The sequence below is a fragment of the Aythya ferina genome (assembly GCF_964211825.1).
Source record: "Aythya ferina genome assembly, chromosome: Z".
Lineage (NCBI taxonomy): Eukaryota > Metazoa > Chordata > Aves > Anseriformes > Anatidae > Aythya > Aythya ferina.
The window spans coordinates 41,295,302-41,367,390 of record NC_140299.1 but is presented as its reverse complement, the minus strand read 5'-3'; the positions used below and the strand labels follow the sequence as shown (position 1 = coordinate 41,367,390).

Sequence of the window (72,089 nt, the reverse complement as noted above, 5' to 3'; positions counted from 1 at the left end):
CAAAGCAAAAAGAATATTTCCCAGATAACATCAATACTTCGTACATAAAGGATAGTTCACATCTGATAAAAGCAGGTCAGAAAAAATTGCTAACTAGACTGAACAAAATCAATGCAATCCCTTTGTGATTCTTGATTGATTTTTCTCCTGCTAAAATATTGTGTCTAATATTCCTTGGTAACCTGCAATATAGTATTTTGCAAAAACTTATCCAAGACCTCTAAACCTTTCTTTTAACAGCCAGTCTGCTGCATTTACATGATCTCATCAAGCAATGACTTTCAAAAGCATTAGCCTCAGAAGGGGGAGAAACTATTAATGCACAGATAAAACACACCATTAAATCTTAAACTAATCAATTATTAAATTCTGCAATACCTTAGAAAAGTTGCCTGTTTTTATTTCCAAAGGGAATATATGGAGCTAAGGTAGATATGTCATGCATTTTTGATGTGCATACACATCTATGCCTCAACTCATTAAGTAGTGTGAGATTCTCTTAAAAGATGTTAGTACATGGGAGAGACCATCAAACATACCATGCAAAATCTACCTCTTTTCTTTTTCATCTATTTTCCTTTGTTTCATACCTGCAATCACTGAGACAACTGTCTTTGTGCAAAGCCTAGTATGTTTTGTTGCTGTATTTTTAAGTTTTCTAGCTCCGAGCAAAGTCCAATTTAAAGGGACTCTGTAGAGCAGATCATTTCTCTATAAGGGAACAAATTTCCTGTTTAAATCAGGTCATGTTCTTTGTAAGGTGGAGTATCTGACACATAAACACTTGAACCTCTAGTACAGGAGAGAAAGTGTTTCCAAAAATGTGTATCTATTTGTATGAACTCTTTGAAATTTATGGAAGAATGTTCCCAATATTTCCAACAAAAAGACATGACGCACATAGAGAGCCACTGTGCATTAATTCTGAGAACACTGATGCCCATCATTTAGTCAAATGGAAGTATGGAATAAACCCACAACATTTCAGCTGCTGACTTATAAGTCTTTCACTTGCTATAAGCCCATCCCACCAACAAAATCTTGTAATATTCCATTTCTCTTTGCTGCTAGCTATTTGTACCTTTCTCTAAGGAAAATGAAGACCTTAGGTCTAATCCGTTTCTCGTATATGCTTTAGCTACATGAAAAGTCAGACCTGGTAGACACCTTTTAAAAAACTGAGGCAGATGATCCAATCCTAGCAGTATTCTAAACATTTAAATAAATGTTTGTTTTTTTTATTTAATGAAAAGAATCTCTTTTGTAACCCTTATGAAGAGCTTGGATATATTTATTTCTATTTCTTTTCCTATTTCTTGCCCCTCCAAAAAAATGTTGCAAGAATCTTCCAGATAATACTTGTTTTGTTTCACTTAAATAAGTAGAAATTGAACAACAAGACCTTTAGGCACAGAACATTTTAATTTAGCCAATAAATGGATATTACACAGCGAATACTTATCTAAAATAGTTTATGTACTCATTATTATCGTGAGTGACTTGGAAGACATTAATTCATATCCTCAAAACTTTTGAGGACTATACCTTGAAATGCTATCTGATGCTTGTGCTTTTGGCCCCAATGAGGGGGTCAAAATTTCTCTTCTTTTTATAATTCTCAGTTACTCTAATAGAAAATATTAGCAGTTCTCAAAACTTTCTGTGCTTTCAGTCACAGGAATCCTCTTTTATTCAGCAGTCTGTGATCTGTTCTTTCATAACTCCCTACCTCCACTGACTTCAGCAGGACTGCACACAGCTCTCTGAAGATGTAACCCATCACCCCGTTATGTTCTCTCCTTTCCTACTTAAAGGAGAGATGAAATAGAGTTGATAGCTTTATGGCTTTGAAAACTCTCCAACAGGGGGATAGAGAGAACTTTGAAGTATTCTTTATAATAAACTTTTCCTATCTAGCTAAAGAGAAAGACAGTATAGTAGAGCTACAAAAAAGTTGCTTCACACAGCTTCTTCAGCAGATACCATCTTTGCCACATCTGCATTTTAATATTTTCTGCGTCACTAAATCTTTGCTTTCTCCCTTCTCCACCTTTTCTTAGTCATGCAGCAAACACAACCACAACAAGGTGCAAGTAGGCTTTGTGATCCATCCTGAGAGGCCTGACTGAAGGCAGGTCTCAGGAAAAATGTTTCTGGTGGGTGACTTGTCTATGGGAAAAGAAATAATTCCCACAGTGCTTTACTTTCTCACTCCTTTTCTAACACAACGTGATAAAATGATCTGGGGCCAAAATGTACAGTTCAGTCAAGTTCTCTTCAACCTTCAGCAAGGATTTTTCTTAAGTGTTGAAGTACTTATCCCACAATGCAATAGGCTCCAGTCAAAACACGACTGAAAATGAGTTCTGAAATGGCAGTGATTTTGGTGCTTTTTTTGGCATTAGATGCTGCATGAATTCAGCAGCAGTTAGTCAAGCCAAGCTTTCAATTACTGCAGAAATCATAGAGGAAAGAGGACCAGCATGTGGGCAGTAATTTTCATTGTTTGTTTTACTCCTGTATCCTTTGATAGCCAGCTGGTGATGGATGGGAAGCAGTGGAAATGAAGCAGCCTCCCTCTTCTGAAAGCTGTTTTGTACAGCAATCCAGATACTAATAAAACCCTGTGAAATACCACATTTTTATGAACTGCTAAAGTGATATGGCTGTTATATGCTGATAATGATAAATTTGAGGAGTAATTGGCAATAATTTATTACCCTCTCCCTTGAAAGAAAATTACTTATATGACTAAATACTACCCGTATATTGTGAAAATGAATTAATTCTCCTCTTGAGCCATTCTTCTTACAGCTAGAAGCCATGCCTGCTATTTTTGCCTCTTTTACTGCTGTCCAATTGTGAACTCCATGCAAAAAAAAAAAAAAAAAAAAAAAGACCACTCTTTTTCTTCTTTTTATGGCACACAGAATGCTATGATAAAGACAAGGATCTCAAGATTTAAATCTTCTGACAGAAATAATAGAACTGAAGTAATTTGTAGTACAACAAAAAGAAAAAAATAACAAGATTGAAATAAAACATTTCTTTATACAGCACATAACGATAGAGTATAATTTCCTGTACAGCTCACTGACCCAAGATAAGAACACAATAAATATCTTACTGACAGAAGAAAAATAAAAATATACATACAATATGTACATATATACGTAACAAGTTAAAGATGCAGAAATAGAGAGTTATCTGAATACTTTAAAAGTCATCCTCAGTTATAGGAAGCAAGATCAACACACAAGAAAAAGTTAAGCCCTCATCTCTGAAAAAACATCAGTGATTAACTGCCAGGAATAGGAAAGAAAGAAAGGTTTTGATGGCCACATGTCTGTCGACAGTGGCATGAGCTCCTGAGCATTCTTTTTTATAGGAAATGTTTAATTGCTCTTTATTGAGCAGAACCTTTCCTTCTGCTTGTAAAAGAAATTATTGCTTTTCCCCTCTGGTTCACTCAGAGGAAGTTAATAGTCCCAGTTCCCTCTGGCAGCAGAGACAGTTAATGACTGGGAGACTATCATAAACAGGGTTTATTGCCCAAATTACAATCCAGTTCCTAACCAGCCTTCTCAGTTCAGATTGCCCTCCTGGCATTTTGGTGATTTTCTGACTTATTTTCCGGTTCACAAAGACAGTTCTCTGATATTTAAAAATTTAATGTTATTTTTTTTTTTTATAGTATTCACAATATATTGCTGCAAATTCTTAAGTGCATTGTGATATGTGGATTTATTAACTCCATGACACCAGTCAAAGTGCTTCCCAGCAAGGGTGATTTTTTTGGTGTGCAGCAAAACTTACGTTCACACACTCAAAATAAACTAGTTTCTTCTCTGTTCTCATGCTATCTCTTGTGCTGTAATATCTAACTGGTATTATCAAGGCATATATGCAAAAAAAATATTTTATATATGGCCACACTTGCAACTTCTGCAAGGCAAAAAAAATTCCACACAGTTCTGTATATGTGTTAATCATTCTATGATTTACCATAAATGTAAGTACAGATCTGCTGCATGAAGAATAACATCCCTGCTCTACAGTGCTTACAAAGTAATCTAACATAATGACCAGGTGTAGCTGATATTATAGTTGGAACACACCAGAGAATGAGGAGACTTGAAGTTTAAAGATTGGTTTTCTCTAATTATTCAGCACTTTGGAAACAAGAGAAGTGTTATGTAAAACAAACATTACAATTGGGTTTCCCTGAAAGGGAGATTTGAGGACTACATACTTGAGAACTTATCTGAGAGTACGCTTACTAGGTAGGCCCCAGATTTTCTAAATGGGTGGATGTGGAGAAAACTGTAACACAAATTGAAATACACAAGAAATAAATGCAAAAGCCTAATTCTTATCAGGACAGGGAAATTAATTAACCCACTGTCAATCAATTAACTCAGTCAATGAAGTCCATTGTCACAGAGGGTCAACAGTAAGAAAAAACAGTAAGAAAAATAGACTCACACACTCTACTGGGAACACAGGCTTGAAATGTGACCAAGTGTCACCACAAATTCCAAATGCCATTATGGCCTTTATATTCAACCAAAATTTTGCATCATTTTAAAAAGCCAGGATATGCATATATTATCTCCTTTTCATTGGAAGTGACAGACAACAGTGACTCATTTTCCATGCACTATCTGTTCTCTAAGGCTCATTAATATCTGGACATTTCCAGTTCTGTCAGACAACTTCCCTGACGCTGTACTTAATAATTCAGACTGGTGCTCTTTTACAATTAAGAGTATTGTATGGGTATTGCGACTCTGAAAAAATTTCTATACAAACATTACAATTTTTACATTTCATGTTGATATTTTAATGCTTTTATTCTATATATAAATAGTTAGAGATATGTTTTGTCTTTTTTTTTTCTTTTTTTCTTTTTTTTCTTGAACATAATGAAGCTTCTAAAGAGCATTTAAATGTGTAAGAAATAAATAGAAATATTTGGTGTAGAGATAACCACTAGTTTGGTCATGGTTAAGGATTCATACAAGACTATAAATATATACAAGTATCCATTTCTTCACAGGAGGTATGGCAACAGGCACAATAAAAGTGTTATGAACCATCAGGATTATTTATTAAGATGTTTAATTAATATTTATAGAGTACTTCAATATCATTGGTTACAGCATGCTGTAGGAATAAATGAGAAATAGCAGCAAGTGATAGAGGATTATATAACCATGGGGGAAAAAAAAAAAAAAAAAAAGAAGATGAGTCTTCTAATGATTGCTTATTTTTAGCCTTTATAATATGTGGAGTTTTAAAAATAAAGAGAATATTTCTGAAAAGCATAAAATGCTTTGAAGTACAGAATTTTGTTTAAGACCAGTTTCAGCCTTGCTTTTTTCTTCCTTTATTGCAGCAACATTCTCTTTGTCTCAGAAACTCATTTCTTACAGAAGGAGATACAAAACAATAATTCAAAGTGCTGCAGCTGATGACAAATAACTTACAATTTTTCTTCCATCTTATTGCTGTGATATGTAACAGGTGATTTCCCAAGTCAGGTTAAAACTCTTTAGGGACTGTAGTACACATACAGGTTCTCCAGAAGAGCCACCCTTTTCCTGGATTTCTGCCTGAGAATTGGAGGTCCTTCCACAACACGAGCAACAGCTGTACCCCAAACACCCTACAACAATTACATCAATCTGTGAAACAAAATGCACTTGAAATTAGCCCTGCTGAGCGGCACCACTTTCAAGGGAGCTCTCTTTCTAATGGAAGTCATCAGACATGAAATTTGTGGCTCTGTGTCTTTAGCAATCAAGTGCCATCATTTCACGTTGGCAGCAGAAAAAGGGATTAGTAGCCTCTTTAAAGAAAATCAAACAGACATCCCTTGAGTAGTATGTGAAAGTAAAATTGAAGGCTGGATTGTTGTCTGAAGCAGTGGCTTATTTCAACAGTTCCAGCAGTGGAAAAGAAAAAAGGGACTCTGAGTCCAAACCAGAGCCATATAACAGTGACAGAGCAGCTGCTTCAGCATTCCTGTTCTAAGAAGTCATCTTAGACCTTCAGACTTTATTTCACACTGACTAAATCCTGGATGTCTTCTCCAAGCAACACAGAAAGCCATAGCCCTCTTAGGAGCAGACATTATTTATACAGAAGCCAAGTACCAGCTGCTGTAAAAGCAAATAAAAGATGCGTGCCAGTGTCCTACAGAGCTTGTATGGAAAGAGACATAACTGCAGAGCAAAGCAAGGGATCCATTCATAGAACAGAGCATGTAGGCTAAAATGGCAAGTTGATTTACCTGTACTGATTACCTGCACACCTCAGGCTTCACAGGGAAGTAACGCTGGCCTTGCACAGATGCTCCCTTCAACCTGAGCTCCTCTTCTGTTGGTCTTTGCAGGTCCTCTCATTATGGAGTCCAACACCAAGAAGTAAAATTCCTGACTTCATTCTGCTCTTCTGCTATTTATTTGTTCATTTCTGGACAATGCATGTTTATTAAATATCACTAGCTGTAAAGGTCTGCTATTTGGATTACAGTCAGGTGATGATGGGGCTGACCATCAGAGCCTAAAACAGGCAGAAGCATGGGACAAAATGAGCATCTGCAAAGCACCCCTTAGGACACAAGTGTACCCCAATTTTTCAGATCCTGCTATCTGACCATAACACTCACTCATTTGGTCCTATCTTACACCTTCCCCACATCTGAAAAGATACACTGGCACACCATGCTGATAATTCTGTGGCCTGTGGTGCAGCAGAAGGACACTGTGAAGTTGGGGCACTTGCCTCTGCTTAAGCAAAGACAGCCCTGGGAGCAACCCAGTGCCCCACTACCTGCTGTGGCATCTGAGCTCCCTACCCCAAATCCCACACACCAGGTAGGCACCTGACAGATCGATACTCTGGTAAACAGCAGCCTGCAGCTCTGTTCATAGGTTTTAGAAAGACAAAGCATATGCCAAAAGCCCTACTTTGTACATTTTTTTTGTACATAGTTGTTAATAAGACCCTTTATTTTTTTAAGTTAAAACAAGTTCAAAACAGATTAATCCGATCCCTCAGCCTATAGTTATCATGTGTTGGAGGAGAAGATAACAGGTTTTAACTTCCAAGAGCCAGACAAATTCTATTTATATCCTTTTATTCCCAAACCAAAAGGACTTGTACAATTTAAAAAAAAAAAAAAAAAGATATTACAAAGTATGCTTTAATGGGCTATTAACAGAAGCATAGTATAACTGTGTAGCAGACAGCCTTTACTTTATATCATCCGAGGACTGCATTAATGACCAATTAAAGAATCCCCTGAACTAGCTCATTTACTGATAGAGTTCAGCTTTTAAACCATATTTTAGAAAACAGAGTTGTTATTTTTCAGCATATTGGAGAACACTGTGCAGCAGAAAAATCTGTGTCAGTAGTAATAATAAGACAGTGAAGTCCATGGCCATTCGGGTGATTACAGTTTGGATGGTACTCAATAGCACCTCAGGAAAAGCAGATCTAGAGAATCAGACACTCTCCTTAGAGCAAATGACAGAAGCAGTGCAGCTGTGGATAGCTGGGGCACCACAGCGCTGACTGCAGGGGCAGCTGTATATTACCAGAAAGGGGCTGAATAAACCTTCAGTGAGTGTAATAAAAGACATTGCCTTTTCCAAAGCCTTGCTTCACTGAAACAATCATGGGTATCAAGTACGGCAGTGCCTCAGGAAGCTGGGTGACCCCAGCAGGTACATCACCTCTCAGTGCCCAAGGGGAAGGGCACGATATATGCAGCACAGTGGGCACGGAGCCCACCTGCTCCTCTGAAGAGCTAGACACAAGCAAGCTGAGCCATCCATCCTGTCACACCCAGCAGCTTATCCCTCATTGTCACAGGCTAGGACAAGGAGGGAAGTCATAGGAAAATATATTGTTCAGTCCCTTTTGAAAGCAGAATAAAATGGATCGCTGCTCTGCACCTTGCTTCTGCTACCCTACCGCTCGTGCGGCAGGGCCATAGGCTGCTGGAGTTGAGGCCTCTTGCCAGAGGGCCCAGCGCTAAGCACCACACATGATTAACCTGAGCAGAGACACCCGTGGCCACAGTGCAGCTGGAGAAGGACAACGTGTAAATGTTCATTCTTTAACACAGGGCCTTGCCACCTCAGCCAGCTCGCCAGCATCCAGCTTGCAAGCAGTCGGCTGGCACAGAAGAGGCATTTGTTAGCATGGGAGTGTATTGCTAGGGAAGCCTCCACACCTACTGTTCCCCCCAACAGCCAGGGAAGCCTGCACTGGGCTGTGAGCCTGTGTCCAAAAAACTGACTCCTTATTTCCTCAGCTCACCCAAAATCTCCTTCAGAAGTAGCAGGACTTCCAGACCCCTGTTAAGTGAGAGGCCTCCTTCATTTACTCCATCAGCTTCACAAACCTGGACTTGGAGGTCTGCAAGAGAGCACTACCCCCAGTCCCAACTGTAACCATCTCCTGATTCCTGCCTTTGCCCTGATTTATAATTAACCACGTGCCACAGAACAGCAGTAGCAGCAGGAAGCAGGGCCAGGCCCCAAGGACACCTGCAGGCCACCCTGCCCCTGCCCAGCCCCACAGAGACCCCCTGCCCTGCCCCAAGGCCTCACTTCAGCTTCAGGGCTAGTCCAGACTTCCCAGGTACCAGATGCACATAGCATGTGTGGTGCTCTAGAACAATCCCATCCACTGGGCATTTTTTTACAAGGATTACATTCTAAATAGGTTGCAAAAGCAGATACCCACTATTGGAATCAATGGTTCGTCTCTGCTTTTCATAACACAGGGAGTTTGTGTGGCCAAATGGCATTACAAACAGGGTACAACATCTGCTACATGATGCATGGTGCTCTTCCTGCCAGGGCATGAGCATCCACATTTGATAGCATTCCCAACCTATGCCAACTAAACAGTGATGATTCAGAAGAGATATTTTTCACTCTTGTGCTCTCCTTATCTCTGCCGCTATTCCCAGTTAGATCATGGGGTCTCTGACTTTCCCTGGCCAGGAATATTGTCTCAGTTACACTGATGTGAATTCAGACTATCAATGGACTCCAGTATCTCTTACTGAACAGTGCTTGTGTAATAAGATGATAAATGAGTGTATCATATTTTGTTATAAGCAGCACGGCTGGGATTTATTGTGTTTCAACTAATAAACTATTGTGGCCTCAACTAATAAAAATCTTTTCCATCTCCTTTATACCAGCATGAAACGTATATATACTGGATAACCAGCCGAGTTTTGACTAAGTTGCTCTCCCTTTATGTATAAGACTTGATAGATAAAACGGCTGAAACAGTAGCATTAGCACAACTGCACAATTTCTGGGAGCATTGTGACCTCTGTGATGAGCCATAGAGTAGCCTACTGTACACTGTAATGGATAGTATATCATGTTCTAGGGAAACAGCTGACACGGCTGAAGGTTTGAGTTGGGAAAGAGATTCCAAAAAGTGCCATGACTCCAACCACAATGTCAAAATATTCTTGGAGCAGTACTTACTGAGGTCCATTGCCAAGGGGGTCTATGGCTTAATTACTACATGTTTTTACATCTTGTTTCTCTAACAGTTAATAGAACATCAGTTCTCTTTCATAGCAGTGTAAAACGGAAGCAATCCCAATCATTTAAATGAGTACTAGAATGAGGGTCATAAAATCCCCCTTTAGCCTACATTTTAATAGTAATTATATTCTTTTCAGAGAATAATCACTACTTCCTAGAATTGAGCTTTTAATACTATTGCAAGATTTCAATCTTGGGACTGGAATTTTTGAGCCTCCATTTTAGACTATACAAAATTCTTTGTAGATAAATAAATCATCAGGCAATCACCATTTTAAGAACTTAATCGGAAGCAGCTTCTACCCTTAAGAGTTAGGGACATTTCATCTCAGAAACTCACTTAGTCACAGGTTTTTCAGGTGGGATACAAATTATATATAATCTGCAAAGTAGCCTAAAAAGATTCTGAACACAGTCAGACATGTAACAGCCTATTTACTGTTCCTTAAATCCTTAAATGAAATCAATTTCTCTTTCACACTTCCATGCTGCAGTCCGGAGAACTCATGATTTCTCAGAGTAGTACCACAACTTGCTGCTGATTGCCTATGGAAACTTCCCCGTTTGTGATCCACAATGGTAAACTGGGGCAGGTGATTTATATCCTGCAGGTCACTACTGCCATCTCTGACTATGCCAGAACTGAAGTAAAATACTGCTCATCTGGCTTTTCACTCTTGTGCAACTTGGATTACAAGCTGTTTCTGTTTTCCATTTATAGACCTCCTCTCTATATGGAACAGAATCATGCTACACTACATTAATGTTCTGCAGAATAGATATCTTTGTGACCTGAACTCATATTTGCCTAGTGAAGTGAAAATTTGTTAAGCCTAGTAACATGAAATTGCACTCACTTACCTTTTATATTACCTTTGCCTGGAGTAGAATTTTCCAGATATACTTACACCTCAGCACTGACCGTGAGCTTTCATGCTGAATTTTGGGTCTGTCCCAATCTTGTCCCAATTCTGTACATTCAGGCATACAGACCACTACTGAGCACTGTGAGGCACTTCAGTACAGCACAAGAAGAGGAATCGTGATACCGTGAATGACTGATTCCCTTTGCTCTTGCAGATCTTTTCCATCCATACCTCCTGAGATGCAGAGAACTTTCCAGCCTTTTACATTTTCTTAATGGTTAGCATATTAGTTTGTCTTAATATGAAATAAAAGACATCTTCCTGAAACACAAAGTTACTCTTTGTATGAAAAAAAAAAAAAAAAAAAAAGATACAGCAAGTCTTTCTTTGTGGGTTAACAGAGAGGGTAGTGGGAGTCACAAATGCGGATTATTTATGTTCTCTTTGAAACATTAGTCTCTGTGAATATAATTTTATTATTTTGTGAAGACATATACGTCCTGCCTAGTTCTGATCTGGCCTTCTTCCAGGACTAAAACCCTGAATAAGATGCCTTTGTGCAAAATATGCTCCCTTTCACAGAAACAAGGAGATCCACACAAAGTGTGTTCTGCTTCACACCTCATCCACAGGCATCTGATCTTGTTAGTAAATTCCTGTATGTCTTTCTTTCTCTGTAAAGTATTTTGCATGTGCTTTCTTGATAAAATAAACTCCACATTTTCTACAATCAGCCATCTTAAATAAAGTAAGTTGTCTAAATAAATGCAATTCTTTTTATGAAAGTGTGAACTGGAAGCAATTACACTGGGCCCAACAGTCTTCTGATGCTGTTCATTTGGTTCAATCAGGATTTAGCAATGCTAAACATCATTTGGCTCTGTATTTGTGGGCAATGTTTCAGTATTGTTAAGCCAAAGCTTTCCTGACCTGTGAATTTCATATTCTTTTATTCCCTTCTCAGCATGGATAGTCAATCATGCTAAACTTCTGTCATTCTGGAATGTGCAGAATAGATTCACTGGTAGCTTGAATTATGATTTATACTAGGATTACTCCAAAATAAAACATTTTTTTTTCATGATTTCATACACAACCAACACAGATTTTCTGACTGAGTTAAACATCTTGAAAGCACTATCTGTGGAAGAACTGTGGAACTGCTTCAATATTGACTGGATAATGAATTCAATGACTATGTAAAATGACGGGAATCAATGCAATCAGAGTACAAATTAAAACTTCACACACACACACACAAAGACATCTATCGACACTTTTTTTTGGATGCATTCCTTCATATGTGTAGACAATAGTTTTTTCTCATTCAGATGTGGTTCAGAGCATCCACCAACCAGTAGCAAGACCAAAGAAAACAAATGTTGGCGGAGAATTAGTGTCAAAATTCCAGACACGCACTTGCCTTCTCTGTGCCAAATGCAGTAGGGATATAAATAGCATTTTGGTTTACCATACACAAATGTGTGTGTTTTGTATGAAGAGGTTAAAGGTTTGCTGGTAATACAGTGGTTTATTTCACTTACTGAAACACACACTCAGCTGCCAGTTAAAGACTGGCTAGTGCTGTCAAACAAGCAATTTCCTTTCAAAGTAATGCTGTAATTAAAACTAGGGCTAGAGGGCATTCAGAACACCATGGGACTGTTTCTCTGATTTAACAAGGATGTAAAGAAGTAATTGAACTCAGAATTTTCTTCATCTGCAGTTATCACTACAATATATATCAAGTAAATTACACATTGGAGGTATATTGTGTAGCTGTGCATGCAAAGTGAGTGTAGTTCTAACCCCCACGTTTAACTGTGTTTTGCCACACTTTTTATCCTAGCCACAATTTTGCTAATCCCTTACCCTGACATTAGTATTCATGGAGCCACAGCACCCAGGAGGGCAGGGAGGGAAAGCACAGCACTACCTCTCAGAGTGATTATTAACTTACATGCCAATAGATAAAATAGCTACCCCAACAAAACAGCTTTGCTGTATTGTCCTTTTAATATTTTTATTCTCTACTCTTCTTCAGTTTCATACACAGTTTAATTCCAAAGCCTTTTCAACATAACCATCTGTTCACCAGCCAACATACAGCATTTAGCTTACATATATACTTCACTAGTAACCTGGTCAAATCATTTTTACAGATGCTTCAGAGCAGTTAGCTCAGTTGTCAGTGTCGATCACCCTTTGCCTTGCCACACCACAGGACTCCTCGTACCCCCAGAGCAATGCCCTTGAAGACAAACTCCCATGTCATACAAAGATGGAAGAGCCCTCCGTGCTGGTGCAGCCTCATCTTGTGTACCGTGTGCAGTTTTGGGAACTACAGTATAAAAAGGACATAAAACTATTAGAGAGTGTCCAAAGGAGGGCTACAAAGATGGTGGAGGGGAAGAGTTGAGGTCCCTTTGTTTGCTCAGCCCTGAGCAGAGCAGACTGAGGGGAGGCCTCATGGCGGCCTGCAGCTCCCTCACGAGGGGAGCGGAGGGGCAGGCGCTGAGCTCTGCTCTCTGGGGACAGCGACAGGACCCGAGGGAACGGCATGGAGCTGGGACAGGGGAGGGTCAGGCTGGGGGTTAGGGAAAGGGTCTGCACCCAGAGGGTGGTCGGGCACTGGGACAGGCTGCCCAGGGCAGTGGTCACAGCACCAAGCTGCTGGAGTTCAAGAAGTGTTTGGACAATGCTCTTTGGTGGTTTTATTCTGGTGGACAGCTGAGCTCCCTCAAAACTGCTCTCTCACTCCCATTCCTCAAAGGGAAAGGGGGAGAAAATATGATGAAAATGGCTCAAGGGTTGAGATAAAGACAGGGAGATCACTCAACAATTATCATCACAGGCAAAACAGACTCAGCATAGGGAGTTTAGTAAAATTTATTGCATATCAATAGCAGATAAGCACAGTGAGAAACTAAAAGCAAACTAAAAACGACTTCCCCCCATCCACCCTCTTCTACTGCCTCCCCTCAAGCAGTGCAGGGGTATGAGGAATGGGGGCTGCAGTCAGTCCCTGATGCTTCATCTCCACTGCTCCCTCACAGTCCCTCCCTGCCCCTGCTCCCTGTGGGGTCCCTCCCATGGATGCTGTCCTTCCCCAACTGAGCCTGCGGGGGCTGCCCACAGGCAGCAGCTCTTCAAGCCCTGCTCCCACACAGCTCTGTACCACGGGGTCCATCCATCCCCCACGAGCAAACTGCTCCAGCACGGGTCCCCACAAGCAGCAGCTCCCCGCAGACCCCTGCTCCTGCGTGGGCTCCTCTCCACGAGCTGCAGCTCCGGCCCGGGGCCTGCTCCTGCGGGGTCTCTCCAAGGGCCACAGCCTCCTCCAGGCCACATCCACCTGCTCCACCGGGGGCTCCTCCACCCGTGGGGGGGCTGCAGCGTGGAGATCTGCTCCATGTGGGACCCATGGGCTGCAGGGGGACAGCCTGCTCCACCGGGGGCCTCTCCCCGCACAGCCCGCAGGGGAACTGCTGCTGCCTGCTTGGTGCACCTCCTGCTGCACTCACCTTGGGGTCTGTAGAGCTACATCTCTCACATTTCCTCACTCTCTCCCAGCTGCCGTTGCCCAGAAGGTTATTTTTCCCCTTTCTTACATATGGTCTCCCAGAGGCACAAACAACATCATTTAGTGGCTCAGCTCTGGGCAGCTGTGTGTCCCTTTGGAGCCAGCTGAAACTGATCCTTACCTAATATGGGGAAGCTGCTGGATTCTTCTCAAAGAGGCCATCCCTGCAGTCCCCTGCTACCAAAACTTTGCCATGTATACCCAATACATGCTCTTGAACATATGGTCTGATTTTTGGGTGGTCTTCTGTCAAGCCAGGAGCTGGACTTCTGGGTCCTTGTGGGTCCCTTTCCAACTCAGGCTATTCTATCATTCTATGATTTTAGTCCCGATAGAGGGACCGGACCTAATATAAAACCCGTCAGTATCCTGGGACATCAGATGAAGTACTATCACAAGTGAGACAAGCATGAACACCTTACAAATGCTAAGTATGTTTTCACAATAAAAATGTGTCCAAATGCAGCAAAAATTGAGGCTACTCTGTAAAGAAAAGCCATGTGCCAGAATTACCCTGTACTGCCATGGAAGTACCCACACCAAACTAAAATTTCCAGCTTTTATAATCCTCTTCAGTTCTGGATTATCCAGCTACTGAACACAACACCAGAATTTGAAAGTTTCATGCAGTTTCAGTCCAATAGCTATTGATAACACTGTTGAAAATATTTCAGTGATACATCAAAAAGTAAGATTTGCTATAACCATGCCATGGCTCAAGCTACATGGCTCACAAATTACTTTCATTTACATCATAGAACTAAAACAAAGCATTGTGTATATTTGTTCATTATGTTACAAATTCTAAGCAGTTTAATAGTAATTCCTCTTATAACAGTTTAGTAAATTTCAACCTTTCTCACGTGATTTCTTCAGATCTTTCTGTAATTAAACCAATTATAGAATAATCATTTTTTGCCTTTCATGCAGAGTGCAAAAGTAGGAGATTGAACTTGAATTTTTTGGGATTACAGAAGCTGTACAGCTTTTGTTTTTGTCACATCAAATACACATTTATTCCTTAGCTACTTAAGAATAAATATATCTTCAGAAGCTACTAGATCTTCCCTGTATCTCCTTGCATCTCTTTGATCAAGCTCCTCCAACCATTCAGTAATCCATGGGTAATTATAACTTCTTAGCTTCTTTAGCCAAAAAGGGACCAATTTATCAAAGAGTGTCATGAATCCTGGTTTTAAATTATCAAGAGTCCAATTAACGACAGAAATGGGGATACCTCTTTCCAATTAAAGTGATTGATTTCATGTAAAACCTTGTAACATTTCACTTTCTAATTATGTACATTCTTATCAAATATGAAGAGGTTCACCCTCATTTTATTTCCTATCCAGAGAATGAAATACAGCAAACATTAATCATATACTGATACAGTGCCAGTTCTAATGATGCTTTCAGCATACTTCAACAATTTCCAGTCTATCAGCTTATGATACTATTTTACTTTTTATTCCTGTTTCACTCCAGACATTTACTTGAAAATCAGGATGAGGCTTAAACTTTTGCCAGCCAAACACAATCTGGTACATCTTAAAACGTTAAACCACTTACAGAGTTGAAAAGAAAAAACAGGATTAAACAGAAACAGAAAAAATATGAAAGTACAGACTGTCAGCTGACAGACAGGCAGGACTCTTCACATTTCTGTTTGTACAAATAATTTTCTTCCACCAGGATTACCTCAATAAGGATGTGCCAAACCAGAGTTCTGATTCTTATTTCATTGTCTTGTGCTGGGTTTGGAGATAGTACCGTAATTGCATCACTGAAATCACAGAATTAAAGAATGGTAGAGGTTGGAAGGGACCTCTGGAGGTCAACTGGTCCAACCCCCCTGCTCAAGCAGAGACACCTAAAGCAGGTTGTCCAGGACAGCTTTTGAAGATCTCCAAGGATGGAAACTCCACAACCTCTCTGGGCAACCTGTTCCAATGCTCCACCACCCACACAATAAGGAAGTGCTTCCTGATCCTAAGACATAACCTCCTGTGTTCCACTACATGCCCATTGACTCTTGTCCTGGCATTGGGCACAACTGAAGCCTGGCTCCATCATCTTTGTACTCTCCCTTAAGTTATTTACAGACATTGATAAGGTCCACCCCACCCTGAGCCTCCTCTTCTTCATGCTGAACAGTCTGAGTTCTCTCAGCCTATCCTCACAAGGGGAGGTGCTCCTGTCCCCTGATCATCTTGGTGGCTCTCTGTTTGACTTTTTCCAGTTTGTCCATGTCTCACTGGTACTGGAGTACCCAGAAATGGACACAGTACTCTAGGTGCGGCCTCATCAGTGATGAGGGCAAGGATTACCTCTCTTGACCTACTGGTGATACTTTGCCCAACACAACCAAGAATACACCACTAGCCTTAGCAACAAGGGCACATCACTGACTCATGTTTAACTTGGTGTCCACCAGGGCTCTTAGCTTCTTTTCTGCAGAGCTGCTTTCCAGCTGGGTGTAATCCAGCATGTACTGGTCCCCAGAGTTGCTCCTCCCGTATGTGGAGGACATAGCATTTCTCCTTGTTGAACTTTTTAAGATTCGTCAGTCTCTCTCTCCAGCCTGTGAAGGTTCCTCCAGATGGCAGCACAACCCTCTGTTGGGTTTGGCAGTCCTCCCAGTTTCACATCACCTGCAAATTTATGTATTGTGCATTCTGCCCCATCATAAGATAGTTAATGAAGGAGTTAAATAGGACTGGGCGCAGTATTGTCCCCTGGGATACTCTGCTCATTACTAACCTCCAGCTACACCATACACCACAGACCACTGCCCTGTAGGTCTACCCATTCAGCCAGTTTTGACCCATCTCGCAGTCTGCTCATCCAACCCATACTTCAACAGCTTCTCTCAGAGATCTCATAGGGGACAGTGTCAATGGCCTTACTGAAGTCCAAGAAAACAATACCCACTGTTCTCCTCATCCATCAGGATGGTCATTTCATTACAGAAGGCTATCAGGTTGTTCAAACATGACTTCTCCTTAGTGAAACCATGCTGACTACTCATGATTTTCTTCTCCTTCATGTGCCTGGAAGTGGTTTCCAAGGTTAGCTGTTCCACCATCTTCCTAGGGACTGAGGTGAGGCTGACTGCTGCAGTTCCCTGGGTCCTCCTTGCCCTTTTTGAAGATAGGGGTGACATCTTATCACTTTCCTCCAGTCCTTGGGCACTACTCCCAGCTGTCATGACTGAGCAAAGATTGAGAGTGGCCTCACAACCACATTTGCCTGCTCCCTCAGTACTCATAGGTGCACCCCATCAGAGCCCACAGACTTGCAAATGTTGTTTGCTTAAGTATTCCCTGATTTGATCCTCTTCCTCTGGGGAAAGACACAAACACAAGTGACAGGAGTCCCCTGAAACAGGGCACCTTCCCAATACACAGTTCTTCTCGCCTGGGCTCAAACACTCCTCATTATGCAGGGCAGAAACAGGGAGAGTACAACCTCAGGAGCTTCCACTGCTCATTAGGCCCAGACTTTTGTATTACATACTGAAGAGAAGGCTAGCAATTCCTTTTGTGAAAGCACAAACAGAAGCTAGGAGATGTGACTTGATTCTGTGATAGACTGCTCACTAGCGGAGGAATTGAAAGGACTGTTCATGGAACATAATTCGTCTTACAACAGCTTCTCCACGTGCGCAAACTCAGATGAGACCAGTATTTTACTTTGTCAACACCTTTGAAAGCGTTGGGAATATTTATCACATCAGAAAGAGCCCCACTTCCAAACAGTGCAAATATTGACTTGACATAAGCATTGGAAGTGTTGACATAACAGAAACAGACCAAGGCTCTCAGCAGCCCTTTGCTGAACTCCTCTTGGTAATCTGATGAGGAGAACTAGGATTTCTCCATCTCCATCCAGCATGGCTCAATATCTTGATTATTCCCAGAGATTAGCTCTTTCAGGGACACAGCTTGACAACAATCTCTAAAGGGTAAAACTGTTGCATCAATGAGATTCAAACAAATCTCAAGCAACTAATCAATTCAGTATGTTCCAGTGTTCCTAACATTCCTGCATCCCTCTCACATGACATTCACTCAGTCATCACTCTGCTAATGTCCAATTCTAAGCTTCAATTTGGATTTTGCTTTTACACCTTTTTTTTGCCCTTCTTGGTAAAAGTAAAATTCTTTATTGACAACATGTTAGGCACAATTCAGAAGAAGCAAAGAGGTTCCCTGTTGGGTCCATGAACCAGTTGCATACAGCAGTTCAAGCTGCTTTGTCACCATAAGGGAAAGTGTGCCTGCTAAGAAGAATGGGAGGCTTTTGTAATATTGAGGCATTTACTAACTTTTGGAAGGAGGCATGAGCCACAGTTACTGTTGAAAACAAGTATACAAAATTTGTGAGGAAGCATAATTTCAATTAAAGAATTAAATAGCTCTAATATAGATCTTGAATTAAATCTTCATGAATGGCAAGGGAAAAAAAAAAGCATTCTCAAAGCTTTATCTCACAGTAATACTCTTCTTTTTCCCATGCTAGTTCTAAGAAAAAAAATCCAGAAAAAAAAAATGCAAGTAATTGAGGGAAATGTTGATACTGGAACCTAGAATTCTAACACATACTGTGCATAAAACTCTCATCTTCCTGAAGGTGTGACAAACAAAAGCTTCAGACACATTGGTACTTCACAGCATGCTGTGACAAGTTTTATTGTCTTGACCCAATTCATTTAATTGCTGTGAATTACATTAAATTGACAAAAAAAATCTCCTAACAGCAGTCATAAAATAATGACTTTTCAAATAGGAAAGTAATTCACCCCTTGTGCAGCTCCACTAACTTGTCACAAGGTTCCACAAGGAAAGAAGCAGTCCATCATTACCATTAAATTGTTACCACTGTACTGACATTAAAAAAAAACGACTTAATTCTTTATCAAAAAAGTTTGCAGTCTGAAACCAGTTGCAGTAATGCTAAACCTTGTGATACCAGCTTTATGTCAATTATAATAAGAAGCTAGTACCAATATACAATAATTGGCAACAAATTCACAGGTGAAGAAGGAAAAGTAATCCATGAAAGGTATTACAATAAAAGACCTTCTGAAGATCTTTGCATAACCCCAGTTTCTTCCTTACTCCAGAGTATCAAAGTCTGGAATAAGCCACAAGGACCAAGTGAGAAAATTGGACCGTGTAATGTAGTGTCAGGAACAGGTAGAGAAGCTGAGACTTTCACTTACAGTACTTGTGCAGAGCCCAACATACAAAAGGTGACAGAACTGATCAGTAAGGAGGCTAAGAAAACACTGGAGCAGTTACAGGGGAAAGATATTTAAGCACCAGCAGACAAGAAAGTTTGGTGCATTTTGGACTAGGAAGTTGGTGCAGATAAAGCCACATTGAGTGGAATGCAACAATCCAGTTTGGCACAAGATTAATATCTTAGAACATCAGGGTTTTGGTAGGAGCATCAAATATGTACACTCCACAGAATATAAAATTAATAACCAAAAAAAGTTCAAAATATAAAATGCATAGAGAAATAAGCAACGTCTCAGAAATTGTTTTAATTATAGATTCATGCATCTTAGCTTTCAACCAATAAATGGTAATACCAGAAGAAGCCCAGTGCTACAGACTTAACTAGTGTGTATTACACAGGACTATCATAATAGCACTTATTGCATGGGAGCAAAGGTCTGAAGGTAACGGCCTTAAGTTAGGAAAATAGGTATTAACTCCCAAAAACTACTAGTGGTATACCATTGAGATATATTTGATAAACCAACTAGATATCCTTAGACAACACTTAACATTAGTTCAACACTTACTGTGCAGTCATATAGTAAAATCATTTATAAAGCTATACTGAAAGCTTATGAGAAATCTTGCCTTCAGAAGTTCACTCAGAACAAGGTATCTTTGAAGAAGTCATTGTAACTAGAAACAAGTAATAGGTGAGTTTTTTCAAATTGTAGTGTGAATTCCTACTCCAGGTATATATATAATTAAAGAGTGGCTGATTTCAACTAAGTAGCACAGTGGTATATCTAAGGTCAGAATGAGATTCATAGCATCTTACAACGTTACTCATGGCTAACTACATGTTAAGAATATTGCTTTGCAAATTTTGGTTCCAATCTTGATCGGTCTGGGATCCCCACCTTTGGAGACAACCCAAAGCTGCCAAACCCTTGCAAGATTGGGCCTAAATCCCGTATTGTTAACTAAAATAGCTACTGAAACTAAAAGAAAATATAACTTGTGCGCTACAGCTGTGCAGAACCACAGTAATTTTCAAACCCTTTAACTTTCATTTCATAGATGTGCAGCATGGCTCTAACCCATGAGCATTTATGACTGATGCATCTCCATGAAGCTTCTCATGAATGTTGCAAGCTTCTGAACATCTTCCACAGTCACTGCATTATATAAAGAGGCACGGATTCCACCCACAGATCTGAATTGAAAAGCAGAGAAAAAAAATAGAAGGGTTTTGTATATTCCAAAAAAAAAAAAAATGTGAATAGCATTCACAGATACTTACGTTTATCCCTACCCCAACAGAATAGTATTCATTTTACATGACTGAGAGGCAACATTTAAACTCAACGCAAGCATGCAATCCACAGAAACTCAGTATTTATTAGCTACTTACAGTTCCAACACTGTAGATTTACAATATATATAAAAAAAAGAAATCTAACTTTTTAAATCCCACAAACACCAGCGTAGCATAGGAAAGAACTCTTGCAGCCCAGGGGATTAACCATGTAATGGAGGCTTTACACAATGACAGAATCTGATCAAGTGTCACCTTCTTAGGCACTTGAACAGAGACAAGACATATTAATCAAACTGGAGAAGAAGACAGAATTAAGTGAGCCCCATCACACCTAAGCCATAGTTGAATCACCAGCAGTTTCTGATTACAGTCTCCAGACCGCTATTCCCAGTGCTCTCAAGCCAATATGAGGTACAGCTTGTAAGCAGAAAGCTGGTAAGTCAATACACAATACCTCCTGCTTTATCACTGTAATAACATTTTATTCTGCATAGCAAAGGGATTTGTCTCAGTCTAGTACTTACCTATGTCCTTTCAGGGATAACATGTTAAGTTCCACAGCTTTCTCAAGGAACTTCTTTTCCAGGGCTTCATCACCCTTGATATTGCCAATGCGAAAGGGGACATTCATTCTGCTTCGGTTCTTCTTCTCCACTGGACATCTGGAGAAGTTGCAAAATGTAATGGTTAACTTGGTTTTTGCTGAATTTACATTTTCAGCTATACGTAACTTCAGAAAGCAAATATTTTTACCTGCTGAGCATCAAAGCCACCATTCCATAATGAAAGTGACTGTTAATTTCTGTGAAAGAAAGCAACCTGACTTTTTCAATCAAGTATAATTAGAGTAATAGTAAGTGGAAGTCTAATTAACCCTGACATACCTAAAATTGCCCCTAATGAACGTGCAGAAGGCCAGTGAATGGAACAAGCTAAGAAAAGTAAATAAACTAAAACTCGCAACCTCATTCGAGACAGTCTCAGTTGCATTCCCGAGGATAGCTGAGATTAGTTACAGTGAACTTTGACTAAAGCTCAAACATTTTCTTTTCTCCACCTTCAAAGACTGACAATTGAGCTTGACCAAGCTAAACAAGAGTAAAGCAAATACAAAAACGTAGTAAATTTCCATTAACATTAGGGACTTTTGTTAGTGGTTTCAGCCCCCACTCTACACCAGTCTTAAAGTATTATTAAGAATCAGGAACATATCTCAGGGAGAAAAGAGATGTCTAGAAAAAAAATAATCTTGAATTACATGCATGTCCACAACATCTAGGACAAGCATCACAGCTCTATTTCCTTAAAATTCCTGTTTGCCCAAACTAGAAAATTTAAGATCTATTGAAAGCATAATTTCTATTCAATTACTTTGTGAAAGCAAGAATAGGGCTCGGGTGGGAGGTTGGCAGGGAAGCATTTAAATATTTTTCCTTAGTGCTTCTGGTTACAAAGGAAACATGAAGCCTTCATATCTCCCCCCAAGGGTGTGATGTAAATTCTTGCAGGGATTTGTTAGGAATTAGTTTTTTTCCAAAAAACAGCATGTGAACTCTATTATTATTCTATTTCACAAAGGATGGTTGAGGGTTTTATTTGTTTGTGGCAGGAATCGTTTTTTGTTTGAGTTCTCCCCTATTTCCTTTCTACTGATATTTTCATGATGAAGAAATTGAACATAATATCTACATTTGCAAATTTTCTACTTCAGCCATAACCAGGAAAACACTCTTTGAAAAGGCCTATGCTTGTAAGTGCTCTCACATTTGAAGAACTGTAGCTATGCTATAGTAACTGGTTCTCCTTAAAGAAGCATTAGGCAATCCAACATAACTCAGTGCATGTTGTTAGTGCACAGACTTTAGAAAGCAACAAACTGCCTATGGCACACAGAGCTTCACAGAAGAAGTCTCCATCCAGCCAAAGGCTTGTGACACTGATTACCCAGTGAAGCATGCCCCGGATTAGGAGGTACGTTACAGCTGGGAAGGCAGCTTCAGATAAGACTGGATTTTTTTAATTGTATTGATGACTAAAACAACTTAAACTGCATTGCTTAGTAAGATGCATACAGATCAGTGAAGTTTGCTTTGTTTTCTCAATTGCCTGTTTACCATCCTATTTGCATTGCATTTCCCCACTCAGCTTTACAGAACCACTTGCCAAAAACAAGGATTTCTTATTTGCCATAAAATGTTTTCTCGAGGCTTGATTTGCCCATTGAGGTTTATGGAAAAGCCCTCAGGATTTCAATAGAGCAGGATCACAATCCTGATCATTACAATGCCAAAGGCAAAGCTGTTCTCATTAACTAAATGGATAAGCAGAACACATTGAATATTATAATGAAACTAGCTCCTTGCCGATTAAGGTTGCAGCCAATTCAGATTTAAAATCCAAATTTAATTTCCCTATCCAAACTTTGACTCTAAAATTAATCAGATCCCAAATCTTTTGACTTTATTCTGAAGGGAAAGGAAAACATTTTGTAGTCTCAGTCATCTACTAGTTTTTAAACTTGGTGCGCATTAAACTAATTATTCCCTATCACAACATCAGCTTTTAGCTACAGGTACTTTGGGTCCTGTAAGCAAAATATATACAACCATATGTAAAAATCAGAGGGTTAAATCTGCTTTGAAAAAACATCAGAAATATCTGAAACTAAAACATTCTTTATGTACAGATTATGTTTTGAATACAGCTAGGTTTGATCTTCCCCCTGCTATCTCAGGAATTGTTTCATAATTTAGCGCAATTAACAGATAAAGATGCTCTGATCGACAGAGAAAAAGCAAAGCTTTGACTATTGAAGAGATGGTAAGAAAGGATATGATGTGGAATTCCTCTGAGTAACTTTTTACAAGCCACATCTCTTTTTTTGGCCTATATTTCTTCAAAGAGATTCAGTAAGCATACTAAGTAGGAGGTGTTACAACCTGCTTTTAGTACAGGCTTCTCCTAGGCTCTCACATTTTGTAAGTGTTTCTCAACTTATCATCTGTGAAGATAACTGGAAATAATGTTCTATCAGACTGAAACTCATCCTTGGATAGTTATCAAGTGAATGCTCTGCACAAATAGTCCCTCTAGAATTTCATGATTCCTCTAAATTTCTTCATATTGAAGAAGTATTTACATTTCAGTTTCCATACTTTTAAAAGTATGCTGCATATAGACTCAAAGTTATTAATATGTTTGTACATATATTAATATGTACAAATGTTGAAAGCAAATACAGCAACTTACACATAGAATCCATTAGATTTGTCTATGATATCATAAATCATTCGTGATTTGATTAAACTAAGTTTATCCATGGCTGCAGCTCCACCATTATTCTTTATCCATTCCAGTACCAGCCCCATGATGTAGATACTGCAACGAAAGAAAAAGTTTTAGTTAGACTTAAAAACAAAACAAACAACAACAACCAAAAAAAACACGGCACTCTTTAACAGTCCACAAAATGTTTCAGCAGTATAATGTTATGTTTGATTTTAAGTTGCTTGTTAAGATGATTAACAACTCGGTCTGAAGTACATTCAAAAATATGACATTTCTAAGCAGAAATGCTTTATTTGGACCCAGATGAAGTATCCTGAAATTCAAATGCTACACAAATCTGTTGTACCAGACCTAACGCTTTGAACAACAGAAGTACAAGTCCTGCTGGTTTCCCTTAGCCCTGCAGAGCTCCCAAGGATATCCCAGACATTTTTCACGAACCACCAGTATATTTATCCCACAACTGCCTCTCAGTCTGGAGTTAGCACTAAAGTTGGTGGTATAAAGCCTGCAAAGCTGCTCCAGAAATGATGTAGGGGGTGAATCTCAAACGTATGTTCACTAATAATGCCAGAAATCTAATCACATTCACAAACATTAAGAATAAAACCTGTAATCCCATTTCTGTCTGAAAAGATCTTTTTCCTTCATGAACAGTGATGTTTGGTGAAACAAACAATGAATGTATTACATTTAATTATTCATTACCATTCAACTTTAAACAGAGACCTGGAAGCATACTGAAATCACATGTCTAGGGACCAAGTATTTCAATGTCAGTTACTCACTGCAACATAAAAAAAATCCCCAAGGCCTTTTGCCTTTGTGCTTTTGCTACAAAACTCAGCCTGTTCAAGTTCAGGCGTTTCCCACGACTACAACACTTTGCATAATGAACTGTTCACAAGTTTTTAAGGCACATTTCCAACAGGTTTGTTTTTATTAATCCCTTCATTACAGATTCCAAGGGAGTACTCGGAAAGTGTTACCCTACAAGTTTCCCTTAACATCAATCTAGCAGGAGGTTGGTTTTTTTTTTTTTTTTTTTTTTTTTTTTTGTTTGTTTTTTTAATTTCTCCAGGGATGCCAGTCACAAATCTTTGAAGACTTCAGAAAGACTTCAGAAGAAGTGAGGTTACAGACTGTGTGTTATAGATAGAAAGCACCTTACAGATTTGAGAGGACAATCCTGCCACATTTATGACAGCAGACTGCCAACAACTGCAGTGCGAAGGATTTAAGTGAAGTACAGCCTACACCCTTGACAACTATACAAGGCCACATTCATCTCTTGCTCTCATTTCCTCAAGTGAAACTTCTTAGACAAGTAAGGTTTTAAGAAGTCAGCCCTGGAGTCATCCACAAAAGCAATCCAGCCAGCTGAAACCTTTCATCTGTCTCCCATGTCAGTAAAAAATAATGGTTTTGGAGCAACTTTAAATGCAAAATAAACCCTTGTAGCTTGAAAATTAGATTTTTATAGCAAATTCATTGTTAATTTTAGCAAAGTAGATTAAGGTCAAAAAGTCAAGCTCTCTAACACCAAGAGGTTAAAGCCATTAGCATCACCTTAATTTAATTTAACACCCTGCTGAAGTAGCTTTTACAAATTCTTTTAGTATTTCCTGCCTGTTTGCCAGCAAACCATTAGAGAGTGCAAGGAAAAGAGGAGAGAAAAAAGTCAAGAAGCTTTGCCAGTTCCTTACAAAAACTGGAACAGGCATTTAGAACCAAGCCAAACAGACGTGCACCCTGCCAACAACTCAGTCTGTTACATTTTGGATTCTGGAGTACACTCCACTGTGGGTCTGTAGCACAGAGTGAAATCTGGCAAGGCAGTGATTAGAAAGAAAATTGTTAGAACAACCTTTATTTTCAGTTTCCTTGGTTTCCCACTATCCTATTAAAGTTCCTAACATACTGGGTTACAGCTAAAGCAGCAATTTCTTTTTAGACATTACTTACAGTGGTTAAAATAAAATTAAACTGCAGAATTTAATTTTTGTTTTGTTTTTCAAACCAGAGAAGCATCGGCGTTCCAGGGCTGAGATTAAGTAGAACTCTGTGGTGTTTTTTTTTTTTTTTTTTTTTTTTTTAAAATGAAAATAGCTTTGTACTTGGAAGACATGAATGGCTGGATTTAAAACCTGGCATGTGCAAGTACAGAGCGTCCAAAACAGTGTGTGTGACTTGGCAGTCAGGAAAATAATCAGTCATGAAATAGAGGCTTTATCAATCACTGTAAAAAGAAAAAAAAAGCATGCACACTGTCCATGTAACAAACCTACATGCAGGAAGACAAACATCTGGTAACACCAAGGTTAATTCCTCTCTTAAATATAAGCCTTAATGATATTGGGTGTATTCAGCCAGTAGGGCAGTCTCTGAATGGCTGCAAGAGCACCTCATTACAGCAATACTTTATAGTGTTCATGCTCCTTTGGAGAACTCCAGTTGTGCATCAAAGTCTGAAATGACTATATGGGCACAGAATTTACTGTTTTTTTTTTTTTTGATAAATTAAGATAACTGTGTCTATGCCTTTGCAATAATACACACCATAGTGCGAATCAGCAGATTCGGAAATACAGTAAGTACCACTTAAAATTCTACTGAATTTAAGTAAGTGAATTATTAAGGTTTATCCTACGTGCAGGTATCATTTCATTTCATGCTGACACAGTGCATTTGACATCTGCTGGACAACATTAGGCATCTTACCTTTGCAAATTCTGGCCTGTATGAGAAAGGTTCAAAGAGATGAGCTTAAATATCTCCAGTATGCAATTACATTGTCTCTAATCAACAGGAAATTCTATCTTTGACAGTAAAACCAATTATTTTTAAAATATTGCAAAAAAAAAAAAATCTGGGAAAAGGTGGTATTTGGTTTAAGATTTTATTCTTTTTTTCAAATAACTGTTTTAGCAGGCATTGCATTGGTATAAAAATACTCTAAAAAGCTCATTAAATTAAATAGTTTAGAACAGCCTTATTAAGAAGCAGTAGAAACCAATGGCTCAATGCCTAAACATTCCAGTAACGAAACATCATTTGACTAGCTATTGACTATCTGACTACCCTAATCTTTTAAAAAACCAAGCTGCAGTCTGTTTTGCTTCATGCATACATGAAATCATCAGGCACATGTCAATTTTGTGATCTTAACTGCTAGCAGTCAAGATAGCTTGACCCATTTTATTTCTGAATGCCAAGTCAAGAACTGGTGTGGTATCTGAAGAAATATGGAAAGTTTTAGCAGACAACAAGGTAAAGCAATGAGTAAAACACCTTTTTAAAAAAAACTTGTCTTCTCTAGTTTCATTTCAAAGTCCACTGTAGTGAGTGATGTATCTAGAGCAACAAATACTCAAAAAATATAAAATATTACATGATTGTGTTTTTAAAACATTAGAACCTTTAATAATAATAATGTCGTTTATTATTTTCTAGCTAAGAAAGTAGAGAAGGATATTGAGGTTCAAGTGCTGAGAGCAGTCTCTCAGGAAGAAATTAAATCTGTTATGAGCATTCAAGCAACAAGGTTAAAATGCTAAGTTATCTATTTGCAATGATAGAATCATCAGCACTGTACTCGACTAAAGGTGGATTCATTTAAGTCTGAGAACTAGATACTGAAACTTCTACAATGGAATTACGAGACATAATACTTACTTCTAAAAATATTATATTCCTTATGGCCAATTCCACAGGGCAACAAAGCCTACTACAATTAATTCAGATGTTTTCACAGGAATCATGTGAAACACTCCAACGTATCAGTTGCATGAAGGCAAGCAGTACCCACTTCTGAAACTTTTTTTTGACAAGCACAGCAGATGGCAGTGCAGTAGCTTTCTGAATAATGGATATTAAAAAGCAGGGTAAGTTACCTGTAGCATGGTGGAGTGTTATACAAAGAGCCATTCGCTGCTTGTGTTTTGTAATCCAGTACTACTGGGCATTCCTTCAGTGCAAATCCCAGCAAGTCCTCACGTACTATTACAACAGTAACTCCAGCACAGCCAACATTCTTCTGAGCCCCAGCAAAAATCACACCAAACTAACAGAAAGACGAAAAGAAGGAATTGAACTAATGAGATCACTAGGTGATCTTATAACTGAATAACATACTTTATACATATCTTTATACAAAAAGTGTACAACTTTATACAAAAGTGTACAACTTAACAATGGAACAGCTTGGAGAATGTGTCAAAAATGAGCAAGTCAGGGTCAAAGATAGGCTAGAAGTTCTAATTTCAAAACCCACTTACAGCTATAATTGTGATCTCATATGTCAGAACCATGTATCTTCATTCAACTGACAAAGACCACATTTAACAAGCTTTCCAATAATTTGCTAAATGTTTACTTCATGTTTACAAAATGTTACAAATGTTTAGTCAAGAATAATTTTCAAAGCAACCTGTCCTATTTCACCCTACTCCAAGCAAATTTACTGAAAAGAAGTTAAGAGATAGCAGTATTTTCAACCTATTAGGTATTTCAGAAGAGGGATTATATAACCCACCTATTCAAAGAGAAGCAGATCAGGGAAAAACAAATGAATTTATTAAGACTCTCCCCCTCCCATTATCCCCCTTTTTTTCCCCCCTCAAACTACAGTACCTTGGAAACATCCACAGGTCTTGACAGGAAATTTGATGACATATCACAAACCAAAACTGCACCTTTGACATCGGGTACAAAGTCAAACTCCACACCATGAACTGTTTCATTAGCACAGTAATAGACGTAAGATGCATCTGGATTGAGATTCCAAGTGCTTGGGTCTGGAATGTCTAAGCGAGACAAAATGAAAACCAAAGGTCACAAAAGACATGTAATTTTCCTGGCATGCTATTTTATTTTAACACTGGACTTTGCAGTGCAGACCTGGAATGAGTTTGCAGCATCAAGTAAAAATTATCTTATTAACACAAAGATACAGTGTACCTGCAAAGTAAATACACCCATACATTCCCAAAGGTTTGTAGTAAGCCATCATTAGGCTTGCAGGCACCCATCTGATTTTCAGTCCTTTCTCCTCAAGGAATTTTCATCAGGTTTGCAATCACAGATGAGAAACCACAGCCCTAGAGGTCTAAAATTGAATCTCAGATTCTGGATCTGAGAGTCCTCTACTTGCCTTTGGAACAACTGCAGCATTCAAATTCTCACTGGTAATGTTGTCTAAAACTGTTTCTATGCATCCCCAGAAGCATTTTCAGTCTGGTCCAAGCTGAACATATGGTTACCTAACTCCTATTTAAGCCCTGAAAGGGATTTATAAAACGAAGATTTGAATCTGTCAACAAGCAATTTACAGGCATGCCCTGACAGCACAGCACAGGTTTTGCATAAAACAAATGGTTGTTCCTCCCTTCTCCACACCTCCAAAACATTAGAAGAAATGCTGCTATTGCCTCTGCTATTATTTACTCTCCCCTTACTTATAGCTGCCAAATGGTCAATACAACCACCAGTAATGGGAAGCTGTAGGTGCAACGAGTTCCTGTGCCTCCGATGATACAAGCTCATCTTCCTGGTTAATACAATAAATTGCAATTTGGGCACTAACTCATTTGGAAGATATTCTTTGCCTTTCCAGTTGCCACTCTTCCCAGTTCAAATGCTATAACCTGGACCATAAGGAAGAAAAATGAGTACAAACTAGCAGAAGTAGAAACCAGAACTCAAGTATCCCTGCTCCAAGAATTATTTATTTATAACCAGTCACTACTTAGAGTATACATATAAAGTGTCCTTGAAACAGGTTTTCTCACAAAAATACCCCAACACCTCAGTTACAGTTAACCTTTCTCTTTCTCCTAAACAGTGGTCTTTCAAATTATGTTGTGTCCAGTAACAAGCTTCAAGAGAAGGAGTTGGATATGCATCTCCTGTTCCAGAGCCAACCATCTGTTATGACATACGATCAGGAGATGAGTTTTGCAAACTCTTGGAAAACTGTAACTGAACGTGTATCACCCATCTCCAGGGCCAACAAGCTAAAGAACCCCGACATGCTTCTAAATTTCAGAGTAATCTCATTATCAAATGTATCTGAAACTGAACAACATAAACAATATCTTTGCAAATAGCTTAAATACTGAGTTAAAACATAACTAAAAAAAGCTCATGTAATTTCCTTATCAATACATATTTCCTTCTTACCACTCACGTTCTGGGTTCTGCTCAACTTAGCTTCAAAATTCTTCTCTCCTGGAGACCATTAAGCTATCTAACAGGTCTTCCAGTCATGAACATGTGGCAGACAGTTTTTTCTGAGTGTTGTTCAGTCAACTGTTTAACTTGTTAACATTCAATAACTCCATAGCTGAGACAGGCCAGTTTTTAGATCAATTCAGAAAGGTAAGCATTCACGTGGATGGATATAATCATCAACTTACTTATGTAGGTTGATAGCTTCGGATGAACAATATTCACTTTGGCATACTTCTCTGCTTCCTTAGCTGCTTTTGCTGACCAAGCTCCAGTAACCACATAATCCGCATGTCTTCCCTCCTTTAAGCCAATAAGGTTAAGTGGGACTGCACTGAACTGACCAGATCCACCTCCTTGGAGGAAAATAACTTTGTAGTTTTCTGGTATATTTCTGCATGCAAGAAACATAACATTTATTTTATTTCCCAAAGACAAAGGATGCATACTCCTTGCTACTATACATCTGACTATCCATACAGAGGAAAAATACTGCCATCTGACTGTAACAATACAGAAGAAGAATTCAGAAGACACCTTTTGGAGAGGTTAATCTAAATGCTGTTAACTTCCCTCTGCACTGACATTGACTATTAACTCAAGGAACAGTGCTATATATTGAAGAGATAAGTTTTCTAGAAACAAGCAAGCTTTGTCTCAGACAGCTACAAATAAATAGTTGTGTAGCTCTTCTATCATAGTACACACAAACTTGAACATCATTCCAGCAGAATTAGCTCAGTTGAAATACTGTCTGTTGCTAGCTTTCTGAATTCTGAGCTAGTTTCACACCAAAGTTCTTGAAGCAGAATTCAGCTTTGAGAGCCTTAAAATTTTGCAAGTGCAACTGCATAGTAAGTTATACATGCGGAGCAAGTACCACGAGGAGCGATTTATACCATTACAAAAATTAGTTGTTCAAATTACTTATGAAAGCTCTGCTGTCAATAATCATAGTTTTGACCAAGAGTCAAGCCTTCATATAAAAGAGCCATGATTTTAAACTACTATGAGAACTATACATTAATTCTGATGCATTAATTTTAATACATGATATAAATACTTATATTTTAAAGTTTTTTAAATGTGTCACATTACACATACGAAAACGGCCCCATACCAGTCATCCTAAAACACATCCATACATGTTAATACAATCAGTTAAGTAATGAGTGCATAGAACACTTCTATACAATCAGAACAGTTTTCTGCTATTTCCAATTACTTCTTAAGAAAGTTGCTGCACTACATGAATTCCATGAAGAAACAAATTAAGTTACTGAGTCAGCTTATAGCAGTCATGTGAAAAGGATCTTAACCTAATAAAAACCCTTTGCTACAGTCAAATAAATCAGCATCAGACAAAGGAAGACCAACGTCCTCTCCAATATTAGATGTAGTATCTAAACATAAAAAGTGCTTTCAAGGACAGTTCTCTACATGTTATAGTTGCACTAATAATAACCAAACTAAAAATAAAAAGGAAATAATTCACTTACAGCAATTCACGCAAGAGATTTTCAGCTGTATTTAAAATTTTTGTGAAATCTGCAGTTCGATGGCTCATTTCTTTGGTGGGAAAAAAAAAAAAAAAAAAGAGCGTGAAACAAAATGCTAATAAATGAATGCAATTTTAAAAGTTGTGTTAAGCTTTAAAGATTTTACACTCTCAGACCCCAAATACCCAAAGGCTCCCATTTCCAGGTCCAACTCCTAGTTCTGTTGAGCCTTCCTAAATACCCAGCCTTACAGCTCCTGTCTTGTCCAGATCCATGCAAATACAGTCAATCCACATTTGTCACTCACATGACCCTACTACCCCCAGGAACAAACAAGGGGTGTATCTAAGTGAAGAAAAATATTCCCTAGAAAGGTGCAAGTTTCCTTACTCTAAAAATGTTCTTTGTTATTACTTTACTCTGTACTTGCTTCAGCAGCACAGGGGGAATGTTTTGTTCTTTTACTTTAAAACAGCTTCATTATGCAGTAATCCTAATTAGAAGTTAAGACTACTGAATATTAATTTATTTTATTAAACCATAGTCTTTCTTCCCTTTGAAAGAGTGAACAATTTAAACATGAATCCCCATGCTGCAGAGACTGCTGCATGTTCTACTTTTAGCAACAAAACAGTTTCACAGGGCTAGTAAAATGCTGGGCATGTTTGTGCATATTTTTTTCCGCAACTGGGGATGAAAAATGAGTCAGTTATGTAAATTGCATATAATACAACTCCTCCTTATGGTAGGACTGCATTGACTTACTAATGGGAAGGATGCTTAACATCAAATACATCTGAAGTGTTGCCACACAGTATGCAAAATACTGTACCTAGATACATATAAACATATGCATATAAGTGTGTAGTATGTGTAGACCCATGTAAACAAATTTCATGTTATTTCATGTAAACAAAAAACCAAGCAACTCCCTAAAGATCCAAAAGCACTAATGTTTTACTTATGATTAGTTACTTTTGTCTCTATTCCTTTGTATTGGATTACTAAACAGCTGTCTGTGTATCATTTTATGATACTCTGGATGAATGGTAAGCAAAGAAAAGAGCAGTCTGAAATATTCTCTGGATATATGTTACCAGAAATAAGGTGTTGCAAAATAAAAAGAGGTATTCAGCAGAAATATCGAGATCAAAAGCTATTATTGAGAAGTTTAGTTAAGCATCTACACTTTGAAAGACATACAGAATTTTTAAAGTCTTACCAAGAACACTAATGCCAAGGCCTTTGTAGTCCACCAGTTCTTTCTGTGCTGCCAGCAGTACCTAACAAAACAAATAAACAAAAAAATCCACGAATAAATTAAGGGAATTATCCACTATCTGAAATCTTTGATGCATCATACGCATACCAACTGCTCCATAATGTAATAACCTGACACTTCTCAAGTTAAATTAACAGAATAGATATAATTTAATTGCATCTAGTATCTGAAAGCTTGTCTAAAAAAAAATAAATAATAATAATAATAATAATAATTTAAACCTATGCTTTTTGTGGAAACTCTGCATTTCAAGTTGTTATTTCAATAACTGCTTTTCCAGATTACTTCAGAATGACTTTTAAGAGTTGGATCGAACTCCCTATCTCTTACAGAAGGCTTAATATTTGCACATGTGCTTTTACTACTCAAGGATCTTATTTTTCTCCCATGTTATTTCACTTGACTGGTACAAATAGGCAAAGTGAGGTATTAAGGAAAACGTCTAATGAGAGCATGAGGATGCCTCATGCTGACACAATAGTACGAGGCCTGGTTTCATAGAATGAAGTCCCTCACTGTCTGAAGATGTCTTCTCTGTTACTGGAAGAAAAGAATGAAACATAGTTCTGGGTTAACTAAAATAGACAGGTTGTGCCTAGGAGCCTTGGCAAGACGATCTGTTTCTTCAGCCTTTCATGTTTCTTTCTTCCCCTGCAGCTCTCACACATCAACCAAGCAGAATTAGATTCTACCCATCAGTTTTGTTTCTTCTGATTTCAGTGAATGCCTCTATTAGAAACAGAACTTTCTTAGCCCCTACTAAAAGGAGTAGAAGATGGAGTCCAGTGGAAAAGCCTCCAAAACAAAGGCTGTACGCATGCATCGTATGATCTGCCAAGAAACCACATGCTTTGCGTAGTTGCAGAAGCAAGCAAGCTACCTTGCTGACAGGGTCTGTGTGGGACTTGTCAACTGTAACAGCTGGTTGACAGTAGCTCAACCATGAACAGCTGTGCTGCTTTTTTTTAATCTTTGAGACCATGAAATTTTAACAAGTGCATTTCATGCGCAAACACATTCATGGCAAAACAAAAAAAAAAAAAGGAGGGGGGAGGAAAAAGTCAAAAGGAACATGCAGACTGTTAGAGAGGTCTTTTTAACAGCTCGATAAAATCAAATTCTATTAGTAACATCATCTGACAACCTGCACATGCCTTACAATAGCTACTTATGTCTTGTAATATCCATGAAGAGCTCTGTCCACCTTCTTGCTTCAATGAGTCTGAGCATCTCATACGCAGCATCATCTCAGAGCCAAACAAAGTGAAACAGCCAAGGTTCAAGGCTACTGCATTTTCACAAGGGCCAGAGAGACTAATAACATGGAGTTCAGCTGTTTTAGTCCTCCAACAGTAAAAGCAGCTCTCGGGATTCTCTGGGAGAGGCTGATGGTGCAGCACCGAGGGAGAGCTCATTTCTGCTCAGCAATGCAGAGCAACAAGTGTCTTTGTAGCACGACCCGTAAGGGACGCTTATGAGGGAGAAGCAGGGGGAAAAAAAAAAAAAAAAAAAAAAAAAAAGCCCCTTTACAGAAATCACTAAGAAATGAAGAAGAAAGGAGCAGCAAGTGTCCCACGGCTCCTACGCTGACAGTCAGACGCACAACCCGCACGGGCACTCAGCACAAACCGCCCCCTCCCCGCATGCAGCTGGATAGCCCATGGTGCTGATGCAACACCCCGGGGAGATGAGGCTAGGCTGCGCTCTGGTATTATCGCTTTCGCAGACGAAGACAAGACACGGAGCGGCTACGTGAGTTATCAGCCAGCGGGCACCTCACGCGAGGCGTCCCCAAAACTGATAGAGCTTGTGATAAAGGAACGTGGCGTGATGGGACTGAGAGGAAAAAGGAAAAAAAAAAAAAAAAAAAAAAAAAAAAGGAAGAAAAAAAGGGAGAAGAAGGAGAAAAAGGGAAGGGGAAGGAAAAAGGGGGAAAAGTGGAAAAAAAAAAAAAAAAAGGATAGAAAGGGGAAAAGAAAAAAAAAAAAAGGTGAAAAGCGGCGTTCAGGCAACGCCACCTGCCCCGCCACCGCGGCTGCCCCGTCCCGTCCCGTCCCGTCCCGTCCCCACTCACGGATCGCGGCAGCTTGGCCGGCCCGGCCCCGAAGTTGGCCACCTGCCGCCCGCCCTCCATGCTGCCGATGGCGCCGCCGCCCGCCGCCGTCCCGCCCGCTATAAGCGCCCCGCCGCCGCGCCGCCGGCCGGCTCCCCGCCCGCACGCCCCGGGGGCGGGGCTGCCGCCGGCAGCGCGCCGCCGATTGGCCGCTCGCGGCAGCGCCCCGGCCGCCTATTGGCTGCGGCGCAGGGAGGCGGTGGCGGCGCCGTGATCGGCCCCGCGCACGCCCCCGCGCACGCCCCCGGCGGGGCGCTGGGGTGAATTTAGGGGTTTACGGAGCTGGGACCACGAAAAGTGGGGCGGGCTTACGAATTGCTGCCTGAGCGGGTCGTCGAGCTAAAGGATTGTCACCAAATGCACCTGGTTTTGCTGAAGAGATGCTGACAGGCAGCTGCTTTAGAGCAAAGATACATCCGTTACTGTAGTGAAGCTAAAATAAGGAAAAACCATCAAATTTTAAGAAAAAAAAAAAAAAAACACAAAATCATGAAATTCACATTCAGGAACCAGCGCCCTCCGTAGTTCTAAAGAACCGCCCCACGCGGTTCTCAGGGGCATTGAAGACTTGACACATTCTTTGCAAAACATCAAGGTACTCCAAAAGTACAGTTTAGGCCACAACACCCAGGACAAGTAAATTACTTCTAATTATGCAAATTAGTCTAACTAAATAGACCCCTCCGGGGAAACGCTCAGTACCAAGACACATGAGGCTATAATAGAATTGTTTTTGCTGGAGTCTCACAGAAGCTGGCTGCAGAGACGTGTGCGCTTTGTATGCGCTGTTCCTGTGGCTAAGAGCAGAGTACCTGCGTCTGCCTGCAGCCTGCTTTGAACTCCAACTCACTGTGTAAAAAGGTGTCCTCGCTACAAAGGGATGACAAGCACTCAGAAGTAGCTCAGGGTGGTGGCTCAGGTGGCTCGAGAAGCTGGGCCCCTACTAGGCAAAGTGCTTTGATGTCCAAGCAGGATCAATTTTGAGTATTACCTGTGTGGCATAAACCAAAAAGGCAACTTAAAACTTTGGAACTGAATGTCTTCCAAGCCTCTGGCACAAATTGCTAGAAAACAAAAACCAAAACGAGGCAAGCTGATGCAGGTATCAGCTCAAAGCATTAAACAGCAGGGGATGAAGTAGCAGACATTGTCGTTTTTCTCTCAAGGACAGAGGGGGTCCCATCTTGACCAACAAGGTCAAAGTAGCAGATCCTACGAGATCAGAAGACAACTTTGCTGGAAGGCTTGCCACCCGGAGCTTTACAAAATCTATTTTTGTGTACTGACAAGACATAAATAAAATTGATACAGATGAATAAACTTTACAGTTACCTGAACACAGAGAAGTCCATTTTATATACATGCAAGGGATTACTATGCTTTTGCAGCTGGAAACAATGGAGAGGAACAGTAAAGGTGATATCAGAGTTTGGTTTCTGTTGAATTGAAAGTTCTCCTAATTTAAAATTTTGCTACTTATTACCTCAAAGTTCATACACTCATGTCAATTTACATAGCCATCCCATATAAAATACAAGCTTCCAAAGCCACAGCTTTCAGGAACAATTTAGGCTTCCACCATTTGACAGAGAACTTGACCCTGACACAGATCCCTGCAGATGGATCTGAATTTGTATAATTAACAAACCTGAAGACATTGAGTGCTATATTAACTATAAGGCATAACTGGAAAAATAAAACAGAAGTCAGAGAACGAGCACTGGAGCTCCAAAGTTTTCAGTGAACTTCTGTTGAGTTCATCATCACTTTGTGTCACGCTGTATAGAAAAACCTTCATTGAGTACTGCTGGAAAAGAATTAGCTCACTCAAGGAGACCAAGAACACACAAGTTCTGTCTGGTACAATGATGGACAAACTGACGTCATTACTGAAAGACAAATAAGCTGACTACACAGCAACTTGGCATCTACTTTAGGAGGCAGCTGGGATGTCTGGTCCAGCAAACGAGTGAGAAAGGCAAATTTTGATGAGACTAAAAAGATGCAGGTAGTTCAGAAAGGTGTTGTTTTGTTTTTCAGAGATCTAGCTCCAAATACTGCAAATATGAAATGTGAAAAAAAAAAAAAAAAAAAAAAAAAAAAAAAAAAAAAAAGCAAGCATTCCTGGGAAGCCCAAGTAAGGAGAGAAAAAAGCTAGTTTTATAAGTAAACAGCAATGTGTTCTCTAGCAAATAGCTTGGCTATTGATTCTAGGCTTTTATGTCAAACGAACACAGACAAATACGTAAAACATTAACTAATAGCAAGAGGTTGAAACAGTCTATAGCCAAACTCAGTGGCAAGATGGTTTCATAATCACTTAAAATGCATATGCACAAAAATATTTTAAGAATATTACTTTTCATTAAAATACTTAAATATATTTTTACATATTTTTTTTGAAAACTAAATCACCTTGAAACTTTTGAAGTATTCAAAAAAATAGTGCCTTAAAATAGTGCTTCTCCCTCAAGGCAACTGACATCCGTTATCTCTACTGACTGCAGATCCAGTGTTTTGATTGTGTATAAAGTACCCACTCCAGATTCTCACAGTAAGCCACACGACAGTTCTTCTGACAACATGAAGAACCCTTCATGTTTTTGCTTGAAAATAATAATTAATGTTTAAGTATTAATCCAATTGCAGAAATAAAGATGAAGCTATATAAACTACTCAGTCAATTTTGCTTCAAATGACGACTTTTGACATAATTTATACTTTAAAAGCAAATAAATTATTTAACAGACAGAATTTATGCCACCTGTTTTTAGGCATACAATACATAAACTGTTTTAAGTTCCTGACAATCTTTAAGAGATAAGTAACAGACAGTTTCCAATCCCACACATCTGAACACTTGACATTTTAATGGTTATCCACCATTTCAGAGATCAGTTTTTGTTTTAAAAAAGGAATGCATAGCTTTTCACTGCTGAAAAAACTTCAATCAATGAATCAATCAAATCAAAATTATAAGCAATGAACCATGACTCAAGTATAGACCTCAAATGTTTGGGAGAATGTCTAAAAATGCATAGATTAACATATTACTCTGCTATTATTCTGAAGTGACAAAGTCTATATAAATAATGTACTTCCATTATGCAATTACTTGTGCAATATTGCAATAGCCAAGGTGATCTCATGCTACTTGCTCAGCAGAAATCCATTTGCAGATTCATGAGTTTTTTCACAATTTTCAAGCAGCTATAGACTGGAATTTCTACAGATCTTGTATTACAGAATTCTCACTTCTGATGACAGAGTTAAAAAAAAAAAAAAAAATAAAGTTAATGGTAATTCCACCACCCCTGCACCCTAGCTCAGCCTAAACCATCTTGCCTAATTCATACATGTGAAATCAATCTTCCCTTGCTCTATCCTCCTGTGTCCTCCTCTAATTCTCCAGATGGAATACATAATGCCAAAAAAAAAAAATCAAAATAAGTTAAAAGGTTATGATCACTGAAAAATTTCAGCTACCACTGTAAAATATGAAATTAAAGTATTACAACTTGATCTACTTTTCAGAATGGAAGCTTCTCAGGATCACTTGGCAACATAGACTCATACAATCATTTACGTTGGAAAAGACCTGTAAGATCATCTAGTCCAACTCTTACGAGTTTTGAACCTTTAAACTTAAAGACAAACACTGTATATCAGATTCTACTATCCCATCTCTCAGAGCTAGCTACAGTAATTTAAGAAGTTCTTTTGAATTGGGACTGACACGCATGTGAAAATGTCACAGAAATAAATTATTGAAAGCAAAGTTGACTGGTTTGTTTGAAAAAATCATTCCTAATGCTCAACTAAATGACCTAGGTGCAAACCCTAAACTAAAAGGTAATTTTTCCAAATGAAAACCTTTACCTTGCCCCAGAGCTTAAAAAACATTCCAATAATTTGTTTAAACATTTAATATCTTCATCTTTGCAACCCTTTCAAATAAGTGGACTTCATAGTACTTCCACTTCTCTATATGAAGAAAAAAAAAAGACAAAGCACTATTAAAACCACCGAAGGAAACTAATAATTATAGAACATAATTACTATATTAGTCTCTTGACCTATTGCCTTGTCATGGCACTTAGTTAAGCATACAAATACAAAGAAAGCTATTGCTTTTATTTTTCGGGGCCACACTGAAGTGAACCTTCTCCAGTGTTAAACAGCGCCTTCTGTACTGCATTAGGCAAACCAAGACCTGCGTTACTCTGTGCCATAGTTCAGAAGCTGCCAAGGCAGCTGCCTGTGCAGAAAGATGGGAAGAAGTAGCTGGGGGGGCAGACCTGAGAAGTCTCAAAACAATATTTTTTCATCTCTGTTCTCACATTTCTGTAAGTTATTTATGAGAGTAACCTAATTCAAATGGAGTAGACATCCTCCAAAAGTCCCTTCACAGATATATTATTCTTCAATCCGCACCAATAAAGAACATCTGTATTCAATTATTTTAGAAATGGTTCTGTACTCATTTTCATACTTGAAGCTTCCAACTACTTTTGTACCCACATTGTCAGGCATCAACTGATGTTTGCCTTAAAAAACTCTTTCCACTTCCAATGCAATATGCTGGAAATAAATTTAAAAACAAAATTTTTACTAAATTTTATTAGCTTGGAACTGTTTACACTCTGTAACAAGATCTGTGATATACAATAAAAACCATATTCCAGGAACCTTTGTGTGTAGTAAAACCTGTGAGGTACCAGTACAACATTTGTTTCCAGGAATAAAAATCTAGTGACAAGTGATGCAAACAGGAAACAGGAATACTAACAGCATGGAATGTTTTGTGAGTTTTAAAAGTCTACACTATTTTACAAAAAAATCTCACAACCTGTACTGAGGCATCCAAATTTTATTTTTAACCTTGTATGTGTAAAGAAAAGTCCAAACATTTTAAGTGCTGGTAACACTGTGGATACTTTCTTGTATTTCAGAGACAGATCCTATGGTATCAGTTCCAGAGCAGTCTACCATCTGCAGTCTACTTTGATCTGTTCTTGTTCCATCATTTGGAATTGCAGTTTCAGTCACTCTAGGAATGTATTTCTTCGATGAAAAATTTTTATTTTTTTCACCAGAAGCACTGCTGGATATTCTGCTACCATTACTTTTAATATTCATACTCGAGTCAGTAAATGAATGCAGGCTGGTGACCAATTGCCTTGCTAAATAATGTCCTTTTGCTTGTTCATTTTGTTTGACTCTTTTCTCAGAGAATGTTGGAATGCTGTTTTGAGGTTTATCCTCTTTGTTTTGGTTAATTGCTTGACTTTCATTTTCTTTCCGTAAGACTGGCTGCTGCTGTTGCACAGCAGTTGGAAGTTCCTGTGTTTCTTTAAGAGAAGAGAAGGTATTATTCACCACCAGCTGGGACTGAAATGTGCCAGGAGAAAGCTGGATGTTCCCACCTCCGCTCTGAAATAAAGAGATTCCAGTTAAGATACTGATGAAACTAGAGAAAAAAAAATCCAACGCTGCAACTGTCATGTACTTGAGTCTGCATAGCAAAATAAAGTCTTTACAAAATATACAAAAGATTTAAAGATAATAGCAATCACAACCTCTATTGCCCTACAAAGCAACCAAGTTTCAGAAGATAGCTAGGGTGAAAATGACAGAGTAGGCATATTTACTCTTTCACATCTGGCTTGAACTTTATGCTACAGAAATGAGTCAGTCATAATGCAGCCAAAGCACAATCACTTCCATCATTCTGAAATAGAATTCAGTATGTTTGCTCCGAGTTCATAGCAGTTTGATCCCAGTAGTTTATCCCACAATACCTAGCTGCAAAAAGAATCTAAACTATGAAATACTAGGAGATACTAGGATTTAAGTATGAAATAGTACTAACGTTAGTTGAACCTTTTTTCACGTATACTTAAAGAACACCTCAAATTCAAGCTTCTAATGAGCAGAATAAAAAAAAAACATGACTTAGAAGAGCTGCATGGACAAGTTCAGAAGAATGCCATCAGCTGAAAACATAGTTGCAAGCTGCAAGCTGAACTACAGCAATGTGAAAGAACCTGTGACGAGAATTAACTCAATTACTCCTAGTAATTTTAACAGACTCTGAAAAACTGGAAATTGCATTCAACAGCATGAAAAAAAATAATTGTGTTTTAGAAGCTCATGGTATTCTTGAAGAATTTTGAACACTTAATCATTTGGAACACTTAATGGGGAAGACATTAGGTATAATAAACATACTGGAATGCAGAATAATACCTAGTATGAAAGTTTTATCCAACTTGGACCTTGGACAAGATTGCAGGCTGCCAACATCTTAACTTTGATCTTTTTTTTTTTTTTTTTTTTTTTTTTAAGTGAACTTTGGTACCTTGCTTGAAAAATCCTGAAAGTTTTCCATTCATTGTCTTTGGAGCTGAAACTAAAACTTTATGTGGCTAAGGTGTATACTAGCCTGAAATTCATATCATTGCTCACCTAGGAATGTAAGAGAACTGGAAACATATACTACCATTACTTAAAAGAAAATTCCTGCTTTCCAGTGGGCGTACTGTACTATCCTCTGTTATCAAATTCTACGGTATTAAAAAGCGCTATATATCATTTTTAAGTGTCTTTAAAAATGATATTTTCTGATTTTAATGTATCAGTATGGTAACTTCGTATTTCAGAAAAAGACACATGGAAATTACCACCAACATTTTCTTTAGTACATTACAAGACAGTATAGTTTCTGTTCCAAACGCTTATCACTTAGAAAGTTGACATTAATCACTATCATCTGTATAAATACAGCTACAGCAAGAGACTGTAATAATAGTTTCACGGATCACTTGGTTATCATTACTTCCAGTCAGAGTAGGAGAACTGCTGAAAAGTACATTAGGTATTGCCAAGTACACTGCCACTACCATTTCCTCTATTGACTTACTCTGCTATTTTGCGTATGTTCTTGTCTTTCTTCTTCAAAAGACTTCTCCTTTAGCACATTAGCAGGCTTACTGAGAGTAGAATTCATTTGTGGATGCCCCAAAAGACCAAAATCTGACTGATCTATCCCAGCTAATACAGCAAGTTGTCCAAGTCTGTAAAACAAAGCTCAGTAGAAAATGATGCGTCAAAAAAAAAAAACAAAACAAAACAAAAAAAAAACCCACAAACAAAACTCATTCATGTGAAAGATCTAAATGCTCAAAACCAGAAGAAACAATCCATCTCAATATCTGAAGATTGTTTTTCCATTTTTAAGAGGCCCAAAACAGCTATCAAAGATCAAAACGAGTGGTGACAGCTATTTTCCTATCTTTGCACTAATTAGCCTGCAGGTACAAAATCACCAGTCTTTTTACTCAGTGTTACCAGCGTGAGTCATCTTCCAGTTAGCACTGATCTCAGAGCAGGATGCCAGCAAACAGACTCCGTGTCACGCAGATGAAAACTTTATCATTCAGGCACAAGTTTGGTGCACATTTCCCAAACTAGTATGACCTCTAACAGCCAAATCCAATTACATGCCTCAGGAATAGTCATGTTGTTTCACCTGCTAGTTTAGAAGTCAGCCAAACCTGCCATTTTTAGTTTATCTTTTAACTTAAGCCACAACAAGAAGTCAGGAGTTGCAGCCATCACTTGATAGCATGGCTCTTTACAGAAGTTTATTGAGAAAACCAGTCTTTGTGACTGGGATTTTGTAAGCTTCAGAGCAGCTCCAGAACTTGTCATGACCAGATATAAGACCCATTTGAAAAAAGTTATTTTTATGTAGCAAGAGAACACCTTTCCTTTGGCAGAGTCTTAATGCAAACTTTAATCAGTGTTCTCTAGAATATTTCAAGTCATAAAAAGCAATCCAAAATTTAAGTACAGAGGACAGTTTCGTTCATCTAGTTGCCTTCTGTATTTCCATCAGTAAAAAGGGGCCCCAAGACAACAGAACACGTTCTGAAGCCAGTTCAACTGCATTTTCAGCCTTTTGAACTACAGGAACCCTAAGAACCACAGATGATCCACAGAACATTTAGCAAACAATTCAGTAGAAGCTTTCTTCTCTTTTGGAAAGGGCTTTTTGAAAGGACAGATACTTGAATTCAGCGGGGACAGTGCTTGGATGTTTTTTTTACACTGACAAAAGACTGAACAGCAAGGACATAGTTTTTTTTTTTGTTGTTGTTCCTTTGCTATTTGCCAGTACACTCCTAGAGATCTGAGGGGAAAAGGTAGCAGAATTAACTGAGAGGATAATTTTGGAGAAAGTCTCAGCAGAAAGAGTAAGACTGAAGTAAAGCAACAACCTACCCAGCATCTTTAAGGAGGTCTAAAAAAGCATGAAACTTTTGAAAAGAGTTCTCAATGCTGCCAAGAACACCTTCATCTTCCAATATCATGTTGGCTACTGACTGCGCATGAAGAACCTCAGACAGGGAGATATTTAGATTCCTAAGTCTTGCATTTTCAATTTCCAGCTATAAAAGAAAGGCAGAAAAAAGTAAATAAATTTCTATCATTCTCAGTTCAAACAAATATCACCTCTGCAAGTCTATAGAACGATATCACAAAGAGAAACACCGAAAATCAGTGATATAGAGCTTCATGTACCAGAAACATTCAGGGCGCTGTTACATGGAGCTCCATGCAGGCTTGTTTATCCACAGCTTTAATTCTAAGCTACCATAAGTGATCTTGATGAAAGCACTTAAAACTGCTGATTCAGCACTGTCTTTAGTATGTACAGAATGGTGCAGAGCAAGTGCAAACAAAGACATTAGATTTTAAATCATGTTACTTTGCATATATAATACAACACATTAGCACTAATGATACTTTGCATGTATGACACATTAGCACCAAATATTTTATTTTTACTAGTAAAAAAAGACCTTAATGAAGGCCAACACTCTTCACCCCTCTCTATCAAAGGGAATGCATACCACTATCTCTCCTCTGCTCTGTGCATCTCAAAATTCAAAGTTTAAGATAATCCCATTTTTCCTTCCCACTGAACATTAAATCAATGACAGTCTGAAAGCTGAATGACAACTGTAGAATACACAGGGTTTTGTGTTTGGGTGAAGCATTAAGTCACTTATTTGAGTTCACAGACATGCAATCTTTGCTACCACAGGCTTACTTTCTTTTGTATTTTACAACAGAAGGCCAGAAAAATTACACATCTGCCTAATGAACTCTAGATGCTTAACTAGCAAAATGCTTGATTTTAGAGGTTATTGCTTGTTAGCTTATCCCTTCCACTCAGGAAAAGTATTATGTTCAAATAGCCTGGCATGAGAAATAAGACATCCCGCAGTAGGTATTTAGTCTGAAAATATTTAAGTATAAACCAACACAGACTACTGGTTCACTTTACATTACGTGAGGATGGAGATGTCCACAACAGAGGACAACAACGAACTTTGTGGAGTTTAGAGTCTTTTCTGTAAACCTGCTTCCTGTACTGGGCACCATTTGTTGTTCAATTTCAAAATAGTACCTACCATAAACATCATCCCACTGTAGATCATATATAAACACTAAAACCATTAAATTACATATCTTACACTCAACTCTATTGCAAGAAATTCTCCTTTTTGATTACACTCAATTCAAAAGGATCTTTCTAGGTCAGCAACACCAACTCATAACTGGCCAACATGCTACCAGTAAACCCATCCAACATTTTTAATGCCCACAAGAACAAAAATTATATTTGGCTTATGCTGTCCCTTTGATTTTTAACATTTGCAACAAACAGCTTCTCAGTGCAAGTCATTATAGAGAAGGTGGGAGAAGTCAGTAAAAACTATCCATCTGCTACAAATTGCAAGCAGTATTAACTACTTTCTCAATGAAAACAAACATCAAAATGCTCTACTTCATATCTAAAACATGAAATGAATAAAGCACATTGAAAGGGTAGCTTGACCAGGAGTTCAAGGCTCTGGAATAGGATCAGGAGAACAAACACACATTACTAAATGTAGATTTCATCACTGTCCGTAGGCTAGTAAATGATCCATGTGACTTTGAACTGAAATTCTGGAAGCTACCAGGTTAGAGGTTACTGATAATTACTCCAATTAAGCAAGTGGATAGTTTGATTGGCGCCTCCTGTAAAGTAAAGATGATTATCAGTTAAGGATCATTACCTCTGTTATCCGTTCTTCAGCCTTTACTCTGGCTCTTCGTTCTTCCTTTAATTTTTCTATGCATTCTTCCAGCTCCAACTATCATAAGACAGAAAATTTAATTCCAAATGTCAGATCAGTATGCAATATTACACACAAATTCAACATGTACAAGTGACAAATTTAATTTCTGGGAATTTCCTCAACTACATTCTTAATGAGAGGAAACTGACAGTTGAGACTCCCTCTAGTGGAAGGAAAAAATATTTGAGTTTTTATTTTTCATTTAAGCAGAAATTACATTTTTATCAAAAGGAATTTGTTTAAGTTAAAGCAACTATTAGTGTCTCAGAGTAGTATGCTTAAATCCCTTCCTTGAGCAGGAGGATTTGAAGTTCCCAAAAACTTGAATACTAAAGTCAAATTCTCCTCATTCAGTCACATCAAGGTATGTTTGGAGAGATCTTTTCTTTTTGCACACTGGCAGTTTGAGGAGCTTCCACCTCTTACTGTTTATTCCCACTCTGCAATTCCATCATTGTTTTTCCACAGCTGATTGTCCCTCTTTGAAAGGTTCTGCTAACGCCTGCTACCAGCTGAACAGTAACCAAGGTGTTCAGCTGATCGATCCTCATGACAGGTCTCCACCCAAGCAGCTGTGCAGTAAGTGCTGTTTAACAACAGTACCTCAGGAAAAATTAACACAGCTAAGAAGGGCCCCTCACGTCCTTTCACATTACTAGCCACAGACTTCTGCTATTTACTTTGCTCCATTTCTGGAACTCACCCAAATCACATCAGCCAGCGTGAATTATTAGGATGGCTGAGAACTAACGTGGAAAAATCTCACTTTTTACCACAACAGCAAGTTGAATTAACTTGCCTTATGATCAGATAAGCAAAGACACAAGATGGGAAAAGACTTATTTAAGAAACAGAAAAGTACTGAAGGATGGCGAGGAAGTAGACCTCACAATTAAATTGTGAGGAGTGGCTAGCGTGGTTCTGTCACAATGCAAAATTCTTGTTTTGCATCAGTATAACAAAGGAATGGGTAACCAACAGGAGCTGTTCAATGCTGCTTTAATACTGCTATCAGATAAGCCACTATGGCCTAGAAAAGTATTCTGATACCAAATTTAGAAAGTGACACTACAGTGGATTACCTTACTGTAATTAAAATCAGTAAAATCTGGGCCAATATAAAGATGGGAGGTTTGGAGTACATTCCTAGAGTTTATTGTTTCTCTTTGTAAGCACAAATTAATCACAAATTACCCCTTCCTTGCAGATGCACTATATGTAATCCAAAAATATACTGGAAGTATCAGATTTATTTCACTAAGTTGGAAAAAAGGATTTTTATGCTAACAAAGGTCAGTATGACAACCCTTCCCCAAAGCAAAAAACGCACCTTCTTTCTGTCTGCAGCGCATCACAAAATGACAGAATGGCTGAAGTAAACATATCTCTGGAGGTCACCTCATCCAACCTCCCTGCTCAGCAGAGACATCTTGAGTCAGCTGTCCAGTACCATGTTTTTGAAAACCACACTTTTGAACATCCCCAAGGCAGGAGACTCCACAATCACTTTGGGCAACTTATGCCACTGCTTAGTCACCCGCACGGTAAAAAGTTTCTCCTTATGTCTCTGATGAAACCTTCTGTGTTCCAGTTTGTGCCCACTGCCTCTTGTCCTGACACCCCGCACTGCTGAAAACAACCCTGGCTCTGTTCTCTTCACACGCTCCCTTCACAAATTTATACACACTGGTAAGATCCCCCTGAGCCCGCTCTTCACCCAGCTGAACAGTCCCATGAACAGCCTTTCCTCATAGGACAGATGCTCCTGTCCCTTCATCACTCTCATGGCCCTTCCTTGGACTGCTCCCCAGTGTGACCTGGGCATCACAGAACTGGACACCCTACTCCCAGTGTAGCCTCACCAGTGTGGACTAGAGGGGAAGGATTGCCTCCCTTAACCTGCTAGCAACACTCTTCCTTGTGCAGCCCAGGATACTGTTGGCCTTCTTTGTAGCAAGAGTATGTTGTTAGAGTATGTTCAACTTTTTGTCCGCCAGGACTCCCAGAACCTCTTCTGCAGAGCAGCTTTCCAGCTAGGAGGACCCCAGCATGTATTGGGGCCTGAAGCTGTTCCTCCCCAGATGCAGAATTTTACTCTTCTTATTCAACTTGGTTGCATTCTCAAGTCCCAGAAATAATATTCTGTTCTCTCCAAACAAGAACACAAACATCAAGTATTTCCTGAAAACACTCCTGTCCCTGCTGCACAGAAGCTTTTGGCACATGGATTTCCATGATTCCAGACACAATGCTCTAGATGAGAGTGTTGAAGACACTGCACAGGCACAGTATCAACAAAATGCACATGCACAGTAATATGAAACCACCTACACAACTAAGTCCCAGGCCAATGGGAATACCTTAAAAAAGTTCCTAAAAAGTTTCTAGAGAAAAAGGGTAAGTATACATCAGCTGAAAAAACAGCGATCTATTTACCGTGTATTTGTGGTGTCATTTTGCCTTCCATATCAACTCTAAGCTACCCCAACTTTGCCATTACATATAGATATGCAACGATATCAAGTTTTAACTTCATTTTGGCTTATATAAAAACAGTTCTGTGGTCCCAAACGAACTGTTTGTTCACACAGCATGGTCCTTTACGACAAACACCATGGAAAGACTGACTGTGAGTCTTACTTTATGCAATACTTACATGGAGGCAATACAGCTTCTCCATTCAAAACCCAAATCCTAACAGGTGAGATACAGTCCTGTTACTCGGACTGAGAACGTATTTTATAGTAGTGCTAGATTGCCACAGCAGTGTTACTGGGCCACTGAAATACCTTTGTTTTCCCTTTCTTTTTTTATAACACTCTCTGTGACGACATTTGCAGCTACTTCATTTTTTTTTTTTTTTTTTAGAACTACCGAAGTAATAGATGGAATAATAAAGAACAAATTAAAAAAAAATAGTTACTGAGCTGAATTATAAAATGGAGCTTTTACACACTTTCAATTTTTAATTAGTTTCATGCAACAACCATTACAGTATTTTAGCTCTTCAAAATAACATTAAAATACATTTTTAAAGAAAGTACTTGTAAGGAAATTACTAAAGCAATAACACTCATCAAAAGATTTTGGAACCATGATTCAAGTCCAGAAAAGAGGAATTATGCATAATACAGTTTTGTGCATTAAGTGTAATTCTTCCTTATTGTGACCCTGATTTGGCAAGATAAGTACAGCATACACATGTTCATTTACACTATTCAGAAGTTGGAAATTCAGTGCACAATCAACCCACATCTTTTGAAATAGAAGCCTGTGAGACAATTAAAATCTATTCAGAAAGCACTCTGTGACTGGTTATTAGCTTAATCATAATTTCCTGAATAAAACAGTTTATTTGGTATCATTTATCTTCATGAAATTTAAGGCACAGAACATGCTTCTTACCTGGAATTGTTGATGCTTTGTTACATTAATCTTTTCTAGTGATTTTGTCAAATCTGGATTATGGATAACATCTTCTAAATCTTCTGTCTCTTCAGTTTCAGATGTTGAAGCACTTTCTACTGTCACTTTCACAGGAATACCTGTCTAATTGCATCAGAAAAGAAAAACACACCCACCCACAGTATTAAACTGTGTAACAAAAAAGAAAGATTAAATGCTATCAAAAGCCTTATTTAAATGCAATCTTTTCCCAAAGTCCATTAAAATGAATACGCAGCACACCCAGTTATGCAATTCTGTGATAAATTTGCATAATACTTTATAAAAAGAAGATCTGTGTGTATATATTGGGCATATGTGTCAAGGTTTTAGCACTAGGGGCCTATGGGGATAGCTTCTGTGGAGAAGGCTTGGTGCTGCTCTGTGCCACACGTGGCCAATTCCAGCCAGCTCCAGTGGCCCCCACCGCAGGACACAGGCAATCCACATGTGCAGTACTTCTGTGAAACCTTGCTTACTAAAGGACTTAAACACCACAGGCAGCGATTAGGAGAAAACAGTCAGAAACAGAGGGCACACTAAGGTCAGAGGAGAAGGAAGTAGTTCCATGACAGAGCAGCCTGTGGAGGACCCCCTGCCAAAGCAGACAGACGGGCAAAAAAGAACTGCAGCCCTGTGGTGCAGTTTTACCCTGCTGGGTGACTTAACTCCACCACAACCACTCACCGCCCCCACCTCTTGAGAAGACGGGGAAAAGAAAGTATTCCGGAAAGAAAAAAAAGTCTCACAGGTTGAAGTAAGGATAATTTAATTAAAAGGAAGAGAAAAAAGACAAGCAAATGCTGTGCAGGAGCATGGAAAGAGAAAAAAAAAAAAAGTATCAACTTCCCATCAATGAGCAATATTCAAACACAACCTGGGAAACTTAATACACAAAATGGTTGTTTGGGAGAACAGTATGTTTTCATAACGAGACCCCCATTTTCCCCCTTCTTCTCCTTTCCCGACAGTGAACTCCATCCCAGCGAGACACGGTACAAACCTATAGGAGAGTCCATACCACAGCAGGTGTTCCCGATGGACTGCAACTTGGGGGAAGCCCATGTCAAAGTAGGGGATAAATGTGCTGGCTGCAGCAACAATCTGACCTGTCTGCCCAAATTAAAGTTTAGTATATGCTAATCTCCAGCTTTTCTCTGAGAGTGGGGACATGATGGAAATGGGAAGGTGAAGGAGGAAAAAGGTTCCCCCTACAAATACAGATGGTTCTAACACAAGAATGTAGTCCTAAAGCAGAAAAGAGAGAGGAAGGGGGAGAGCAGAACCTCAGAGAAAAATGTTAATTCTACTTATTGCCTCAGGGTAGATTGTGTCCACACTCAACCCCAGCCTGCTCACAGGGTTAATAAACCAAGAATAGTGATACAGAAATGGGAATAAACTGAGCATCAAAGATTCAACCAAATGCTTTAGTAAACTATTACTTTGCATTTCTATGTGACAAAGAAAGTTTAAGTTATGATGTCCCAGTCTCAACTTTTAGACAGTAAGATTCTGTTGAGCACCCATCTTTTTTTAAGCACTCATATACTAAATAAACCTTCACACGAGCAAGGAAGTACCTGAATCTTCACTGGTAACTCTTGATTACCATCCACTGCCTCTCCCCTAAAAAGGGAGAGAAAAACATTTTTGAGGAAATTAAGCTTGTGAAGTCATCATTGATACTTCAATTTCTAAACATCAGCTTTAAGACAGGTAAAGCAGTTAAGTTAAAAAAGCAGACACTTTGCTGTACCCCTTTTAACACTCACTACATTCTCATTTTGTTCTACTAGTACTCCTACGTAATTATGACTTAGGGCAGCGTTACTGGATGCTAACAATGTCTTCCATAGATATCTTGTTTAGTTCATTATGACCTGAAGTCAGCAAGATAAATTGGTGTTCAGCATTTCTAAAGAAACAAGTGTCATATAATTAGTTATAGTACATTAAGAAATCTGTTTGTTTAAATAGACCTTAGCTGCTCAAACTGGAGATTATAGAATATATAAGTTTTTAGTTGTCTTTGTATCTTTTTTTTTTTTTTTTTTAATTTCTTCAAGGTGTTGGAAAGGAAGCATTATAACAATATTACAACTTCCAAGTGTTACAAAATTCTTTTTAAACTTCATATAGCTAAGGTGACAACAATTACGTCAGAATTAGAGGAGACAAAACAGAAAGAAACGATAGGGAGAGTTCCTACACATCTTGAGTTGGAAGGCAGATCAACTATACTAGAAGCTTGGAAAACTAAATTACATCTTCTGCTATGAAGTATGATAAATCATCATTAACAAAGTAAACGAACAAGATTTGTTTTGGTACACCTGGATATTCCTATGGCCATCAAATTATGTCTTTGTGTCTATTTTAAAAACTTAGTGGAACAGAATTTGTAACACCCTCCAAGAATTATGTAAGGAGGAAAAGTATGGATATAATATGAAGTCCAACTTCAAACATGTATTTAGAAAAGCTAACACTGCTCTCTCCTTCCTTTATTATGCAGTTTTTATGCTTTAATATTTTTCCCTTTTACTGTGAAAACCTCACCTGCATCTCTTTGCACGTTCTGCAGTACGCCAAGGGAGGAAGCCTTTTGTGCCTGGTGGTAGTGGTTTTGGTGAATAACTATCTTTCACAGATGTAGTCTTTTTCCCAGGACTTACAGACTTTTTAGATGTTAATCCTGCATTGAACAGCAAGAATAGGAGGAAAGAATTCATTGCAACTAGATATTTATAAACAGTCAACTGCAACTGTATGTATAAGTGAAATTTCCAATGTAATAAAAGGACTGCAAGAAATCTACATTTCAATCTTATTTTGATGATCTTTTCAAAAATTAATTTCTGTTTTGCTTCTCAAAAAGAAGGGTGGCAAGCTAATCTGCTGGCATGTTTAACAGTTACGTCAGGTTGGCCAAAGTAATGCACACGGTTATTAAGAAATGGAAGCAAAGTTTCATAGCTAAAATTTATTAATACTGGTAATTTCAGATATCCGATTCAGTTGTTGGAAGTGGGAACTTAAGACAGTTCATTAAACAATGAAGGCTTCATATGCACTTCAAATTGCCCTCTAGTGGTTTTAGTGTGAAAAGCATTGTTTTTGTATTTCGCAAGATGCTTGCATTTAAAGCTGGTATTCCTACTGATCACTTCCACAGACCACCAGCATCGTTGCTTAAAAGGAATAATTAACCAAGTCATATTCACTAATTCAGCCTTTCGTTTGTTTAAATCATAATATAACTCAAAGTACATTCAGAATAAATGTCTATATTCTACATCAGGTTATGTATCAACAGAATTAAGACCCAGAAAACTGTCCACCACATATTTTATATAGTTAAACAAGAGGGAACTCAAGTTACTTCTTGAGTACAATCAATAGAACAACTGATTTTGTAAGGGCACCGAAATGTAAAACTGGGGTAACAGAATTCCAAATGTCACTTTATTGTCAAAAAGTAAACGGGATAGATATTTTTAAACTGTATTTAAGTAAGGCATTTTCTTCCATCACCCTGAGCATCACAATTTATATAAACAAACAGATTTTAATTTGATTTATGCTTACCACTATGCCTCCAGATAACAATAACAAATATGAAAGACAAGCCAAATGTATTACGGTGAAATTTTCAGTAATTTTGTTGAAAAATAGTGTATTGCAGTGTCCTGGTTTCAACTGGGATTGAGTTAATTTTCTTCGTAGTGCCTGGTATGGTGCTGTATTTTGGATTTAGGTGAAAATAATGCTGATAACACACTGATGTTTTAGGTGTTGCTGAGCAGTGCTTACACTAAGTTAAGGACTTTTCAGTGCCTCGTGCTGCCCTGCCAGCAAGGAGGCTGGGGGTGAATAAGAAGCTGTGACGGCACACAGACAGCAAAGCTGATCCAGACCAGCCAGAAGGATATCCCATGCCGTAATACGGTGTCGTGCTGAACAGTAACACTGGAGGGAGTTGGCTGGGAGGCAGGAAGGGGTGCTACCTGAGGTCTGGCTAGGCATTAGTCAGTAGATGGTAAAAAAAACTTTGTTGTGCATCACTAGTTTTTTTTTAATCACTATCATGATTATTTTCCCTTCCTTTTTTATCCTATTAAATTGTCTTCATCCCTACCCACAAGTTTTTTCAGATTCTCTCCCTCATCCTGCTGTGAGGGGTAGTGAGTGAATGGTTGTGTGGTGTTCAGCTGCCTGCCAGGTTAAACCACAACATGCAGCTATCAGTACTAAAATATTCAAAATACCTATGTTATTTTAAGCATATTATTTATAATAGGTTTGCATAAAGTTTTTAAAAAGAACACTTTGTACATCAGATAAAAAATAATTGTTTGTTTTGGCACTGTCTGCTACAGAAAGGCTACAGCATCAGAAAAACTAGGCAACTCCCTACCAGCAAGTGCCCTAGAAGTGAACAGTTGTGGAGAGGATGCACTCAGAATACACGCAATGCTTCAGAACAGTTAACTTAGTATATCCAACACTTTTCCCAACCACATACACAGCAGCCCTAAAAGCAACAGAAGGTTCACTATAGAAACCACTGATGGAAGACATTATTAAATTTTCTTTGAAGAAAGGTATTCTGCAAAACACTGACATTTAAACACACTAAACATTTCATAATTAGCATTCTTAAACATTAACATGCCATTTTGTAAACAAAATTCACTATAGCAGGAAAAAAATATAGTATTACCAATACGAATAGTAGCTTTTCCTTTTCGACCACTTCCTAGGACAATAGTTCTTTTCTTTGGTCTAGCTTTCAAAGCATCCTTGGAAGATGGTGAAGTCAGCCATTTATACTGGATTTATTTTTGAATATAAAGAAAGAAGAGTTAGTTTAGTAGCTAATATTTTAAGAGGTGCTTATTTAAGATCAAATTTATTTTTATTATTTTGTCAGATACAAGACTGCCACTGCCAGTTACAACTTAATCGTGAACTGCAAAACTAGAGAAAAACGAAAATCCCACAAGCCCCCAACTTAAACACAGATTCAATGCAAGTCTGAATGCTGCATTATCAGTGAGTGTTCCCAGAATACCACTGTTAATATCCCATCCAATATTTTCTTTTCTCCTGCACAAAACACTTCTCCTTTTATAGTAAAAAAAATGGCATCAACCCTATAAAAAGGAAACTTTGGCTCTTGCTTTCATTCTCTACAGAAAGTTGGCTTGCTAGGAATGACTGGTTCCAGCCAAACTTCTCCAGAGTAATAAAAGCTTAACTAACATGCTATTATATTACCAATAGAGTCAGTATTTTTTTAAAAATTAAGTTCAATTTTCACGGCCTCTAACGAAAAGACTTCCATACAAAGTAAGAGCATCCCAACTAAAATTAAGATGCTTATAATCAAAGGCAATTGCTATAATTCAGACTTCTTTACAGCAACAGCTCTACTCATAAAAGGTTCTACTTCTGCCAGTTAATGTCTTATTATTATTCCCAAGTTACACGGTCACATAATTTTCACTGGACTTTGTACTAACTATAACTTGATGCACACTGCTGAAGCAGCCATCAAAGGAAATGCAGTTAATATTAATGCTTATTTCAGACAGCCCTAAGCCCCACCATCATAGTACTAGGAACATGAAACCAAAATTATTCCCACCTAATGCTCAGGGAAGATTAATCTGCAATTACCGTGCTGCAGCTAACAAATCCTAGCAGAGTGAACTGCACATTTGCTACTACAAAATAGACTGAAACTATTCTTGAAACAGCAAGAATAGCTTAGCTTTGTTTTACTACACATAAACTAGCTATTACTAAGTCAAACGTGAAGTTCACCTACTCAAGAGCATGCTATCTGCTGCTGTTGTACAATAAGTATGAAGACAGCAAAGGTACTAAGACAGTTGAAAAATGACTATTAAGCTGGGACTCTGAAAGCAACTTGTCTTGTAGAAATCTCCAGTGGATTTTTCTTCTAAATTACTCAGTCTCGCCTAGAAACTACACAAACTTTCACCACCTATCATACCCAATGATATCTGGGATTGCAATCCACCATCCAAGAGTTACACAGTGCTGCTAAGATAATACAACCTTCTTCCATTTTAAGTGTTCATTAAACTTATTGGAAAATTTCTTATGTTTAGAGGCAGCAGTTAGCAGTGAGCAATCCTTCCTGCAAACATGAAAACCCGATCAAAAGGACAAGCACATAAGTGCTATTTAAAGACAGAAAAATGACTTCTTAAGCAGAACAAGATGTAAGGGCTGCTGAGACTGGTATCCAGTAAGCAGGTGTAACAGTACATTAGAGGCTATTAGTGGCAGCTGAAACATGATCTTTTGTTATTAGACCTTACTGCTATATGTTAATCAAAAGCCCACCTAACTCCTCTTTATGAAGCAACGCACTATTTTTTTTTTTTCTCCTGACTCAACAAGCAGTTCAGGCAGAAAATATGGAGTTCACACAGTAGGTGCCACGATAAGATGGCGGAGAATGCCACTTCTCCAATATATACAAATTCCACATTTTACTGTGTTTTAGTCATGAGACTTGTCACAGTTAGCCTCTGGCAGGTTAAAAAGCTGAAACTAGAGGTAGATGAAACTGGAAGAAGTACTAGGGATGGTCATCCATCCAAGTTTTTAACTGGCTCTGTGGAAGAGATACAGTATGAATTAGGTAACTTGCTGCAAGAATAAGCAGTGTATTAGTTTCAGACAGAATATTGTATCTTACACCTTGTCTCAGAAGTCCCAGATGCTAAACTTCGTACAACTGAGTCTTTATTTCCTATCAATATGAAATCCAGATCTTTAGCAACTATCATGGATAAAAATAAAGAAAAAGAACCCCACTAGATTAAATATTTCAAAGACGGATATGCATGTTTTCCCTACTACAGAAAAAGGACTAGCGTATCCTTTTAAAACCTCTCAAGTCGGAGGTAGTACACAATTAGCAAAAGGAAGCAATGTAGACACTAACTGACAGTTTTGCTTGCCAAGCTTAAGCTATAAGAAACAACAAAATAAACATTGCTTCTTTAAATCTGTAAACATAATCTGTGATGGATCCTTCATAAAAATACAGGGGAAAAAAGCAGAAAAGGAACTGAAGTTTGAGTTATGCTAAAACTTGTTAAAAATAGAAAGAACTGGAGTATTAATTACATCCAGAATTTAGAAGAGGTCACTAGGACTCAAACAAATACACCCATAGATCATTTTTACTTGAAAATGAGTCCTTGTAGTTTTCTGCAGCACAGCTTTATGACCAACTGTTTGTCATCTTTGATACTCCTGACAATTTATAAATTTACTTGTTTTGATCCCTAAAAAAAAACACCACCACCAAAACCTACGCAAAACATAACAAAGCACCCACACACTGCTGACTTTCAATATAGAGCGCATCAAGACACTGCTGTCAAGAAACTCAACTGTTTTTCTGCTCATAATACTCAGGCTTATGTAACTGAGCTTAAAATCAACTGTAAATCCTGAGGTTAGGGTAGTAAATGTTTCAGTTTCAAAAGATTATTAACCTTAACATCAAATGTTTGCATTTGGCTAAACAGGTGGACTATCCCACTTTGAGTGCCTGTCCTGTTCACATGATATATACAGCAAATGCTGTTTACAACAGACTACCCACACAGTTTATGAAATAACAGATCTAGGCAGTTGTGTTCTTATTTATGGAAGAGACTGTTATTTAGCAAGCTGGTGATCAGTTGATCGGTCATTTTTCATTTACATTATTAATCTGGTATACAAGACTGTTAGCTTCGCCAGTAAGAATTAAGATACTGCACTACCTTGGTAAATATAGAACAAATGTCTTGAGTTGAGTGGTCTCACGGTATATGGGAGATTCCCCATAGAGTTGCTTCTTTCCACAGTTCAGTTTTCTATTTATCTCGAGCTATATTCTGTACAGGCAGATGCTATTTTCATGTAATACCTGCAACATCTTGCAAGTGTTGATTGCACCAGCCAATGATAAAGAGTACTTTTTCACAGCTAACCTTGGTTTCTCCAAAAGAGTCTTTAAGATATTGAAATGGAGAACTGTATTAATCCAAGAAATGTGACACAGACTTCTCAATTTATTAGATTCTCCCTGCAAAACCATAGCTCTGACTTCCAAGTATTTTCAAAGCCAAAAGAGCAATAAATTCCAGAACAAGAACTGGGAAAACAAGAATAAGTGTACACTCATTTGCTTGATAGCTCTTTTGGGAACTGAATCAGATTTCCGTCTTATAAATAAAAGACTCAGTATTTAAACAGTATATCTAATCATAAATGGTGCAGATATTTTATGTAAGTTACAGTAAACACTGTACAGTTATTAAAGATGGCAAATGAGACTGTACTTTAAACTGTAGTTTCTTAAATGATTAATATTAAAAAATATAGTCTTGAGTAGTTTAAAAATTGACTATGTAAATTATTTTTAAAAGTTTCAAAATAAAGTTTTAAATTTAATTAAATAAAGGAACTCACAATTTAAAAAGGTAATTTTCATGTGTTAAGAAAACATTCTGCAAAACTTAGTTCAGAATTCTTACTTGTTCTATAGTAATGCTTAAGTATACAAAAATTGCCATTATCCTTCCAATAAAATGGATATCCTGTTTTTATTATATCTTAAATTACATTAAGGAAATCATAAGAAGTCCAATATAATATAGCTAATGTTGCTACTAGTGTTTTAAGCTTTTCTTTTCCTATTTTTTGTTTATTTTTTAAATAGTCACCTTTCTGTTTATAATTTGAATAGCTGCATTAGATTTATTCTGAACTAAGTTATCTTTGTAAAAATAAATGCAATGCCAGATACAAAAAACAAAGCACAAGTCACTCCAGAATGCCTAGCACATACCTCTGTATTAGCATTATTTCCATTCATAAGAACTCTTTCAATAATCTTTTTCATCAGAATGTGATCTAGAATGAATTAAGATGTCTTGTTAAGAATTTCCCAGATGAGACCAGTATTTATGCAAACAGATCATTGAATAAGCAGTGTTAAATGCTTAGCAAAATACTGTTGCAGGCTTGTTCCTTGAAAGCAGTGTACTTTACCCCACCAGAACTACTCAAATAGAAAAAAACAAACAAAAAAAAAAAGGACAAAGGCACATACAGATACATACCAATTAATGGATTTTTTCTTATGTCAAGTACCACTAATGTTGTATTAGTTTGAAGAGCATCTAGTAATGACCTTGCTCCTTCATTGGATATTCCACATTGCTGCAAATCAAGTGCTAAAATATTTGGAGAAGTAAAACAAATTATTAAATGGCATAACTTGCAGAAATATCTAATACAATTTAATCCACACCTGATGAGAACCTCCATTTCATAGAATATGAATAAAGAATGTTACTCTAATAGCCAAATGTTCAAACAAGAATTATTAAACTTCTAGTTTTCAACTCTGAAATTAAGTCAGTAAAACACATTAACATTAACACATAACTGCTAAACAATTGCAAAGGAAGGAATACAAAATGATAGTTAAGTCACTGTGATTGAGAATTCTGAGAAGAGGTAATACATCTACATACTGATTAATTCAAGGTACCATAATATGTAAAAGCAATCAACTTCAGTCTATTCTGAGTCAGATCACAGCTTCTGCAAGATCAGAAAGTTATTTGGTCACTATGAAATAGTACTATCAAAGCTTTGCAATTTATTTCCTCTTATGCATACAGAACATAACAGAACAGTTGAGATTGGACAGATGTCTGGAGGTTACCTTGCCCAACCCTCCTGCTCAATCAGGACCACCTTGAGCAGGCTGCCTAGGACCACTGCATTCATCCAGATGGTTTTTGAAGATCTCCATAAAGGAAGACTCCACAACCTTTCTGGGTAACTTGTACCAGTTTTCTGCCACCCTCACAGTAAAATGTTTCTCCTGATGTTTGTGATGGCATCTCCTGTGTTTCAGTTTGTGTCTATTGCCTCCTGTCCTGTCACTCGACACTATTAAAAGGAACCTGTCTCTGTCTCCTTCACTGCCCCCACTCTGATATCCATACACCTTGATGAGACCTGCCCTTAGTCTCCAAGCTGAACAGTCTCAGCTCTCTCAGCCTTTCCTTATTCTTGTCCCTTCACCATCTTAGTGGCCCTTTGTGGGACTCCACAAAGTAGCTTCATCTCTCTCCCATACAGGAAAGCCTAGGACAGGCTGCCTCAGCAGTGCTGAGAAGCAGGGATGCATCACTTTCCTCAAACTGCTGGCAACACTTCTGATACAGGATAGATAGCCTTGGCCACCAAGGCACAGACCTGGCTCATAGACAACTTTGTTTACAAAGGACCCCTGGGCTGTTTTCTGCCAAGCTGCCTTCCAACAAGTCAGACCCCAGCATGTACTGGTGCATATGATTATTCATTCCCAGGTAAAAGAACTTCTCTTTACTGAACTGCATTTCTCTAGTCCGCTGAGGTCCCTCTGGATGACAACACTTCCTTGCCTTCTCAGGGATCAAAGCAAGGCTCACTGGAGTGTACCTCCTTAGGTCCTTCCTCCTGCCCTTCCTGAAGATCTGAGTGACATTTGCTTTCTTTCAGTCTTTAGGCACCTTTTCCAGTCACCATGATTAGTCAAATATTGGAAGTGGACTCACACGGGTATCAGACATCTCACTCAGCACTTGTGGGTGCATCCCATGAGGGCCAACAGAATTCTGTATGTTCAGTTTGGTTAACCCAATCCTCTTAGACCCACATGAATGTTATTTGTACACCTAGCTCACAGTATAACACTGTTCCCATGATTAAGTATATCTAAGAAAAGGGCTACAAAGCTAGTGGAGGGCCTGATGCACAAGTCCTGTGAGGAGCAGCTGAGAGAACTGTGGTTGTTTAGTCTGGAGAAGAAGAGGCTCAGGGGAGACCTCATTGCTCTCCACAACTACCTGAAAGGAAGCTGTGGGGAGCTGGGTGTCCGCCTCTTCTCAAAGGTAACTAGTGATAGCACTAGAGGGAATGACCTTAAGTTGAACCAGGGGTGGTTCAGGTTGAAAATTAGGAGACATTTCTTCTCAGACAGGGTGGTTAGGCACTGGAATGGGTTGCCCAGGGAGGTGGTAGAGTCACCGTCCCTGGGGGTATTTAAGGAAAGGTTGGACGTGGCACTTAGGGACATGCTTTAATGGGTGACATTGGTAGTAACGGGATGGTTAGACCAGGTGATCTTGAAGGTCTTTTTCAATCCTAATGATTCTGTGATCATTATTAGTAATTTCATACATATGTGCTGTAGAACAAATTACTTCTCTGATATGCTAGAAGACACTTCCAGATGACCCAGAAGTGTTTGGGCATTAACTATCCAAAAAGAGGGAAAGAAAGAATCTCTTTCAAAAGGAATTATTTCCTAGGTAAATAGGAAATTACACTACTGGCTACATTTGTTATTATCTGTCAGCTTTCAGTATTCTGTCTGCCTCTATCCAAAGAGTCAGTATTTCACAATACCTTTTAGCCACAGATCCTCTCCTAGACAGTCTGCAAAGGCACTTGCTCCTCTATCTCCAACAAGCATGTTGCAGTTCAAAGTAATTCGCCTCAACCCTGTCATATAGTCGAAGTCAGGTCTCCTATAACGGAGGCTTTCAGCCCAAGCTTCGCCATGTCTTTTCATTGCCTGGTGCTTTGCAAAACAAGGTAGTGTTACCAAGTGCAAAGACAAAGCCACAATCAATGGTAAGATCATAAAACTGATGTTTAATGGCTTGTGTACTAATGCGAAAAACACATTTATACTGGTTCTCAGTTCAAGAAATACAAGTCATTCTTAAACATTACAGTTAAGTCATGTTTGCTCTCATGATCTAGTTTTCAATGCATATTACAAAATATGGTTAAAGAACTCTAAACATCTTAACACCTTTTTTATACCACTTAAAATGCACCTTGAACAAGATATACGCAGTAGGAAATTGCATGCTTTCATGCAAACTAATGTTAACATTAATTAGAATATGTTACTACTTACAAGCTTACTGATCAGTTAATTAGAAACTTCTAAACTGTAAACTTGATTTCATTATTTCTACCCAGTGCTTAAGAATACTTTATAGACATTCTGAAACATTTGTGAAAATGATTAGAGAAACAATCCTTAAAACAGATGTCAATTACAGCCCTAATATTCATTTGAAGATATCCTGAACTTTCTTTAAATGACACTTATTAAGAAAAAACACATTTTTATCTCATAGTGTAAACTGTTTTTTGCATATAATTTCAGAAACTTTGGAAAGACTGTTCACATACTTAACTTCACATATGCTGCTCACAAAGTGCTTTGATGTGTTAGCGCTTGAAAGTTAAAGAAAAAAATTAAATGTTCGATAAAACATGTTAATTAATTTTATGTTCACTGAGTCGGGAAACAACATAATAACAACCAAAAGCAGATCTGAACATTCACTGCTATTTAAATTACAACTCAATTATTCATTATCCAATCCCATTACATTTTAATTTATGGGGAAACAATTGAAAAAGGATACAATGTAACTTATTTCCGGAGTATAAATACTGCTCACTTTGAGCTGCGCAACACGGGTTACACAGAATAGCCTGTATTTTTCTCACTGGTGATCAGAATGTTTTCCTTTATTGTTGTATATGCAAGTGTACTATGATATATTTATGTCTACTCAGTATCAAATAATTTGGTCTTAACAGATGTTCACTTCAGGGCTTATGAAACTGATTACAACAAAACTGACTTAGCATTAAACATTCATGTGACAACAGCTTTCCCACAATGAAATACAATTTTCAGGACTTCCGTCTTTTTAATGTGTTACAGTAGCTATGCTAGAGATTTGCAGAGATTTGAAGTCACAAACAGTTCTTTGAGCTTGGGGAAAAATTAGATACTGTTAGATTTGTTACTAGCTGAACACAGTTACTATTCTTAGTTAAAGTTATTGTGAACATTTAGTTCAAGAAAGATGATGAAATTACCTTTAATACATTTGCCATATGCTCCGCTCCTCGCCAGGTGAGGCTACATCCTGTGAAGTTTACGTATCTGATAGTAGCTGAATTCTTCACACTCTGACAGATTGCTGAAGAAAACAATAGCATGCATGTTATCTACACATACCACAACTAAGTTATCAAAACACATATATTTGTTCACTACCATATTAAGAAGCTGAATCAATAGCATGGCAAACACCACGACAAAACACTGGTCTTGAAGTAAAGGAGATTTTAAATGCATTTAATCTGTTGTACAATTATACAGTTTAGTACAAGTGTTTAGAAAAGATTCTTTGAACAAGCCAGAGCATTTTATTTCAGTTTACTTGTATAGACATGAAAAAAATCAAGAAAGTTAGCCTCCAACTTAAATATTGTGACTGTTTTAAATAAAACTATAAGCATCACTATTAAGTAGCATATTTATTTACTAGAATCAAGTAAACAAATTCAAGTCTAAATAATGTTAAATCATGTAAAATAAAGAAAATATTATTTTTGTAACTAAAAACAGATTTAAAACAGGAATGGAAATAGTGAAAAAAATTACCTATTTAAAGCACTACAAGAGAGAGGTATTGAAACGTTTTTGATTCTGAACTTACTTTCTAATCCTCCATCTCCAATTGGACAGTGGGCTAAAGAAATGCTCTCCAGAGATGATGAAGCAGCCAAGCCCTTCAGAATAAAAGCAATTTTTTTAGCTGGCTCAGATGCAAAATTACAAAAAAAGAGAAAAGTCCAAGTCAGACTTGCTCAGAACACATTGTGTTCCCTACAAGAAACTTTCAGAAGCTGGGAGGAAGGTCAAAGCTCACTTTACGCCTTTTTTTTCTTTTATATATATAAAAAACACAGTTGCCTACTGGCAACAGGCAGCACCTCCTTTCCTAGAAGCCACTCACAAGCAAACTAGAGGAAGTATTCTAATAACACACCTTAGAGACCTGCTTTTATCTTCTTGGTGTTCCAATTCTCTTATGTCATGAACATTCACTGCAGTTTGAGTCATATACGTAAGTTATATGCCCCCACATACACTGCAGTGATGTTAAGAAACTTCGTAAGCCTTGATAAATCAGGGCAGAGGAAAGTCATGCAAGTTTTGAAAGGCTCAGCAAGATTAGGTTATAGTAATTGTCTCATACTGTGGATAACACAAAGATGTGTTAAAACATGTGTTAAAGCACATTCTTGTGTGTGACAGCTATGTATAAAAGTAGTAGCTACTTCTCTAGGTTCTAAGCATATATTTATGCATATACTAACATATTCTTACCTTTGTTAGAAGTGTTAGATCTCTCTCCCTCAGGAGCAAACCGTGCAGTTCCAGATTTTTGAGTACATCAGAGATACCGAGACAGCCTTTGACAGCTTTGCATAGTTGGCCAGTCAAGTCTTTAGATCGAATTGCTGGAATTCTCCTTCTGAAGTAAGTTTTATGTCTTTCACCACCTAGTAAACAAAAATTACACAGCAGGAGCATCCAGTTCCTATAGACTTAGAAGGAATCATAATCACATTACACTTTCTTGCTGCTGTTCTTAAAAAGAAATAATTCCTCAGAGAGTACAAGTCTTAGCCCATGCATTCAATCACAAAAAAATTGTGCAATGTATTCTAACAAATATACATCAACGTATTTATCATCAACAGCCATCAGTACAAACCTGATTCTCCAAGACCTTGTTGATGAAAACTTCTTATTCCAATAGAAGTCAGAGTCTTATCATGCCTAATAGCATTCAGAAGTGGTGCCCAGTCCGCAGCTTTGATGCGATCTACAATTAGATCAAGAGTACCCTCAGTCAGGTTAGTTTTCACAGCTTTCAGAGGCACGGAGCTTTGAAGAGCACAAAGATGTTCATAATGTGAGTAGAAATCCAGCATGCATTGTCTTCTTATTTTCACTGAGTCAATCATTTTTTCTATCTGATAAGCTTTTCTGTAAAAGAAGAAAAAAAAATTTCATTTTTTTCCAATGTAAAATTGATTTAGCAACACAATCTCAATTCAACACGCATGCCCAAAACAGGAGTACATTCACTCACACTGCATCTACATGTCTTCACTGTGGCAGCTGAAACAATGATGTCTTACAATGCTAACTACCTGTGTAAACACTGCTGAATACAGCAAGAAAAAAACCTATGTTTTACTTTTCCATATAAATGGTTACCTACAAAACATAAAAGGTTCAATTACTAACTGCTGTAAAGTTCTCATTTTCCTTTTAACAGTTTTGTAGTGTAAAGGTCTGCAGATTCCTGAAAGGCTTGGAAACCCCAACCCAAAAATAAAGATATGAAAGACTACATTCCAAGCAGAGCTATTTGTGGCTTGCTAGTTTATTTTAGCTATCTGATTAACTAGCATTATGTAAGCACATTGTGGTCACAGAAACTAAAAACGAGTACAGTTATAATCCAATGCTTCAGAAAGTGACCGTCCCTTATCAACCCCCTGACTTCAGGTGATACATAACATACTAGCCTTTCATTTCCAGTGCTTAACCAACATTCTTTCTCATGCTTCATTTAATTCCAACACAAACATCAGACCTGCACCTGAAGTAAAGAAAGGGGATCCTGGCCCCAGCATACAACAAACAGACAAAGGAAGAGGGGAAAGCTTATTAGACCCATATGAACTTGCAACTGAGACACGACTATGTAAACCAGGACCCATCTGCACAGATGTCAGCAGCTTTGACAACACTTCAGAATGCCTCAACTGTCCTTGAGGAAGTACACGGGGGAAAACAACACACTCTTTCAATACAAAACGAGAAGACACTGAATAATACTAGTTGGTGGCAGATTAATATTATTTTTTTTTTTTAAACAGAGAGGAAAAAAGAAACACAGCACATAGCAAAACTGAGAAGCCCCCTTCCACACAGGGTTTTTGTTTGTTTTTAGAAACCCAAAAGTTTATAGGGATTCAGGAGAGCAGTTGTGAAAATCACAGGGGAAAAGATTCCACACAGGACCACTGGCCCCACTGTGCCCGGCTGCCTGTACTGCGACACAAGCAGACGTTCACTGTCTCCTTGCAGACTTTCTCAAGCATCTGCTGCTCTGCAGAGCTGTAGCACATTTGGCCTGCTGGACGGCTACGTTAAGCACAGACAACACCCACCAAACGCATCGAGCGGCTCCGGTCACGGCGTGCTGGCATCACGCAGCACTTTATTTTTCACCCACGCCGCATCGCCGCTAACCACGGGAGCCCGAGGGGCGTTCCGCTCCCCCGACCAAGCGAGCAGGGGCCGCCGGCCGCGGGGCTGCGGGACACCGGCCCCGCCTGACGGGGGAAGGGCGGCGGCCGCTCCCCGCTCCCCGTTACGGCCACCCCGCCACACCGAGCCGGGCCGGGCCTCGCCGATCCCCCACCCCTTCCCCGCCGCTCTCGGTGCTAACCTCGCACCTCCTCCCGAGCCCGCCGTTACAGCCGTTACAGCCGTTACAGCCGTTACCGCCGCCGCTCATGCGCGCGGGGCGGTTGCCCCGGCAGCCCAACCGCCGCCACGCGGCGCAGCAAGCCCGCAGCCCATTGGCTGCTCCCCCGCTCCCCCTTCCCCGCGTTCAAAATGGCCCCGCCCCGCCCCGCACCAACGGCCCGGAGCGCCGCTAGGGGGCGGCGCTGAGGGGCGCTGAGGGGGCGCCGCCCCGCTGTGGGGAGGGGGCGGGCGGTGCTGCTGTCATGAGGGGGTTTGTGGACCCGCGGGGGGGAACCAGGCGTTTTGGAGGAAAATTTTACAGCTCTTTGGAAAGCAATTTGCCTCTTCCAAAGGGACTTGAGGTGGAGGGTTGGAAGAAAACAAGCGTTGTCTTTCACAGCCTCTTCGTACGTGCTGTGTAGCTGTACAGTCGGCAAATCATATTAGGTGCATATTAAACCGAATAAACTGAACATTTCAATTTCTAACACTATTTGCAGCGAACTGGTCCGAGCAGTCCGAGAGGAGATGCACTCCTCTTCCCCGCTACATTTCTCATTAGCTTCCTAGCTTAATTTAGGGAGATCTGAGTTCAGTCGAGACCGGAGGATTCGTACTAACATTCAGTTTTAAAGTACATTTAACCCAAAGCGGCTCAAATGTAATCCATGAAATTGCAGGTCCTAGAATTTGCAGGTCATTCATGGAAAGTGACACCAACTGCTTGAGAAAAAAGATTGCTGTAAATGGGTGTCAGACCACCCTAATACTAAACAATAATAACACTAAACGCAGTCTTTAGATAACCAGAGCAGCCCAAGTACTGTAATCAAGTGTGCCAGAACAAGAATTATTTCAGAAAGTCTTAGGTCACCGTCTGCACAAGTTGTTTCAGCATGTCATTTTGTGAATTGAGCATAAAAGCCAAGCGGTATTCAGGGCCATAATCATACAAATGGTAACAGCAGATTTCAATTCTTGACCGTAACACAAAATATTCCTGGTACTTGTAACACCTCTTGGTGTCACAGAGAAAACTCAAGGAAAATTAAACTGAAAACTTCTCAAGAAATTTTGCTTTAAAAGATTTTCTATTTATGCTATTTTGTTTAATCCCTTTTTATCAGGTAGGGAGGTATAATACATCTTCACTGGAAGTCCACACAGATTTGAATTTTTCACTTTGATTAACGTCATTAATCATTTTTTCTTTTTCTTTTTTTTTTTTTTTTTTTAATTCATTCATCTTACTTTTCTGGGCAGTCTTCACTCCATTTGGGGTTTGCTTTTGAGCAGGGTGACAGCTATGAATCATTTTACCCTATAATACTTGAGGTGCTCAAACCTATAAGGCTTGAGGTGCTGGCTCACCATCTAAAATCATTCATGGGTAGATGGGTAGGATATTTAGGAATTTCCCCATTTTATTTGGGAAAGTAATCTAAAGTACTTGATATGATATTTGAATAGTAACTTTGAATGCTATGCATTTTACATGTAAGCCATGAAAAATAGTAAAGGATCTCTGAAGATTCCAGGAGGGATTTCTCTGGGTGTGTTTTTTTTTTTTTTCCTTCTTTTTTTTTTTTTTTCCTGGTGTCTACAGATATTACCTACTGGAGCCTTACATCTTGTGGTCAATTTCAAAGTCAATTGTGCTATCAACTGTAAAGTTCAAGAAAAAAAATCAATCACAGCAGCACTGTCACTCCCATGTAAGTGAAACAAGAAGCTTTTCTGTATGCAGTTGGTATGCATGCAATCTCATTTTGTGCACCAGGAATAAATGTCAAAAAAAGCAAGATGAAGAGTGATTAAACTGTTAATATAGCTCCTGTTATTTTCTGTCATATCAAAACTATTACCCAGATGTTTTATTGACCATAAATTGAAAGAGTCTTGAAAGAGTTGCACTGGAACTCTAAACTGCAGGCTGCTTAGTCCACAATTAAGTTACAATTCAAATGGAATTTGTCTTGCCAGTAAATAAAACATCTCCAAAGTTGAAATACAAAATACTGCAGAGAATCTGTTGCATGTTGCTTCTTACCAAACTTTGTTTCCTTTACAAAATAGTGCTGAGTGTCCATTTCCATTTTTGACAGTATTTGAATCATTAGTTTTGCTTTTCATTCTACTTATTCATATAAAGCTTAAGAGCTTTTTACTTTTTTTTTTTTTTTATCAGATTTTGGTAAACATGATACAGATCTCTTATAAAGTGCTGGATGTTGAGGAAGCATCAAGAATGTTCTGTGTTTGTGAATCATTGCGGAGACTCTAAATATGGGCTTTATGCACTGGACAGCTGTAATATGTGTAATGATGAACCTACAGTTGGCTGTCTCAATTCCAGATCCCAGTCTTTCATCCCATTTCAGGGGGTTTTCATAGCCTCCAATGTGAAGTGATCCCTGTCTACTGCTTTGCTTTGAAAATATGCTTTGAAAATAGCATGAAGGTCTGGATTGTTGGTAAGTTAATAATAGATTTAATTATATATTGTCATTCAAGAACTGTTCTAGATGTCCAGGAAAAAAACACATGGATAAGCTTTTACCACTTCAGCCTGAAACACAGTATTATGCGACCTGGGCATGCACTACGTTCTTTCTGGTTTTGCAAATGGAAACAAAGACATGTTATCTTCCAGTGAAAAGTATTCTGAAGTATTCAAAAATAAAGTATTCAAAAGTACTCCACAGTCTTTTGTGTTCACAGACTTCCAGCTAGTTGCTAGTCTCATATATTCAATCTAGAAAGAACAAATAGAAGACAGAAAATAAATGTCTTAGAGCATCTAAGTTTGACATGGTTGAGAATACTTATTCAGAACACTTGAAAAGGGGCTGAATTTTTGTAGTGATTGATGAGATACTAATATAATGATATTTTTAAATAGTTTTACTGTATTTCTTGAATTTATTAATTGCTGCAAATAGGAGCCCAACTCAGTCAGAAATGACAAATCCCTTTTTTTCCTGCTTTTTTTGTAACTGTTATAAGTTGCCCCCTTAATTAATTTTCAGAGAGCATTGCATTAATAATAGAAAGGAATTTATTGAGTAAGCAACAGCAAGCAAAACAGCGCTGGGCGGCCGGGGAGTCTCAGCTCCGCCAATGGCGCGCACCTCACCCCCGCCAGGGTCCCTTTTTATATCTTGGTGATTTCAGGATTACGCAGCACGTCCGGGTATGTTCTGCGACTGCGCGCACTGTTGCTAGGGGGTCGTCTCTGTCCCTCTGGTGGTCGTGAAGATGAAGGCCGTAGTCTTCCTCCGCGTTGTGGTTCAACTTCTTTTTTTATTTGGTCATGTTGGCCCAGCGTGAGACAGGAAGGCAGGATGTTGATACACTAGTTGAGCAACTAATCAGGAGATGGTTACATGAGCTTTGCAGCAGTGTCTTTGAACAAAAGAGGCAACTGAGATGCAGAAGGAGAGAAGGGGAGGGGGTTCTCTTTTTTGTTACATTAAGCAAAAGAATTTTCATAGTGTCTAGCCAAGTATTATACATCTCCTTACTTCAGCAGGAAGCTTTTGCAACTCCTGCTCCTCAAATGGAACTCCTTGTTTTATAATACAAAAGGCAATGAACAGTTATTGTGTATTACAGTAACTACGTATGCAGTTGAAGTAGCATTTTATTTTCAGTGTGTAATACATATGCCATGTTGGTAAAAACATGTATTTTATTGTACTTAGGCCATGGAGTAAGCCACTTGGCTGTATTTCCTTTATTCATTGCCAGAAGAGGACTTCCAACAATATTCTGACAACATTGTAAAAGCTATTTAGTTAAATTTGTCTCATGAAAGCATTAAAAAATTAGAGTTGGATTTTTTACCGTAGTGTTTTGTGTTCTTTCTTTGGCTAGATTTCCCATTTTTGAGTGAAAAGTCCTGCATTTTGTAATTGTGATTATAACCCTTGCTTGCTTTTCTAGTCAGAAACATTTCCTATTACTGTTTTAGGTCTCCAGAAATATGAATTGATCCGGTGAGATACCAGATGTCTCTGCTCTAGATAACAGTTCCAAAACAGACCTAATTCTGTCACTGTGGCAAATGATGAATTCTTCATCAGCCATAATTTTGCTGAATTTGTTAATTCTTGGTCTGTTTTCTTTCTGTGTCTTTCTAAGCCATATGTTCTTTGTTCTGCTTTGTTTTGTTTTTAATGTATACCAATTCTATTTTTCAGTCTGATTTTACACTATAAGCATTTGTCAGCTTCACACCAAATCCAGTGTTATTTTTTGAAGGGGGTGACGGGGAGGAAAAAAAGTAGTTGTACAGTTAACTCTATCAGTGGGTGAGCAGCAGCTATTTTCTCCTGGCTTTATGAAGATGTCTGGAAGGTATATGACCTAATTGATGATCATCTACATTATCCCTTATTATAAAGTATGCCTTAAAGGAACAATTTAACTTTTTTTTTTTTTTTTTCAACTTCTGTATCTTGCCTTCTTAAGTCTGCTTTGAAAACTAAACAGCTAGCAGCTTTCTCATATTCTACAGAAGACCAGCTGGCATTGAATTCTAAGTGGCAAAATGACAAAAACAAAATTTCCCAAACTACTTGTAAAAGTTTGAAGAGCTGCTGCTAGGGCAGTTCTTTGTAGCTGTCATCCAGAAGCATGAGAGGAGCTCTGTTGCTAGGTGGCAATGTTCCTCAAGTAAAGATGTATTGGTAGAGCCTGTAAATCTTTTGCTTAAAGCAAGGAGGAAATAATGATTTCATTGTGCCATCATTAGAAAGCTTTATCATGTTTTTCTTGGAACTTCATGATTGCGTAATGACAAGTGCACTGTTATTTGCATTATACCATAACAAGGCATGGCACTTCAACACACACAAAATATTTAAAACCACAAAACCTCAACATCTATCTTGGGACAATCCAAAAGCCTGTCAAGTTATAAAAACTGTGTCACTGTTTGGGAATCTCCACAATAAGGCACACTGAGAAATCCAAAGAGGTTTGAAACTTGGTGTAAATCAAGCTCACCTAATAATGAGTAAGTTCACAAAAGGTCTTGAAACATGGAGTTGACACAGGAGGCTGAAGCAGTGGTGAGGAGATAATGCTTAGGACAGCCGGAAGGGAAAGGAGAAAGGAAGAGCTGGGCAAGAGGAAAGTATGAAATAAGGACCGAGGAGAAAAAAACAGGAGACCTCAAGGGTGACTATTCTTTGTTCTAGAAAACTTGAAATGGATATAGGTCAAATAAATTCAGTTCTTTTCTCCCTGCAATAACAGCCTGTCTTATGTTCCATGGATTTGCTTTCATTGAAGTAGACTGGGATGTCTGAATCCAAGTAGAGAAGACTGAATGCAAAGCAGAAGTTGTTTGGTAGAAATAGGGTATTTTTCCTTTTATGTACCACTAGCTTCCTTTTTGTTACAAAAAAAAAGCTGAGTTTCAATAGCATGCAGTACAATTTTGTTGTTTCGTTCTGTCTCCCTGTGAGATGCATACAGAAAGCCTTTTTCCTCTTTCACAGTCTCCCATCAATTTTTTTTTTCTTGGACTTAATGTTTCTCAGAATTGCTGTTGAACAAAATCAACCATCTGGGGGTAAAACTCTTAGAACGTAAATAATTACTCCCCAAGATCAGTTCTGAAAGTCATACATACAAGAAGCCACAATGGAAAATCAACCAGAAAATTAAATGCTTCAGAGACAGGAGATGACTAAATAATGACAGCAGAGGGTATAGAAAGAAAATAACAAAGAAAAACAACCACATCATTTACTCTGTTTGTACATATATAATATATATTATATACTATGTATATTCATGTATATCTTATATATATATAAGAATATAGATAGGAAAAATATTTTTTTTTCTGTCGACATGCATAATTAAGTTGGTCAAATTCACGATATGATGAATGTTTAAGAAAATAACACCCTTTTAGCTAACATCTCTAGTCCTTAAATTTTCTCCTAGTTTGGGAACCGTTTTCTAGGCTTCATCATAGAGTTAGTCATGGTGTTTTGATTCACTACACAGACCTGCACAGCCTTAACTGCCAGAGTAAGTTACAGTAACAGTATTATTACTATTCTAATTTTGAAATATATAGTAATTTTGAGTATATAAATGCTGAAGAAAGGTGAGAAATAGTTTTGATTTTTATTTTTTAGGGTAGGTTTCAGATATGCTTTCTATCTGCTAGTGAAATGTGTGGACTACAACAGACAGAGTTAAATGACTGAAAGGACAAATACGTCTATCCTTGTTCCAGCTTTGCAGTATTAATGCATATGGTGATGTGGCAGGGGAATCCCAATGCTTGAGGAACACTGAATTTACCATACAGTACATCTCACAAGGGGCATAGACAAGAATTAAGACACCCAGATACCATACACACCAGTGCTACCATACTTGGCACTCCTGCTGGACAGCTATGCATTGTAGCCTGAAGAAGACCAGGCAGAGGCAGCTGGCAGCACCAGATGAAGCAGGTTATCATTCTTACACAGCTTTCATTACCAGAGCTCTATTTAACTGTACATGGAGCAAGAGCTAAACTTCATTGGATTAAGTCATTGAAATTGGATTAATTCATCAAATATTTAGCACGTAATTACAATAATAAATGTATTTCTTCTGTTCAGCTTTCCATCATTACTAGTTTAATCACTTCTGACATTTTACTCAATATATAATGACTTTGTATTTTCTGTTAATAGCAAGTCCCCCTGTGACATTAAATGAAACTTGCTCAGACTCAGAATTTTTGCATACTTACATAGTTCTTCTAGTCCCTTTGGATTCTGAGAGATTTTCTATCACGGAAAAGATCCCACAGATCATTTTATATTTCTAGATATTGATATTTCTACATACAAGTTCCTTTCAAAAAGAAAGAATGAAAAGATCGGTTATTGTATGGGGAACTGGATAAATGCATTTTTTTTCTGACCTGAGGTAAAATTCATTAAAATATAGAAGGCTGA

At 38.4% G+C, this 72,089-nt stretch overlaps 2 protein-coding genes across 3 annotated transcripts; both read right to left on the bottom strand.

The window, feature by feature from the left end:
- Positions 1 to 18,698: 18,698 nt before the first annotated feature.
- On the bottom strand, positions 18,699 to 35,078 carry PSAT1 (phosphoserine aminotransferase 1). Its single transcript, XM_084504890.1, has 9 exons — positions 34,960 to 35,078; positions 32,826 to 32,886; positions 31,604 to 31,673; positions 30,293 to 30,498; positions 28,509 to 28,681; positions 27,770 to 27,939; positions 23,838 to 23,966; positions 21,113 to 21,250; positions 18,699 to 20,483 (listed from the first exon to the last, which is right to left on the bottom strand). The coding sequence occupies exons 1-9, from the start codon at positions 35,017 to 35,019 to the stop codon at positions 20,378 to 20,380; spliced, it is 1,113 nt and encodes a 370-aa protein (XP_084361016.1). The 5' UTR covers positions 35,020 to 35,078; the 3' UTR covers positions 18,699 to 20,377.
- A 4,512-nt stretch (positions 35,079 to 39,590) lies between these two features.
- On the bottom strand, positions 39,591 to 65,223 carry CEP78 (centrosomal protein 78). 2 transcript variants are annotated; one of them, XM_084504888.1, is made up of 16 exons: positions 65,093 to 65,223; positions 63,341 to 63,615; positions 62,950 to 63,125; positions 62,276 to 62,348; positions 61,650 to 61,753; positions 60,147 to 60,321; positions 57,803 to 57,916; positions 57,529 to 57,593; positions 53,365 to 53,473; positions 51,201 to 51,336; positions 50,222 to 50,267; positions 48,600 to 48,743; positions 45,132 to 45,209; positions 43,285 to 43,451; positions 41,921 to 42,074; positions 39,591 to 40,431 (listed from the first exon to the last, which is right to left on the bottom strand). In XM_084504888.1, exons 2-16 carry the CDS (start codon positions 63,591 to 63,593, stop codon positions 39,910 to 39,912), a joined length of 2,316 nt encoding a protein of 771 aa, XP_084361014.1. In that variant the 5' UTR covers positions 63,594 to 63,615; positions 65,093 to 65,223; the 3' UTR covers positions 39,591 to 39,909. The 2 variants fall into 2 exon arrangements, with proteins under 2 accessions (XP_084361014.1, XP_084361015.1); XM_084504889.1 differs by lacking the exon at positions 65,093 to 65,223 and adding an exon at positions 64,812 to 64,942.
- Between the last annotated feature and the right edge of the window lie 6,866 nt (positions 65,224 to 72,089).

What these genes read in the sequence shown, in the direction of transcription:
- PSAT1 (XM_084504890.1), bottom strand. Translation starts at nt 35,019, where the DNA reads ATGGAGGGCGGGCGGCAGGTGGCCAACTTCGGGGCCGGGCCGGCCAAG. An exon ending in GACCTGTGGATGTTTCCAAG is followed by an intron (nt 27,940 to 28,508) that starts GTACTGTAGTTT and finishes TCTTTCTGTTAG; the next exon opens with TTTGGTGTGATTTTTGCTGG. An exon ending in AACACTCCACCATGCTACAG is followed by an intron (nt 23,967 to 27,769) that starts GTAACTTACCCT and finishes CTTTCGTTGCAG; the next exon opens with TATCTACATCATGGGGCTGG.
- CEP78 (XM_084504888.1), bottom strand. Translation starts at nt 63,593, where the DNA reads ATGATTGACTCAGTGAAAATAAGAAGACAATGCATGCTGGATTTCTAC. An exon ending in AAAAGCTACTATTCGTATTG is followed by an intron (nt 51,337 to 53,364) that starts GTAATACTATAT and finishes TGTTCAATGCAG; the next exon opens with GATTAACATCTAAAAAGTCT. An exon ending in GACCTCCTTAAAGATGCTGG is followed by an intron (nt 42,075 to 43,284) that starts GTAGGTTGTTGC and finishes TTTGTTTTACAG; the next exon opens with ACTTGGACAACTTGCTGTAT.